The sequence below is a fragment of the Humulus lupulus genome, chromosome 8, assembly GCF_963169125.1.
Source record: "Humulus lupulus chromosome 8, drHumLupu1.1, whole genome shotgun sequence".
In the NCBI taxonomy this organism is placed as follows: domain Eukaryota; kingdom Viridiplantae; phylum Streptophyta; class Magnoliopsida; order Rosales; family Cannabaceae; genus Humulus; species Humulus lupulus.
Window position 1 is genome coordinate 151,694,454 of NC_084800.1, and position 72,089 is coordinate 151,766,542.

Here is a 72,089-nt window from a genome sequence, read left to right on the forward strand (position 1 = left end):
ATAGAAGCGAACGGGTACCAGGTCGCTAATTCAATTCAGCCTTACGCTAACGTGAAGGAATACTTGGGGGGAAACTGTTATACCCAATTTTAGCATGGTGATGTAGCAAAGAAGCGAACAAAGACGGTTTGAAGGAGAGCACCATCGCCCCCTAACTTCGCCATCAGTGAGGGAGCCCTCGCCAATAGGCATCGCCATCAGTGAGGAGGCTCTTGATCACCAGGGTCACCTACCAGCAAGACAATATTGCTCCTTAGTGAGGCACCATTGTCCATCAATGAAGATGACCATCATAATTCAGCAAAGCACCATCGCCTGTCAGAATCGCCCAACAACGGGGAGGGTCCTCGCATATTAGCTAGGGAGTCCCTCACTCGTCCTTGCACACTTGGCCAAAAATCAATGACAAGTGACTCAATTAAGTGGCCAGATAGATTGCCATATTTGAGGGGCACAAAGGCCTAAAGTTTGAGCGCATCGCACAAGATTTAGCTTGAACGGGAAATAGTGTGCCACCGGTAGCTCCGCCCTTCTTCACCACTATAAATACGACTTTGTAAATATCAGAGAGGGTTTCAAAAATTCTAACCACTCTTGAGATCATTTACTTTGTAATTTTATTCCAACTACCTCAAGAACAAAATAATTACTCGGTGTAACTGTTCTTGCTGGTTTATTACTCAAAGTCTCAATAAAAATGACTAAGTGGAAGTAGGTCTCATTAATGGTCAAACCATTATAAAATTCTAGTCTCATGCATTTATTATTGCCTTAATTACTTGTCCTTGGTCATTTATTCACTCCAAATATTCCACTTAGAAATTTATGCACAAACAACTCTTCCCTTTATTACTTTATTAATTGACATAAAATCAAATCAACATTTTTCGTGCTTTCATTGAGAGTGCAAGTTTCTAAGTTAAATATTCTCACCAACTGTCCCAGTACATGTGTCCTCACACGTCATGGCTCCTAGGCGAGCTCCAACCAAGGACAATGGCCATGCGGCCCCACCAAATCCACCTCTTCTTGGAAACATGGAAGAGGAAACTTATGTGAACCTAGAAGAGGGCGATGGCAACCATGTCCCACAAGAACCTAAGGTCGTTCAAGATGACGTCGCTACCCTTACAGAAGAAATAGCATGCCTACGTGGTGAGAACGTTGTCGTGATCGCAGAGATGCCTGCTCCTGGATGGGACAGGAACAACACCAGAGAGAGGCAACCCTCACCTTTGAAGCGACACTTCACATGAAGGCAAGGGGTCTCCAAGCCTCGTCTAGGCAACCTCACCCAATAAAATGGAGATGGGGTGCAATTTCCTGTTGCTCGCCAATCAGGCTCAAGGGAGAACTCAATGTTGGTTTTTATTGATAAAATCAGAGATTATACGCAGCGGAACAACAATCAAATTGTTAATTTAATCCCACAAGATTTCTAGTTCTACTTCTTCACATGCATATATATATTGAATCAAAGACATGAGTAGAAAAATTACCTCAGGTCCTTCCTTGCTGCTATCTTTTTGTATGGCAAAATCCTTGAGATCTCACACCAAGATCTTCCAAAATGTTCTCAGCACACAAAGAACGAGTGTGGGCTCGCTATACAAAATATTAGGCCAAATCTACTTATCAAATGTTCTCAACACATGAGATCTGATAAAATTTGGACCTCGGTTTTTTGAAGAACAGTGACTTTTGTTTGTATCACTATTCTCTTTCTCTGAGAGAGATTTCAAGATATTTTTCTATCCCTGAAAAGTTATGTTCTGAAAAACTGATATCCTATATTTAATATATCCAATATATTAAAAATAAAATATTAGTTATTTTAAACAATTTGAAAATAACTAATCAGTTATCAGATTTTGTTTAAATAATAATATTTTAATCATATTACAATATCTCATTATTTATTTAATATTTAAATAACTAAAATTGTGGAACCAAGAAACTGCTCAGAGTCTCTTATGTGTGTAGCACAGTTACACGTGTACCACATGCCAGGGATGGCATATGATTTTTCCCAATTTTTATTATTATTTAAATACCAAAAATCCCAAAAATAAATTAATTCAAAATTAATTATATTTTTGTTAAATCAAATCATTAATTAATTACACATAATTAAACAATAATTATGTTTGATGCATAGAAAAATATTTTTCTTATCAAATAAGTCATTTTGCCCATTTTTTATATTTACCTTTGTCAGTGTTTGTTTGAGCCATTTCGGGGACCATTGACCTATAACATTAAGCTCCAATAAATTGAAACTAAATAATTAAACTCTTTAATTATAATAGTTAATTTATTAATTCTGATATTTCTTCACTATAAATTCAGAATTGCACTCTTTATGTTATAGATATACTTTTACAGAAATCTTATCTTAAGTCGTCCATTGATATAACCATCTTACAATAGTTCAACCCTCTAATTAATTAGTTCATAAATTAGAATGAAAGAATTACCATTTTACCTTTCTAATTTACTTCTTATTCCTTAAGTACCATTAATTCACTAGTGAATAATTCATCTATAATCTAATTATAGATTTGAGCTCAAAATCATTCAGTTCTAGAATTAACCTTTAAGGGAACTGTTATACCCAAAAATTGGAGAATGCATCCTAGGAGGCTAAGGAGAATGCATCTAGGAGAGTGCCTCCTAGGAGGGCTAAGAGGGTGGTCCTAGGAGACCCCAAGGAGGGTGTGGTCCTAGGAGACCCCAAGGGTGTGTAGGAGGTAAGCCTCCCAAGGTTTTCTAAGTGTTGGCTCGAACGTGCCCAAGGTAAATAGCTAAGGAGGAGGAGTCTCATGCAAGAGAATGGAGACTTAGACTTTCATAAGGAAAGTCTATACAATGTTCGATCGGACATGTTTGGGAGATGCTAAAGGAGGTTGCCTCAATGTTGTCCAAGGTGGGGTTCCCTCGATGTTGTCCAAGGTGAGGTTCCCTCAATGTTGTCCAAGGTGAGGTTGCCTCAATGTTGTCCAAGGTGAGGTTGCCTCAATGTCGTTCAAGGTGAGGTGCCAAGGAAGTTGCCTCGAACCACCTTGGTCCGAGGAGAAGCCAAGGAGATTGGTTCAAGGAGGAACATGGCATGCTAGAGGAGAGTACATGTTCGAGGAGAACCATGCACGTTCAACCCACCCAAAGCATGTCCTACCACCATGCATATCCTACCACCATGCATGTTTAACCAGCACTTGCATGGGTAGTGAGTAGGAGGTGGACCAACTAGCTAGAGGAGACTAAGTCAGACACAACTTCAACAACATGCGCGGGAATCTCTCATTCTTCCCACAAATGGGGAATTTGTTACATTTTGAATTTTGAATGTTTATTTGTAATATAAATGTAATAAATATAGTAAAATATCCCTATTATAAGGGGATATCAGTTGAGGATCCCATCTCTATAAATAGAGAGCTTATGAGATGAGAGAGGGGCCCCTTCTGCTTATTCTTTCTAGAGAGATAAAATTGGGTCTGTCTATTCTAGAGAGAGAAAGTGCTGAAATTAGAGAGAATTCTTGTATTTTCACAATTTATACTGAAGAAACTCAGTTGGCATAGTCCATCTGATCTTGAGTATAGATTTATAAATCACAACTCTAAGTGGATTAGGCTATTACCGACAATCGGGGCTGAACCACTATAAAAATTCTGTGTTATTTACTTTTCTTGTTTATACCGTCTGTTGTCGTTTACATTCTCTTGAAGGTTCGTCGTATTTGACGTTCTCACGTCGTTGGCTAAAAACGCAGTCAACAGGAACTAATATACGATCCGTTAGGAAAGATTAGATTCCTTATTGTTGATACATGTTCCCAGCCATCCATGATATTAGATCTCCAAAACAAAAGTTGTTAGCCTCATTCTTTGAAGAGACCTTAACGAATGAATCAAAAGATTTAATAAACATGAACAAGAGTTCATGAACACTCAGGATTTAGGTTGATCTATAAATGATCATCAATTATGATATGAATTACAAGTCTTTATTGTTAAATGGTTTTTGGATAAAGACTTTAATTCATATCGGTCCATGTCATATATAATCATATTATATAAAGCACATTTACCGAGATGTCTTACCACATCAATAATCCGAATCTAGATTATTTGTATCATTATGATACTCAGTAAACCGTACTTACAACTCCAATTAAAGAATTCCATAACTTTAATTTGTTGTTGTTGACTATTTTTATTCATTCATGTGATCTTAATTCTCTCGTACTAATACAAGATCACATCCTCAATAATGAATATGGAATTTTTCTGATATTTACAAAATTATTCAAACAATAATTTAACAATCTAAATATAACAATAATAATAAATCATTGTATTTATTTATTCACAGGAAAAACAAATGTCTTTTACATGCTTTTAGGACACACTCCTAACACTCAAGAGGTACATCATAGAGGCATGAGGAAGAACAACCTTGGCACCAAAATGCTAATACCCCCAGGGTAGCGAATCTCTAGAGATCGTGTAGCCGAGCAGTTCGACCTCCATCACCTCCAAACCGAGGAGATCGACAAGCATCATCATAATAAAGTCATGGAGATCAGCGACCACCCCAAGATTGAGACCATGGTGTTTAACGCCCAAAATGTGACATTCACTAGCGGCACTTATAGCATAGATGGGTAGTCAATTTCACAATGAGGTAACTAAGAACAAAAAAAATTAGTATAATGTTGTGAGAATTATTTACGCAAGTATACGTAATTGCAAACAAGTAATAAAGTAGCAAGTAGAGTATCACTCCCACTAGGACTATTGCTAATTACCAAGAATCAATATTTATTTCTAACTAATTTGATGAATAATGCATATAGAATTTACTAAACTAACAGAAATAAAAAATTAATCAAAACAATAGAGAACTCAATAATAAATATATTAATTCAATAGATAAAGATATAGAGTTATTAACTTCATCAACTATCCACCTATGTCTCTCTAATGTGAATTTAAGAATTCCTATCTCTATCATGATAGCAGATTACAACTATAAATTATATTCTTACTAGGACTTATAACTCACTACAAGAAGCAAATTTCCTACATCTCTGTGGTAAATTAACATATTGCAGGCATTAAACACGTAATCCCTAAGCTACACAAATCATACAGCTACACGCGTCCAATATAAATTTATGGTTATTTTACTATAGCATATTTATCCTTTACTTCTAAGATCTTAGGTTAAAAACATATAAATCATGCAAATGGTGATCAAACATTCACAAGCATTAAACACAAGACAAATAATTCACAATATTGATAGGATATTCATAAAAACTGCATTAGATAATCATAAGGTTTCAAGAAGAATCATTTAGCACTCTAAATAAGAAATTAGTTCATGATAAACATAATCAAATCCATTAAACTAAGTAAATACATCACTATAATAGAAAGTAAAAGAAGAAGAAGAATGATACAAACTAGTAGATTGTAACGACCCAAATTTGCTAATAAGGCTTAGGGCCTTGATTAGTGTGCCTGGAGGGCAATAAGTGATTTGTTGTATTTAAATGTGAATTTGATAAATATGTGAATACATGTTTAGGTGAATTAAATATGCATGTGGGCCCTGTTTGGATTATTAGGGGCATGTTTGTAAGTTTAGCCCATTGAGGGCATAAATGCAATATATGTGATATGTGTGATATATTGGTGATATATTTGTGATGCACGATCCGAGACAGTCCTAGGGAACGATTTAGCTAGAAAGTCACAACAGGGTCAAATATCCGGCTCGAGAGGAGCCTAGGGGTATTTTGGGAACGTAAATGTGTTAAGGAATTATGGAGTAGAGGGTAGTAATTTAGTAATGATTGAGATATGTTGGGATTAAATGGGGATTTTTAGGTTCACTCGAGGAGTTAGCGGAATAAGGCAAAGGACGGAATTGCCCTTGAGGTTAGTATAGGAGTTTAATTGGTAGGAGGGGCAAAGTGGTAATTGGCCTTATTATAGATAGACTTTGGTTGAAGTGGGTGTTCCACGTTTTCTTCTCACCTTGGCGTTTGCTTGGGTCTTTTAGAAGCTCTAGAGGAAGCTAGAAACTCAAGGAAGGATTTCAAAGTTTGTGGATGATAGTGGGAGAAATCAGGCCAGGGATTGAAGCCAAGGGAGCTGGAGGTCGCTCTACTCATTTAAGGTGAGAACTAGAGCTAGGTTGTTGTTGAGCTTCTCTGTTTTGCTTGAGTTTTGGAGGTTGAAATTTAGATAATTGAACTTGGATTATGGTAGGACTTTTGTTTAGTTTCTTTAAGTTTTTGTGTTTCCCTGAGTTTGGTATGAGTGGTTTGGGACTGAATTATGGCTTTAGTGTAGGTTTGGGTTGTATTGCAGGGGATTTAGAGGTCCAAAAATGGAGGAAAATTTCTAGGTTTCGGGGTTGAGCCGCGGCCCTGTTCATCAGCGCCGCAGCCCGCTTGAGATTTTAGGCCAGAAGGGACTTCAGGAAAATTGCCCAGGCACCGCGGCGCAAGTTTGGGCGCCGCGGCCCTAGGCTAGCAGATGTGAGGCAATTCTACCTCTTTTTTGGGGCACGTCGCGACGCTTAAGGAAGGCTGGGCCGCAGCCCAGTAGAGGATTTTTGGCGAAATGAGGGTTTTTAGCTTGGGAACTTGAACATTAAGGCTCAGGAAAGTTTCTACTACCCGGTTTGGTAGAAACCAAGGTTCAGGAGGTTAGAATTCTATCTCGAAACTATTTAATGGAGTAGAATGTGGTGGTTGATTATTATTCATGCGTTGTGACTAGGATTTCTTCAAGGCTCGAGTTAGAGGACTGTGCTCGTGATCGCAGTGCTTGGGAAGCTCGGGACACAGGTAAGAAAACTGTTGTACCTGTAGAGCTTGTGTGCAGGGCACGACCCTATATGATTGTGTTGCAGGGCATAGCCCTTTGATTGAGTTTAATCATGTTTAAGTATTTGCTTTAATATGTTGTGTGTGCATATATGTGAATGAATGGCAAGAGCCGGGAACGACGAAGGTCGGGATCAGCGTAGGCCGAGATCGACAAGGCCGGGAATGGGGTTAAGCACATGAAGTGCAAGGCCGAGTACGGCAAGGGGCCAGGAGCAGCGTTTAGCACGCAGAGTGTGAGTTGCCAGGGCAAGACCCTAAAGGATACCTGGGATATCCTCACGGTGTGGACCGTGAACCCAGGGCCTGGTAAAGCGCCTGGGACAGCATGGCCGTATGTGTATAGCCTATTGATGGCTTTTTTTTTTGCTAAGAGTTTGATATGCATATGTTATCTGCTTGTGAGGATTTTCTTGCTGGGCTTTGGCTCATGGGTGCTTTGTGGTGCAGATAAGGGCAAGGGAAAAGTCGACCAACCATGAGTACGAAGAGCGTGAAGCGGCGCGTACATGTTTGGCCTGCCTGGCTGCCATGGCCAGGGGTATTTTGGGAGATGATTGTACTGAACCTAGATTTTGTCGTTTAGCCGACTCTGATTATATTTTTGAGTTGTAAATATTTCTAAACAGTATTTTGGGATCCCAAATGTTAAATGCTTTATGATTTTCAGTAAATTGAATTATTTTCAAAGTTTATGACTCTGTTTATAGTTTAATTACACTTTTCTCTTAAAACCTCGATTAACGAGTTAAATGCACATTTTAAACTCACTTAGTAACAGCTCTAAGGAAGTAGGGCGTTACATAGATCTTCAATCCTTTGCCTCCACAGCGTGTTTCTTTGAGTTTCTCCGTCTCCCCTTAAAAATTCTTCATAATGATGCTTATATAGTTACCTATGTTTTAAATGTGAAATTCCACTTTTGCCCCTGCTAAAAATGCCCTAATTTTCACTTTGACCGGCTAAAGTGTCGAGGCTCCATAATGAAGCACCACGACCCGTGTACGAAATGAAAATATGTCTCGCCTCTGCCTCGACAAGCAACGCAGCTCAAAATCCCAAAACAATAGCATTTATGCTCTAAATTCAAGCGTCACAACCCTTACTTCCCAATATTTTGGCTGTCTCTATCTAATCGCAGCGTCGCGATCCTTAAGCTCAACTTCGTGGCTCAAATTGCCTTTTTTCACCAAAATTCTTCTTTTTGATCCCAAACACGGTATCAACCATCAATCATCTTCGACACATGTCTCCTAACTCAGAATCACCCAAAAACCACCATAATTTGGTCTATTTTTCCATATTTCCATAGATCTTGAAACATTAACAAACATAAGCAACAAAAGTGTCATACTGCACAAACATTACTAAATAAGCTCAAAAACTTCCTAAAACAACTCTCTAAAGCACTATAAAAACTACTCTATCATAGAAAAATAAACACAAAAGGTTAGTGAAAAGTAATGGAAATGGATTTATGATTTTTGTTTTAAGAATTTGATGGTAAAATAATGCAAATAAAAATAAGAGGTAATCAAAGATTAGATATAGAAAGGTATCCAGAGTCACTCATATGCATTGTTTAGTTATTTAGATTTTTTATTCACAAAATTACATAAACAAATAGATCACATCCCAACTACTTATTTGGAGGATTTAACATAAAGTGTATGCATGTTTCACAAAATATATTTGAGTACTTATGTTCTTACTTTGGAAGCAATATATTAATCTTATGAAAAATCTAAGAATGACACTATACCATTAGGTCATAATGCAATAAAAGAATGAACATAGAACTACGCATCAATATTATTTATACTTACTTTAAATACATAGAAAGATCGTGAGTAATTCTATATATAATATTAGCAAAAAATAAATAAAGATAAAGAAGATGATAGAATAACATAAATTACTCAAATTAATAAACTTTAAAGACACATATATTGAATCAAAAATATAAATAACATCACTGTGCATATGGGACCATCCCTAACTTTCCAAGGAAGATTAGTTCATTATGTTGATCAATCTCACAAAATTATGAAAAGAAAAAGTGAGTGGAAATTTTGATATAGTTTCTCTGCTCTAAATATTATGAAATAGATCAAATGAGCTCCTATTTATAGAGTCTCCAAATGATTACAATGTAAAATGGAAAAAAATATTTGGGTTTGTAAATAAATAATAAAATCTTATTATTCAAAACCAAATTTTATTATTAATATTATTTATTTATAGTGTTATCGTGGATATTTTTATTCTTCTTTGTTTGCATGAGGGTGGAGTGTTCTGAAAATTGAGAAACTGAGTTGATGGGCTTTCATTTTGACCAAAAAATGAGCAGAAATGACTCTTGACTAGCGCAACGAATAGGGAAACGCCATGTGGTGTGTTGACTGCAGGGGAAAGAAAGCTGCCAGTAGACCGGATCAGGGAAGAAATGGGTTTGGCGAGGTTCTATCGTGAACTTGTGGGACACGTGGCAAGCATTTGGGCAAGCAGGCGAGACGCATAGCGCGAGGGCATGCCACCACACGGTGGGCTGGAGAGCTGGGCCTCTAGAGAGAGAGAGAGAAGAGGGTTGGGCTGGTTTTTCATGGACCTTGTGTTGGAAAAACTTATACATGATCTTAATTATTTTCATGTAAATCTTATATTAAACAAATTAATATAAGACAACCTAGAACATGATTCTATAATTGAATTTAAATAGAGATAATGATAAAAACACTTACATTATACGCAGCAGAATGTCTAAGTCCTTCCTTGAGTTTCTCTAACCCTTGTATCCTTTCTGTCACAAGGTATCACCAAGAAACTAAACCGATCTTCAAATTTCTTCACAGTCTTCCAAATTATCCTTGGAATCACCTAGACTATAGTGGGCAATTCTCAACACATGAGATAGATACAAAGAGAAGAAGAATAGAAGATAATATTGAGGCTTAGAAAATGACTTATGTTGTAGAGAGAATCTAAAACTTAGAGCATCGAGAATAGATCTTCTGATCTTTTAAAAAATAAGTGATTTCAACTCTCACTTAGCATTATTTTTATAGACTCAAATTAGGTCAATTATTTTAATTAAAAAATCAATAAAATAATATATAATATCAGCCATTAGGTTGAAATTCTCATAGGCTTTAGGCCCATGAAATTTCTCATTTAATTATAAGTTCATTGGACTTAAAATCAAAACCTGTATTATTTTCTATTGATTTAATTAATTAAATCTTTTATCAAATTAATTATTTATATTTTGAACCTTGATTTAAACTTGTTTATTAATTTAGACACCAATTTGTCTTAATTAATAAATCTGCCCTAAAATCTATTTTCTTCTCTAAATTGTATAACTCTGTGAAACTATCCAAAATTGACATGGTCAACTTTGATAATTATATCAATTAATTGAGACTATCTATATGATTTTATCTAAGGTACAGTGGGGACCATGGGCCTATGAAATCAAGCTCCAATAAGTTATCATAAATTTAACAAATAAATTTACTAACTTATTAATTCATCATGACTCCACTAAAGACTCAGAATTGCACTCTCGCATTCATAGAACACTCTATAAGCAATATAGATACATTATTATATCCATTGTTACAACCATAATTATCACTCAATTCTGTATAGACGGTCTATAATGAGATGGGACTAAAATACTATTTTACCCCTCATTGTATTTTATCATTAAAACACTTAGTTCCTTGTAAATGATATTTCACCAAACTAATATTAATTACTGAAATGAGATCTCTATCATTTAGCACCTTGTGTTGGAAATACTTATTGCATGATCTTTATTTATTTTCATGCAATTTATATATTATCAAACAAACATGCAAATTCCTAGAACATGCTCCTGTGAAATTGATGCAAATACAAAGTAAAGTAAAACTTACATTACGCAGCGAAACTGGAACAACTCTAGCCTTCAATCTCTCTAACCCTTGATTCCATTCTGTAGCAGAATATTACCAAGAGATTGAACTAGATCAGCAACACAGTCTTCCTCACTAAGCCTTTGATCACCTAGAACTAGTGTGGGCTAGTTCTTAACACATGAGATAGAGATCTAGAAGAGAAGAAGAAGAAGAGATAGTGGCTAAGAAATGATTAGAGTATCTAGGTTTTCACTTACCCAATGAATCAACTGATACTTCATTTATTTTGAAAACCTTAGATACCATATTCCTTATATAGACAACTTGATGGACTTTATTCAAATTTAAATTTAAATTTGAATTAATTAAAATAATAAACAAATAGATAAAATCATTGGGCTCCCACAAATGGATTTGGGCTCAATCTCTTTGTTTTGAATTTAAATCCCAATTGGGTCTAAATTCAAAACTTTTTATTTTTTTTAATTAATTAATTAAATCCTTATTCAAATTAACTAATTATAATTTGAAACTTAATTTAATATTATTTATTTATATTGATATCAATTTATCAATATTAATAAATTTACCCAAAGATTCTCTTTTATTCTCTAAATCTCATATCTCTGTAAATTTTCCAAAATTGACCTAGTCAACTTTAAAAATCCTAATTGATAATTAAATCAATTAATTGAGACATTCTAGATGATCTACTCAAAGGTGATGCAGGGACCATAGATCTATGAAATCAAACTTCAATAAGTTACTGTGAATTTATTTACGAATAATTGCACTACCTTATTAATTCATCGTGACTCCACTATAGACTCAGAATTGAACTCTTGAATTCATAGAACGTATTTTTCAAACCATAAATACATTATTCATTGTTATAACCATTACAGTCAGTCAATCCTCTATCGATGACTTACGAACGAGATGGGTGCAAATTACCGGTTTACCCCTCATCAGTATTTTATCCTTAACTCCCACTAAGTTCCTTATAAATGATATTTCCGTGAACTTAATCACAGAAATGAGATCTCAATCATTTAACCTTTTGAACAAAGCAATTAAGGTAATCATATTTTCACTTCTCATACAGAAGTTATAGATTTCATATCTATGAATAATACCCCCACTCAATTACACTACTAAATCTCCAAAATGTAAGTATGGGCTAGACCGCAGGGTAAGCTGGTAACGAACAAGCCAAAAGATTTAAATAATATAATTAGCAGAATATTATCACTCAGAATTAAGATCGACTTAACCTATGGTCAACGTTGTGACATTGATTAGATTTGATAACAATGATACTTATTTATCAATCAATATTCAACATCGGTCCTAGTCCAATGTAACCAAATACATCCAATCTAATCTACTTGGTCAATGCCTTGGACAAGACATCACACCCCGAATGTGTAAGTAAATCATATCGTAGATTGCCTAATCAGTGAAAATCTAATACACTGATCTAATCTTAGGACTCGTTCTTTTGAACATATAATTACAACTATAATCCACTGTGACCTAGTTACTATAATTGTAAATATTCATATGTTCGGGATTTTATAAATCTTTGTATTATTTCAATAATCATGTAATAAAACAAGCAAGTAACACGATTGTCAAACTAAATGATTTCTACTACTTTTATTGATAATATGAAATCGTGCTACATGTCTAACATGATTTTATAAGGGCATAAAACCCAACACCTTGAACCAAACTAGACGGAAACCATTGTTTTACTTCTTCATCAGAAGTTATAGATGTTCATATCTATGATTAACACTCCCACTCAATTATACTACCGAGTTCCCAAGATGTAAATATGGGCTAGTCCGTTGGGTAAGCTGGTAACGAACAAGTCAAAGTACTCAAATAATACAATCAGTTAGAGTACTAACCACTCAGAATTGAGCTTGAATTGACATATGGTCAACTATATTATATGACTAAAATAGATAATAATGGTATGTTTACTTATCCTACCTACTGTCAATATTGGTCCAGTCTGATGTAACAAATATATCTAATCTTATCTACTTTGCTAATGTTCTGGAATGTTCTGGAAAGAACATAACACTACAATATGTAAGTTGATCATATCGTAGATTGGCAAGTTAGTGTAAATCATGTGCACTGACTAATCTTAGGACTAACTTATGTTTGAACATATAATCATATTTATATTCCACAGTGATTACGTCACTATAAATATGATTTGCTATATGCTCGGGATTTAATAGAAGTTTATATTAAACAAATAATCATGAAAATAAAACATGTGAGCAAAGTGATTGACCAAGTTAAAAAAAATTATTTTTATTCTTTTATTGATAATAAAATGAGATTACAAATAAATTGAGTTTTAATTAGGGCATAAAACCCTAACACCTTGGACTTCAAATATGCCATTTTTCCTTCTTTTCTTCAATTTTAATTCTTTCTTTCTTCTTTCGTTTTCTTTGTTATCAAAATACATTTTATTTCCTAAAAAATTGAACACAATTTTTTTTTCAATAATGAAATATATTACAATAAATCCATGAAAATATTAATTAAAACTTAATTTATTTTAAACATTAAAACTAATAAAATGACATTTTTGAGCCCTATCACATGGCAAGGTTCAGTTAGTCGCTCGGTCTGTAACAATCTGCGTAGGGGAGATGATGAGGCTAATAGCACCAATGCTGATAGTGTTTTCACTCGCTTTGGCGAGAGGGTACGAACAAGGAATGATCTTAACTTGCATGAACATTTGACCAATCAACGAGGGGACGCCCGCAATCGTAATGGCGTGGGAAGAGAGGACCTCGACATGCTGACCCATCATATTCGACTTGTAGGTGATGTAGCTCAAGCTGGTGTTGATCCACTCGACCTATATATTCATCACCTCGAGTTGTGTACCAATCACCTCAAACCAAACACAAACCCTTCTAGCTATACACAAACATCTCAAGCTATGCACAAATACCTTGGGCTTTCTTCTTTACCAACATCTCGAGTTGTATACCAAACATCTCGAAATATTACAACTTATGTACCCATCACATCGAACCAAACATAAACCCCTCTAGCTATATACATAAACACCTCGAGTTGTCTTCTATACCAACATCTCAAGTTGTATATCAAACACCTCGAAACATCACAAGTCAAATTTTCGGTGTAATATTATTTTTTATTTTTTGATTTGTAATTACTTTTTTTTTGTGAAAATTAGTGTATAGATCACAACACTATCACTTTATTGACAAATATTATATTAATTTTAGATAGGAAATTTCATGTTATATGCATGATAACTTGGTGAAATTTTTTAATATGCCAACATAAGTTACTATCCCAAATGTATGACAATTTCAATTTTTTGGACAAAAATACCCATAGCATTCAAACACTCATTTTCTCTCTGTCTGAACTCTCTCTCTCTCTCTCTAATGTCTCTCATTCTCTCACTCTCTCTCTCATTCGAATCTTGTAGATCTTGATAAAATACCAAAATTAAAAAAAATCATCTGAAACAGACATTTGAGTGAAAAATATGAACCTCTAAAGTTTTCATCAAATTTCAGTGCCAAGCATTGAAATTGCATCGAAAAATCATTGTTTTGGCCAAAAATCAAGTTTTCATGATTGCATCGCAAAAGCATCAAAACACTATCGATTTGCATCGAAAAAACATTGATTTTGGCCAAAAATAAAGTTTTATGATTCCATCGCAAGAGAATCGAAACACCATCGATTTTGCATCGAAAAAACATCGTTTTGCCAAAAAAATCAAGTTTTCATGATTGCATCGCAAGAGAATTGAAACACCATCAATCGCAAGAGCATTGGTATCGATGGTGTTTCGATGCTCTTGCGATGCAATCATGAAAACTTATTTTTTTGGCAAAAACGATGTTTTTTCGATGCAAAATCGATGGTGTTTCGATGCTTTTGCGATGCAATCATGAAAACTTGTGTTTTTTTGGCTAAAACGATGCTTTTTCGATGCAAAATCGATATTTTTGCACTGTAATCATGGAAACTTAATTTTTGGCCAAAACGATGCTTTTTCGATGTTTGCACTGAAATTTGACCAAAACTTTAAATGTTCATATTTTTTCACTCAAATGTCCGTTTCAGATGATTTTATTTTTAAATTTTGGTATTTTTTCGAGATCTACAAGATTAGAATGAGAGAGAAAAAATTTGGACTGAGAGAGAAAATGAGTGTTTGAATGTTAGAGGTATTTTTGCTTAAAATAAATTAAAATTATTATATATTTGGATAATAACTTATGTTAGCATATTAAAATATTTCACTAAGTTATAATACATAAAACATGAAATTTCCCTTTTAGATTTATAATTTGACCTTACACATTTATTTTAAATACCAATATAGACATTAATATGTTTGACAAAGTATTTAGATAATGCTCACTTTATTTGTATCAACCTTGCCATATGTATGATCACACTTTTTTTTTTTTTGACAAAACCATATCATCATACATTAACATTAATACATATGTATTAGTGCCGATGTTAATCCAACAATTTTTTGAAAGAACAAAAGAGGGAGACTTTTCTCCGTTTTAGATTCTTCCGAACGGCCTTTTCCAGAGCGGCTCGATGTCTAACCCTTCGCAAGAAGCTCGTGCTCTAACAGTAACATTCGGTTTACCTTGGCCCGATCTTAACGACGGCTTGTTTTACAAGGATGTCGTTCGAGCCTCTGATTCAGGTATTGTTTGGTTTTTATATATTTATATATTTGTTTAGTTGTTGAGAAATGTAGATGAAAAGGGAAGGAAAGTGAATTTTGTGTCTCTTGCTTGTTTAATTTACAGAGTTGACAGTGATCCAGTTCTACTCTAAAAAATACAAGAATTCTGCTCCACTTCAAGGGTAAGTCTTCACAGTTTCCGATTCATACAGGCTGTCTGTTTGGTTGCTCAGAAAATATGATCTATTTGGCTCGTCAAAAAAAATTTAGTGTAGAAGACAATAACAAAATATATGAAAACTCTTTTGTCAAAATATTATGATAACCCAAAAAAGTTTTCTTTCTTTTTTTTTTCTTCTCAAACATAATTAGAAAAATTAACTTCAAAACTTATACATGACTTTTTTTTTTGTGCATTTTCTTTGTTTTTATGTTGAACTAATTAATTACTAATAACAAACAGCTGGTTGCAGCGAATTCAGAATGGACAGGTTCGATAATCGAAAAATTCGAAAAAGCTTTACAGTTTAAATGCGCATTTAAGGTAATTCTCAGCTCCTTTAATCTGCAGATAACAATTGATGGTGGAGTTGTTAGAGATCCCAGCACAACCCTCAGGTTTTTTGTTTGAAAAAAATGACTCTGCTGCCTTATCTCACAATTGTTCTTGTGTTTGTTCGTTTTGGGGTTCGGACAGAACTTATCGTATATGTAATATACAAACAAATAATGATATAATATAAGACCATCAACACAGGTAAAACATAACGATTCTGCTGAAATAGATGAAGTAAAATCAAGAAAGAAACAAGATTAGCAGGACAATGATAATAACATAGGGTGAGTAATCCAATATTTTATGCATTAAACCTTTTCTGTGATTTTATGTGTAGTTGTTAGAAAACAGAGAACTGGAAGAAGGAAAAATCTTATTCCTGATATTAGTTCTATATGTAACAAAATGACTACGTGTTTTGTTTTTTATAGCAAGAGGAAAGATAAATATACTAAACAAAGGTATAACCGACTAACAAATCCTTACTAATTTTGTGTAACTTAATACTCCCTTCTCAAGATGGAGTGTATAAGTTTTTGACACCCATCTTGGATAAAAGGTTGTGATATACAGTAGGAAATAGTGCTTTAGTTAAGAGGTCAAGTTGTTGCTGGAATTGACATGGATCATCTTTTAGCATTCCACTTTGGACTTTTTCTCGAACTATGTGGCAATCGATGTCGGCATGTTTTGTGCGCTCATGAAACACTGGGTTTTCAGAAATGTGTATTGCAGCCTTATTGTCACAGAATAACAAGGCAGGAGTGTTGTGAGCAATTTGGAAATCTTTGAGGAGAGCAAGCAGCCATGTTATCTCACAAGTAATATTGGCCATGGCTCTATACTCAGCTTCAACAGGGGAGCGCGAGACAGTGGTTTGTTTCTTTGACTTCCAAGATATCAATGAGTCTCCTAAGAAAACACATGAACCAGAAATAGATCTTCTTGTATCAATGCAACTGCCCCAATCAGCATCTGCAAAAGCAGAAAGCTGAAAGTTGTGAAGATGAATAAAAAAGTCCTTATCCTGGCGTTGCTTTAAGATATTGGAGAATGCGGAAGGCAGCATTGAGATGTGGTTGTCTTGGGTCAGCAAGGAATTGATTGAGATGGTTGACAACATAGTTGATGATAGGACGAGTAATTGTAAGATATATCAACTTCCCAATCAAGCTTCTCTAAGCGGTGGGATTAGATATGGGATCCCCGGAATCTTTGCTGAACTTGACATTTGGTTCCATTGGAGTAGAAGCTGCTTTTGATCCTAGATATCCTATATCAGACAACAATTGAAGAGTGAAAGGTTTTTGTGACAATGAAATGCCATTTTTGTTTTAGCCAATCTCAAGGCCAAGAAAAAACGAATTTGACCAAGGTCCTTTAATTTGAAGTGTTGTCTAATTTAATTTTAAATGCTTTGATAGCATCTTCATTGTTGCTTGTTATAATTATGTCATCAACATAAGTGTGGTCCGAATGGGATTGTGTGAAACCATCTTGGATCAAAGTATGGCTAAGTTTGGAATACCACTGCCGTGATGCTTGTTTGAGTCCATAAAGACTTGAAGTTTGCAAACAGCTTTTGGTGGCTGCTCCCCCTTAGTAGAATATTCTTGTGGAAGCTTCATGTAGATAACCTCATCTAGGCTGCCACAGAGAAAAGCGTTATTGATGTCCATTTTATGGACAAACCAATTATTAGTGGCTACAAGGGCAAGCATTAATTTAAAAGTAGTTAGCTAAGCAACAGGAGCATAAGTATGGAAATAATTAATTCCTGGAATTTGAGTATATTCTTTTGCAACTAATCGGGTTTTGTACCAATCTATGGTGCCATTGAGATTATATTTTATTTTGTAAATCCATTTGTTACCTACGGCATGAGCACCATTAGGTAAGGAGACTATATCCCAAGTGTGATTATCCTCAAGGGCTTTTTAATTCTTGTTGCATGGCTGTTTGCTAGACCAAGTGTTGAGAGGCTTGAGTGCAAGTATTGGGTTACTGTAGCTAATATGACAGCTCGAAATGAAGGTGTGCATTTGGAATAGGGGAGATGGTTGGCTATGGGATGAGTTGTAGAAGAAGTGGCAGCAGTGTAGTGCAAATATAGTCTTGTAAGTGTGCAGGTTTAGTGATTACACGACCAACTTTGGTAAGGATAGTTTGTGTTGGGGATGATGATGGCTGAATAGGTGAATGGCTTGTGTCTGGAATGGGATTATGATGTTGTCCTACAATAGAAACATATTGAGGTAATATATCAGTAAACATAGTTTCAATTAAAGATGAGTAGAGAGAATATGTTCTCATGGAATTGAACATCACAAGAATGGAAAATTTTATTTGATTGAAGGTTAAGAAGGGTGTATGCCTTCGAGATATCCAATGAACACACAAGCTTTTGAACGAGGTATGAATTTGTGCCTTTGACCAACTAAAGTTGAAGCATATGCTAAACAACCATAAGATTTTAAATGGTTAGGCATTTTTCTATGTAAGAGCTTAAAAGGAGTCTTATTTTTCAGCACCTTAGAAGGGATGCGATTTATCAAATAAAATGCAGTTCTTACCAAAAAAACTCCAATAAAGTAAAGGTAGAGCTGATTGAAATGATAATGCACGTGCAATATTTAAAATATGTTGGTGTTTTCTCTCCACAACAGAGTTTTGTTGAGGAGTGTCAACACAAGAATGGTAAGTAAGTATTCATTTACTAGCATAAAAAGAGGTGAGGTTAAGTTCTTTTGCATTGTCAGACCTAATAGCCTTAATGTCAATAGCATATTGAGTGTTAATAAAAGCATAAAATTGAGGAATAATGCCACTGACACCAGATTTAGATTTGTGGAAGAATATCCAAGTAAATCTTGTACAATCATCAACAATGGTTAAGAAATATTTATATCCTTAATGCTAATTTGATGGAAAGGTCCCCAAATATCAAGGTGTATTAAGTCAAAGGAATTTATTAAAAAATTGTTGTGAGATATAACTGGTAGTTTCTTTTGTTTAGCTAAATGACAAATATGACAATGCTTAAGATAAGGAATGGAATCTGAAAATTGAATCTCTTTATTGATTTGTCTATCAATTGACATAGAAGGATGCCCTAACCGTGGATGCCCTAACCGTGGCTGCTGTCAAGGCTTGGCTGTCAGAATTGTTACGATTAGATGATCGAGGTTTCCAATCAGCAGGTTTCCCATGAATCTTCCAACATGTCTCCTTGGTATGACCAACCTTACTGCAGTGAGTACACCAGGGACGATCACGGCAAGTCCCTCGAGAATCATCACCATTATTAGGACGTCGGGCAGCAAGAGCAGATTGCTCAGTTTCAGCAGCAAGAGGGGAACCCATCATGATTCTTTTGCAACTCTCCTCCCTACGAACCTCTGCAAAAGCTTCACGAATGGTGGGAAGAGGATTTTTTTCCCAAGAGACGACCACGTACCTCATCAAGGTCTCGGTTAAGTCCATGGAGAAAATCAAAGTCTCTCTCGATCAAGCATTTTTTGATAAAATGAGGCATTAGCAGAACATTTCCATTCAGGAACATAAAATAGATCAATCTCTTGCCAAAGATTATAAAGAACACCATAATATTGAGTTACCGTAAGAGAGTTTTGTCGCTGGTCCCGAAGCCGAGATTTGAGTTCAAAAACTTGAGCAAAATTCTCCAAATCTGAGAAAGCTTCCTAGACAGTTTCCCATATTTCTTGAGCAGTAGAAAGAAACAAATAAGTCTTACCAATATCCACCTCCATTGAGTTGATCAACCACGCCATGATAAGAGAATTCTCGGACTCCCATTTGTCATAAGATGGATCGGTAGGTTCAGGAGCAGCAATAGAACTAGTCAAATACCCCAAGCGTCCGCGATCACGCACAACATCTTCACGGATTGGGACCATTGCAAGAAATTCTGACCATTCAATTTGTGGATGGTAATTTGGAGAGAGTTTTGGTGATCAAATGAAGGAGAGGCATTAGAAGAGCCCTTGTTGATGGTGGAGTCGGTTGTGGTATCATCAGAGATGGTGGGATCAGGTAAGGTGGCCATGAGGAAGAAGAGAAGGCAGCGATATTGAAGAGAAAAAAAAAAGGCTACAATCTCTGAGGGTAGGCTATGATTTCTGAGGGAGAAAAAAAAATTGTGATTCCTTAGGGTGAGGGTATTGGCTCTAATACCATGTGGAAAATATATTCTGATATCTTATTTCTTTGAGAGCACTGCCATTTAAATAGGCACTTTACAAACTATAGACTAATTTGGTATTAAATACCAAATATTCTAGAGTAATTACAATGGTACTAAATCAACCTAAAATCCTCCAAAAAAGAAAAAAATATATTGTGTACAGATTGGTTTCCCATTCTTGAGGGATACCGAATTAATTAAAATAATAACAGAAAATAAAAAACAATATTTTCTACACAAGCAGACTTGAGACTATGACTCAATTGACACTGGTAACTGACAGAGTGGTTTGAAGGAGTGTTGACATCTAGAACATAAAGGCCTGCACAAAAATCAGCATTGCCAATCGTCCTCCCTGGTCAGGTCCTGGAAAATACAAGATTTAGGAAGGAACTTAGTTGCACAGTTTAAGTCACAATTCAATTTACTAACAGATATAAGATTACAATCAAATTCAGGCACAAATAACACAGATTTGAGAGTGAGATTATTTGAGAGACAGATGGTTCCTGTTCCAATCACTTTGGCTTGTGTACCATTGGCAATACACACTGTTTGATGGTTGGTACAAGATGAATAAGTTGTAAAAAGTGATCTGTCACCTGTCATGTGATCGAATGCCCCCGAGTCAACAATCCAAGACGAGGAGGAGGATTTAGCTGCATGTAGTGCCGAACTGTTGGAGCTTTGTGTGGGATTATTGGCCTTTTGTATGAGTTGCTGAAGAAGTTTTAATTGTTCCTTGCTGAAAGGTGCAGGATTACCATGTTGAGATGCTTCAGAAAAGGCAGCATGTCCTTTTGCCTCGCGGTCTCGATTTAGCTTCCAATCTGCGGACTTTCCATGCAACTTCCAACAAGTTTCCTTCAAATGCCCACGTCTTCAACAATGATCACACCAAGGGCAGCCTTTTCTGCCTCGATTATCATAGATACTTTGGGAATTATTTCGAGTAGCAAAAGCTCCTGAATCTGGTAGGTCTTCTTTGATTGCTACAAAGGCTGGAATTTCAGAGTATGGGTTAGGATGAGATTGCCCCAACATAACCCTTTTTTCACTGTCCTCTCTACGTACCTCAGAGAAGGCCTCTCGCAAACTAGGTAGAGGTTTGGTTCCAAGGATTCTGCCTCTTACTTCATCAAGAGACTTGTCGAGTCCCTTCAAGAATTTGAGGACTTGTTTTTTCTCCACAATCTTTTTGAAATATGCACGATCTTCAGTACACTTCCAATCATGTGTCTCAAATAAATCAAGCTGCTGCCAATAGCGAGTAAGAGTCGTGAAATAGGTTGTCACAGAATTCTCACATTGACAAAGATCCTGGAGGGTGCTCTCCACATGAAATAGTTCGGCTATGTTCTCGCTGCTAGAGAATGTTTCTCGTACTGCTTCCCATATATCGTTTTCTGTGGTGTACAACAAAAAAATTTCTCCTATCTTAGTTGTCATGGAACTAATTAACCATGACATGATCAGATTATTTTCTGCCCTCCAGGTCTTGTGTTCTGCACTTTTTGAATCTGGTTTTGGGATGCCTCCAGTAAGATATTCATCTTTACTTCTTCCGCGCTTATGAACATCATCATTGACTGTGACCATTGAAGATAGTTGTGGCCATTTAGTTTGAGTGGTGATGGGGATGAGATTACTTTCAGTGTTGGCTGGAGTTAGCCAAGAGATTGTAGGAACATTGGGAGAGGAATTAGTTGTAGATGAGTCCCTGGATGTTTGTTCAGATTCTGCCATGAAGGGATGATTTTAGAAATTGAGAAGGAAGGCTAAGGGCGGCTGTTTGAGAGGGAAAGGATAGGGTTATAGAGCCTAATGCTCTGATACCATGAAGCTTTCTATATTTTGGAAAAACTGCTTCTTATATTTATCGTAAGATGAGTACATACATATATACAAAGTATCTAGTACATATAGCCTAAAATGTCTGCTGTAAATTAGGACCTATATGATACACAAATTTGACTAATATAAAATATCAATATATTAGGAAACTAATCCCTAAGAATTAGCTATACAGCTAGTCATACGCCTAGATTGATATTCTACACTTAGAATATTTTTGGTTAATTGTGTATATTCTGCCTTTATGTTTTTTATTCTTGTATAGCCTATATAAATCAATGATCTCGATGAATAAAATTATCTAGTTTTCATCACAATCAATCGTCTCTATTTTTTCCTTCCTATATTTCATTAGAGTTCATTGATCTCATCCCATATGGACTTGAGCTTTGCAAAATAACAAGTAACAGCATCAACTCCTTGATGCGGAGAAATTAGGGTTTCTTGAAGCTCAAAAACGCTAGGTCCATTGCCTTGATCAAATCGGTTATTGAGTTCAGACCACATAGCCACGGCAGTGTCGAGGAACATTATGCTGCTCTTGATTTCGGGGGAGAGCGAATACAAGAGCCAAGACATCACCATCTGATTGCAGCGGTGCCATGAATGGAAAAAAGGGTCGGTTGGAGCTGGTTGAAGGAAGATTATCATTGAGGAACACTTCTTTATTCTTTGCCCCAATTGAAATTTTGAAGTCACGCCTCCATCGTTGGAAATTCTTTTCATTGAGAGGAGGGGAAACAAGAATGAGTCCGAGGTGGTCTCCAAAGCCTAAGAAAGATGGGTTGTTGTCTTCTTGGGCAGGTCAATCAGACGAGGCATAAACTTGGAATCGATTTGAGGTTGATGCGCCACCATGTTCGCTTGGTCGTTGTAGTGATGGTCTCTCAGGTGCGACAGGGCTTCTAGGTTGAGATGGAGCACCATTTTCGACGATGAGCGGAGAAGGATCATGGGGCGATTTAGAGTTGTGCGGAACAGTGTTTGTGGTGGAGCTTCTTGTTCGTGGTCTAGCCATGGAAGAAGAAGGAAGGGTTTGTAGAAAATAAATCTTGGTTTGGAATCTTGATCTTTGGTATGGCCTGATACCATGTTAGAAAACAAAGAACTGGAAGAAGGAAAAATCTTATTCCTAATATATTAGATAGATAAATATACCAAATATAAAGATATAATGGACTAACAAATCCTAACTAGTTCTATGTAACTTAATAGAAGTCCAAGTTAAATTCCTATGGCTCTTGATGTTTAGTTTTTCGAAGACCTTTTCTTGCAAATATTAAAGATTATATTAGCATATTAGGGTATAATAGTGTAGCTAGGTTTTGAGTAAGTTAGGGGCTTATGCTGTTATATAGGAGATAAATTTGTGCGTGAATTGATGGGTTTTGGCCAATGATGTGTTTTAGCTTTTAGGGGATGAAAGGCGATGACTTACGCAGGAGATAGGTTTGTGCATAGGTTAACGGTTTTGGAGGTATGATGTGTAATAGATTTGAGTAATGCTAGAGATATTCAAAATTTATACCAAATCCTGTGCAAGGATCATTGTTGACTCGAAACATTACAAAAAATAATAATAATAAAACCCCAAAAAATAACAACGTTAGATAATATAGTACCACTTTAATATGGTAATGGTAAAAGATAATGACATCATTTGGGTGTAGCTCTTCAGGATTAGTGTTTGTTTTGAGTGTCCCTCACTTAACTAATTAGCAATGTTGACAAAAAAGATGAGTGATTGAAAGGTAAAAGATAAATTGATTGATGTGTTGTTTGTAGAATAGATAAGATGTATTAATAAGTGAAGAGAAAGAGGTGTATTAAATGGTGCGTTAAACAAGAGGCTTGTTGACGGTGGTGGTTATTAGATGTTATATAAATGTTTGGAGTGAAATTCATCTGATTTAATAATATTTCTTAGTGAATTCAAATCTCATGTCCTTATGTCCTTTCAATGTCCCGTTAGTTAAAAAATGACAATTAGTTTAAAATGAAAATTCAGTATATATATATATATATATTTTACATGAGTGTATATATTGTCATTTTTAATAAGTAGTTATTTCTTTTATTGGTGGCAAATGAAAGACGCTGGAGTTTTGAGCTCTCCAATTACCACAATCAATGCTTACTGCCTTCTCCTCATTTAATCATTATAGAGATTTATCAAATAGTTGTAGAAAGATCAACTGTACAATTTTATTGTCTCATTCTTTGTCTGTCTATTCAATTGTACATTGCTACATCATCATTTTATAACAATTATTTATTTTATCATTTAGTGAGCAATTTATTAGATGGACAAAAAGACAGAGAAATCGGACAGAGGATTTGTGTCTAGTTGAGTATGTGAATATGCTCAGTCCAATTATTCTTTGGGTTACTTTCTTGATTTGTTTTGGAATCTTTGACTGAGAACTTTGTGTTGAGCTAATCTTAGGAAAATGGTACTTGTAGATAATATCCCATTGTCATCCTAGTAAACTGAAATGTAGTTAGGAGAATTTTATGGTGTTTCTAATGTAATAAAAAAATTTAGAATTGGTTCAGAACTGGTCTATCATAGACTTCCATGGAAGGAGCCTGATGCCCCACATTGGCTTGAGATCATTTATGAAGATGATGATATGGTATGTTGATATTCTTGGAGTGATAGTATGTATGGTTGTGACATTTCATTTTCAGTAGATTTTATCTCAAAATATATTTATATGGTTTTTGTCTTTGCGGTTTTTGTTTATGTTTCTGTTTGAACTAAGCAACGATTATCTATACAGATAGCTCTAAATAAGCCATCTGGGCTGCAAGTATTACCAGGAGGTCTTTTTCAGCAACGCACAGTTCTAACACAGCTCCTTTGGCGGGCCACTAAGCTGAGCCCTTCTCTAATGTGCCATGAACCGCATCCTACTCCTGTCCATCGACTTGGAAGGGGCACATCAGGTCTGTTAATAAGCTTATCTGCCAAACAGAATGATGTAATTCTTCATTTGATCAATGTGCTAGCTTGAGTAGATAGGAAAGGGAGTCCATATGAGATGCCTGCAACTCATTTTCCATTTAAATATGTGAGTCAAACAAACTAAAAACCAATGCCATTATGCCAGTAAAGTTATCACTTTAGTTGATATGCACGGGAATGTTGGGAAGTGAAAATAGAATTGAAGTATTCATATTTTCACTGTTATTTTTTTTACAATGTGTGAGAATAATTAAAAAAACTCAACTATTGCTGAGGAGGAATTTGGTGAAATAATTATATTTAATATGGTTGATGATTCTAGCTTGTATACTATCTTTAGGTGCTCCGTATTTGATATGAGTCTCAGTTTCCAGTTATAATATTTCCTTTTTGCTTGCTAACTTGATCTGGTTCTAGGATTATTACTATGTGCAAAGACAAAGCTTGCCAAGACTCAGCTTGCAGCATATTTTGCTGATGGAACCTCCCATATTGGTGGCAGCAGGTCAGAGAAAGTAACTTGTTAGTTAATAATAATTTTCTTTTGCCTTTCGATTTTGTATTACAATTGAAATTTTGAATTCAATTTTTGTTGAAGTATTGAATACAGTAAAACAAGTTCGGAGCTCGGTACAGTGAGGAAAATCTTAAAGATATATCGGGCCCTGGTAACTGGGATAGTTTGTGAGAACAAGGTAATGATCATATGCATTAGCACATCTTCCCTCCACTGCACCCTATGATTCTGTATTTTGTTTTTTGAAACAAACTCCCAGACTTGTATTAAACATAATGGGTATTAATGAGCGGAAGCAACCACCCACTAAAAGCTGTTGCCAAAATACAAACTGAGAAACAGAAATTGCAAGTCATTACTAAGAAACTGACAGTCAGAGAATGAGGCACTTTTGAAATACTAACATTATGTAACCAAATGGCTATCCAATGTCTAATCTTATCCCAAATGCAGTCAACATTTCTTTCTACATCTTTAAAGATTCTTTCTTTCCATCCACAGAGCCTAGAAAATAGCTTTTACTGCTGTAACTCAAAGGATTTGTCTAGTTTTGCCTCCTTTCAAGTAAAGGAACGGCATGCCTGTGCAGTAATGGTTACACTTCAACACAAACTAAATTTCTTAAGTAGGTTAAGCCACACTTGCAAAGAGAACTTGCTATGAAGGAACAAGTGATCTATTGTTTCCTCATGCTGTTTGCTCAACATGCACCAGCCCGGGCTCTTGTTTTACTTATTAGTAACTAAGATTAAAGTTCTTTCATGGAAACTAGTCCATATTCATAAAAACTATGGAAATATTTTGAAATTTGCGTAAGGTATTTTTAATTGATTTGTTTCAAATACATAGGTTTGTTACACAAAATCTCGGTTGACTTTCCTAGTTTAGTGGAGGATATTTTCCTCATTTTGTGCTATTTTATTTATATGCATTTACTCCTTAGAATTAGATATTTACTTCCCGTTATTGTGTAGTTTGTTTTTCTATATATTAGGTGTCTTTCATTAAAAAACTAAGAGGATAATTCCTATTCTTCTCCAAAACTCACATAGTATTAGAGATAGATTCCTATGAATATCATTCATCCTCTTTCTAAATGATACGATATGGATGCCAAAATTGAAAGCTTCGACTCTGAGGTCGCCTTTGCTTAGGAAGCAATTCCTATTCATCTTCATGGAGGATCTAAGAGCCTCTCTATGGTCATTGGTCATAATTTTAATGACGACAACGGCCTTCAATGGTCTTAATTGATTGTGATATTTGTTTGTGGGAAATGTAAGGACAAGTATCTCATTGATGAAATTCTCGTTCCGCAATAATGAGATCTAAAGTTCAAGGATTGGTCACTTAATATTTAAACACCCTCACTCGTTATTGGCAACAACTTGACTATTTTGAGATTCATCCATGGAAGTATTTGGAGGATACAACACTTTATGGGAAGCTCATGGAGAGGAGAAAGACATTAAAGTTTCTTCACGGACTAAATAAAAATCTAGATGAAGTTCGTGGAAGAATTATGGGTACCAAACCCTTCCCAAGTATTAAAGAGGCTTGTTATGAGGTATGTTGCGATGATCATAGGAATAAGGTCATGATGGGACCCCAAGCCTTTGTTATTGAAGCATCTGCCATGGCTACTTATAGGTATAAACTATTATGGGAAATGCAATTCTTGTATATTATTATGATAGAATAGTGTACATTTAATAAAAAACATAAATACAGATTAATCTAAAATCCTATAAATAAGGAAGGTAAGTATACACAAACCCTACAGTTGTTATCAAATCATTTTGATTTTATTCTTATTTGATTTCCTTAATATATCTGTCTACACTCCCCCTCAAGTTTGATTGTAGATATTGACGACTCCAAACTTGTCTAATAAGAAATCAAATACTTGCTCTGTCAATCCTTTTGTTAGTATGTCAGCTAACTGTTGATTAGTAGGTACATAATTGATATAGATAATCACATCCAAGTACCTCCGCTGCCTTCAATGTTCAAAACTCTACCTGGATTGTGGATTCGTGGGCCTCGGATCACATGTATGGGTAAGTCCCATCAGTAAACCACATGCACTCCTTGTCCAAGTACTCAAAAAATCAAGATTGTTGATGGTTCTTGTAAAGACCAAAAAATACAAGACTAAAAACAATGTGGAGAATAACATTTTCATTATACACATGTCCCAAAAATTTACTTAAAAAAATATTTAAAAAGAAAAAGTTGTGGGTGCACACTTTACCAGTTACAACTGTTCTCAAACATTTTAAGTGAGCATAAATAGTTTAAACATAACTAATAAAACAGTGTTAGCCCCAAAAGATATTTTCTCTAAACATTCCCCAAAGGTTGGGGCACGTGTACACTCCCGCTAGCAGACTCCAACGCTCGCTAATCCACTTTGCCTTTGCACTTACCCACATCATGAAACAACTAGGTAAGCGAAAACGCTTTGTAAGTTCAACCTTACAACAGGAAATCATAAAAGCAGGCAGGGGTCAATAACCAAGTCATCGACTGGAAATCAAACCACTTACAGAATTAGGGTTCCGGATAAATTCGGACCCTATACACACCATTCAAGAACGCCTAAGCGTCTTGGCAAACTTATGGCTATGCCCGATAACTAGGAATGGTCAAATCAACCCTGCACGCAGAAAATCTCTGAGCAAGTAAATATATATAGGACCAATATTCATAAACAAAAGTCTTAGATGCCAACTCGGGAGTTGCCAATAAAGTCGGGGCGTTTAGGGGCCTCCTTGAAACAAACAATTGTGGAGACCTAGCTCTCAACACTAATAACCCTGCCCTAAATCCCAAACTAGGGTAACCATCGTGCTACCTTGGGCATAAATACTATCAAGAGTGTAACCAAAGTTACACTGGCTCATCGAGACTTCTAGGTTTTACCAACATGCTGAACCCATAGCCAAATGTCACGGACTTGAACTGGACTGGAGGTCACGGACTTGAACTGGACTGAAGGTCACGGACTTGAACCGGACTAAAAGAATGTCAAGGCAGAAATTGTCTGCACTTTGTTAACATAGGCAGGAAGGATACCTACCGCACAATCCCAAAATGTGTCTAAGCACTCCCTAGTTGTTATCTGAGGTGAAAAGAATTCTATTCTCTTACTTTTCATTGAAAAATGATACATATTTATATACAAACTAGTATAGCTAACTTAGGAAACTATGTCAAGTAGGATCTCTACAATTAATCTAATTGATAACTAATTGACAACTATATATGTAGATTTTTGAATAATTGATATTTTATTCATCAAAGAGAATTGCCTATTAATAGGCAGATTACATCAGAAAACTATAGGCTAAGCTATACAATTAACCTAGGTCAACTAATCTCCTAAAAATCAGGAATATACAATATATTAGGAAATAAAATAATTCATTTTCCTTAAAGAATTGATACCAAATAAATACAAGATATTTACATAATTCTACACTCCCCCTCAAGTAGGGTTATGTGTATCAAACATTCCCAGCTTGCACACTAATTCATCAAAGACAATTCTAGGAAGGGCTTTGGTAAGAACATCGGCTGTTTGAAGTCTTGATGGAGTATAGATAGTTTGAACTGTGGCACTCTCAATCTTCTCAATGATGAAGTGTCGATCTATCTCAATATGTTTTGTCCTGTCATGATGAACAAGATTTTTAGCAATACTAATAGCAGCCTGATTATCGCAAAGCATTTTTATGGACTCGCCTGCAAATAGTCTTAGTTCACTCAATAATCTTTTTAGCCAAATCCCTTCACAAACACCTAGAGCAAGAGCTCTAAATTCTGCTTCAGCTGAACTTCTGGAAACCACTGATTGTTTCTTACTTTTCCAAGTCACTAGATTACCCCAAACATAAGAACAGTATCTTGAAGTACTCCTGTCTGTTACGTTTCCTGCCCAGTCTGCATCAGTGTAGACTTTGATCTCTCTGCTATCACTTTTCTTGAATAGAAGACCTTTCCCAGGATTCATCTTGAGGTATCTTAAGATTCTAGTAACATCTTCCATGTGTTCTTCAGTAGGATTGTTCATGTATTGACTGACAACACTAACTGAAAAACCAATGTCAGGTCTAGTATGAGATAGGTACATCAGGCGTCCAACTAACCTTTGATATCTCCCCCTGTCTACAGGTGTCATGTTTTTTCATGAACCCACTTTCTTGTTGGAGCCCATTGGGGTTGAGGCAGGTTTGCATCCAAGCATTCGTGTTTCCTTCAGTAAGTCTAGAACGTACTTACGTTGAGAAACAAATATGCCATGTCTTGATCGAGCAATTTCCATGCCAAGAAAATATCTAAGATACCCAAGATCTTTAATCTCGAATTCCTTAGATAAGAAATCTTTCAATCTCTCCATCTCCTCCTTGTAGTCACCTGGAAGTATTATGTCATCCACATAGACAATTAGGATAGCTATCCTTTTATCTGACGAGAATCTAACAAACAAAGTGTGATCTGCTTGACATTGAGTATACCCATTCTGAATGATTGCTCTAGTGAATCTGCCAAACCCTGCTCGTGGAGATTGTTTAAGACCATACAAAGATTTCTTGAGTTTGCACACTTTGTCCTGATTGGAAGAGTTCTCGAAGCCCGGCAGAATGTCCATATAAACTTCTTCTTCAAGGTCACCGTTCAGGAATGCATTTTTCACATCAAGTTGGTGTAGGGGCCTCTTGAATTGTGTGAGGAATCTGTATATTATCAATAACAAAGACAAACGCCTGATAGGATGGTGATAATGTTTTGTAAGATACAAAATTGCCAATAGGATGTTCTGTACATGCACGAACTCCCTTTCTCAATGCAATCGGCAAATCTAAATTATCATTTATTTGAACAACATTATCATGGTTAGAATTACTTAAACCTGAATGAGTTTCTGGAGAATGAGGATCCGGTTCCGATGCATGGTGGTCCTCTAGATGTGTTGTGTGCTCTATATCTTTACCGGATTTTTTTCTTCTCATATAGACACGAATTTCTGGTTCTTGACAAGGTGCAAGAGCCATGGATGGACATAGAGAGTTTTCAATGATTTGGGAACCTAAGGATTTAGGGGAAGATGAAACTTGATGTTCTATGACTTGAGAGTTGGAAAAATCCTCATGGTGAATACTCGGAGATGAAGTATTATTAATACTCGGAATAGTGTCCCAAAGATGAGATTCACCTGCATTCTCCCCATGAATCTCAGATTTGTAGTAAGCATGAATTTCAAAAAATGTGACATCCATAGTGTTATACATTTTCTGAGTTATAGGCGAATAACATTTATAACCCTTTTGATGAGAGGAATAACCAAGAAAAATACATTTGATAGATTTAGGGTCTAGCTTACTACGATTTTGAGAATGAAGATGAACAAAGGATGTGCAGCCAAAGATCTTAGGATTAAGAAGACTAATGAATTTCGTATGAGGGAATGATTGCAAAACTGTGTGACATGGAGTTTGAAAGTTGAGAACTCGAGATGGCATTCGGTTGATTAAATAGGTGGCTGTAAGAACCGCTTCTCCCCAGAAATATTTGGGAACTTGAGTAGAAAACATGAGAGAGCGAGCAACTAAGAAATGTCTATTTTTCCGTTCAGCAACCCCATTTTGTTGAGGAGTATCAACACAAGAACTTAAGTGTAGAATACCTTGTTGTGTGAGGTAAGGACCGAGAATAGAATTGAAGAAATCTTTGGCATTGTCGGTCTTGAGGATTTGAATTTTAGTAAGAAACTGAGTTTGAATCATAGAATGAAATTTTTTAAAAATTTCACTTACTTCTGATTTTGATTTTATGAGAAACACCCAAGTTAATCTAGTATGATCATCGATAAAAGATACAAACCATTTTTGTCCAGTTATATTGTTTACACGTGAGGGACCCCACACATCACTATGGATCAATGAAAAAGGTTTGGAAGATTTATATGGTATTCTAGAATAGGTATTTCGAGTGTGTTTCGCAAATTGACAGATTTCACAACAAAAAGAGTTTGGATTTTTATTAATAAATAAGGAGGGAAACATTTTTGACAAATATAGAAAATTCGGATGACCAAGACGATAGTGCCACAACATAATATCACTATATTTGAAATAGACTGATTATTTAAAGAAAACAAACTGAATTTCTGAGCTGTTCTAATGGATGGAGTGTCATCTTGTAGGATATAGAGCCCAGAACACATCTTACCACTGCCAATCATCTTCCCCGAATCCAATTCCTGAAACACACACAAATTTGAGTAAAACTTAGTCACACAGTTTAGGTCACGAGTAAATTTACTAATAGACAGTAAATTACAATCCAGTTTAGGCACATAGAGAACAGAAGTGAGAGTTAGGTTCTGATTTATGTTGACTGAACCAGAACCCTCAACCTTAGAGGATGTGCCATCTGCAATTTTCACTGTATGATGCTCTGGACTTGTGTGAAATTCATAAAAAATATTTGCATCTCCTGTCATATGATCTGATGCTCCCGAATCAAGAATCCAAGGGTTAGTAGTTCTTTTATTGACAATAAAAGCTACTGAATGGTTACCTTTCATGGCCAACAGCCCTGTACCAGGTGTAGTATTCGGCTTTGCAGCGATGTGTGACTGACTTAGGAGTTTCTGAAGGCCTCTAACTGTGCTTTAGTGAACGGTGATGAATCAGATGTGTCCCCTTTTCCTTCAGCAGCAGCAGTATTTAAAATGGCAGCGACATTCCCGTGACTCTCTGTCTTTCCATGATTTCGGCTTCCAATCAGCAGGTTTTCCATGAAGTTTCCAGCATGTTTCTTTGAAATGCCCAGGTTTACGACAGTGATCACACCATGGTCGACCCTTCTGCTGTCCTCTTGTAGCAAGAGTAGATGACTCTTGAGTAGATGGAAGAGGAGAAGTGCCCATCATGACCTTCTTTCTGCTTTCTTCATGTTGAACCTCGGAGAATGCTTCTTTGACTGTCGGAAGTGGCTTGATACTCATGATCCTACTCCTGACCGCATCAAGTTCCTTATTGAGACCATGAAGAAATTTGAAAGTTCTCCTTTTCTCTACAATACTCCGGTATAGAGTAGTATCATCTGTACACTTCCAAGAATAGGTTTCAAATAGGTCCAATTGATGCCAAAAACGAGCAAGAGTGTTAAAATATTGTGTGACTGTAGTATCTTCTTGGCGGAGATCGTAAAGAGCGGCTTCAATCTCAAATAATTCTGATGTATTATCAGAATGAGAATAAGAATCTTTGACAGCGTCCCAAAGTTCCTTGGCTGTCGAATATAAAAAAAAGTTTTCTCCTATATCATTATTCATTGAACTAACCAGCCAAGATTTGATCATGTTATTATCTGTTTTCCAAGTTTTATACTTTGGATCATCTGATTTTGGAGTCTCAATCTCCCTTGTGAGATATTCCTCCTTCCCCTTTCCACCAATATACATCATTACAGATTGTGACCATTGAAGATAATTATGACCATTGAACTTGTGGTTGGTGACCAAAGAAACAACGTCATTACTGTGAGATGAAGAACTGATTGATGCATGTGGATTAGAGAGGGTTGATGGATAGGAGGATGCATCTGAGTTTAGGCTTTCTTTTCCAGTAGCCATGGTGAAAGTGATGCGTGAAAAGATGAACAAAGGAGAAGGGCTGGTACGATTTAGAGAAAGAATGAGTGGAAAGAGGTTGGTGCGATTAGGGAAGAAAAGAAAGAGAAGGAAAAAAAAAATATTGCGATTAAAACCACCCCTGCTCTGATACCATGTAGATTTTTCAATAATTGATATTTTATTCATCAAAGAGAATTGCCTATTAATAAGCAGATTACATCAGAAAACTATAGGCTAAGCTATACAATTAACCTAGGTCAACTAATCTCCTAAAAATCAGGAATATACAATATATTAGGAAATAAGATAATTCGTTTTTCTTAAAGAATTGATACCAAATAAATACAAGATATTTACATAATTCTACAATATACATGTTGTAACACTCCCCCTTAAGCTGGAGCATAAATATTAATCATGCCCAGCTTGTTACAAAGATAATCAACTCGAACCCCATTCAACGCTTTTGTGAAGAGATCCCCTAATTGTTCTCCTATCTTCACATACCCAGTAGAAATCAAACCTTGCTGAATTTTCTCACAGACAAAATGACAATCAATTTCAATATGCAATACATGGTGAATTTCATTGATGTCTTCTCAAGATATGTGTGGATTTTCTTCATGAAAGAAAAATCTAACACATTCTCAAAGTTTAAAGAGTTCAGAGAGACAGTTGAAGAACTAATTGAAAAGAAGATTCGTTGCTTGCGCTAAGATAATGGGGGAGAATATAGTTCAAACGAGTTCTCTCAATACTTGAAAAAATCTCACATACGTCATCAATACACTTGTGCCAATACACCATAGCAAAATGGTGTAGCCGAAAGGAAGAATACGCATCTTGCAGAAATTTGTCGTAGTATGCTACATGCAAAGAATGTACCGAGAAAGTTTTGGGCTGAAGCAATGAGGACTATAGCCGTTGTTGATGCAGTCGTTGTGATCAACAAACTTCCTCAACAGAGCTTAGAATTTATTTCACCCTTTGAGAAACTATGGAATATTAAAACCTACAGTTAGTTATTTGGTTGTGTTTGTTATGTATTTGTTCCTGATCATTTACGGAACAAGTTTGACAAGAAAGCTATTAGATGTATCTTTGTGGCATACGATAGCCAAAGAAAGGGATGGAAATGTTGTGATCCAATAAGTAATAGATGCTACACTTCACGAAATGTGGTGTTTGATGAAGCATCTTCTTGGTGGTCCTCAGAGAAGGTGTTACATGACTTGAGATTTTGAAGACAAGCTACATCAAAAGATGGGGAGCATATTGCTCATCTTCAACCAAGTTGAGATGAATCAAAATATTTAAATGGAAGTTATGTTGAACAAATAGTGACTTAGAATTCTTGGCAAACTAGTGTATATCACCAACAAAGAGGAGAAGGCGGGCTTAGTGAAATAGAAGATTCATCTCCGCAATCTCAACTACGAAGGTCAACAAGAACACGAAGGCCTAATCCCAAATATGACAATGCAACTATAGTTGAAGAAATAAGTATCACAGAATTTGAGACATTTGAGGAAGCATCACAAAGTTTTGAGTGGATGACAACAATGAAAGAAGAGATTGGAGCACTTGAGCAAAACCAGACTTGGGATCTGATGCCAAAACCAAGAGATGTGAAACCCATGTCCTGTAAATGGGTTAATAAGATAAAGCGTCGTCCAGATGGCTCAATCGAAAGATACAAGGCACGATTGGTAGCTTGTGGTTTTTCTTAACAATATGGACTAGACTATGATGAAACATTTAGTCCAGTAGCAAAACTTACAACTATGCGAGTCTTACTTGCACTTGCAGCCAACAAAGACAAGAATTTATGGCAAATGGATGTGAAAAATACTTTTTTCATGGAGAGCTAGATCGAGAGATCTACATGATTCAACCAATGGGTTTTTAGAGTCAAGATCATCGTGACTATATGTGTAAGTTGCGAAAAGCACACTGGGTTGAAACAAGCACCCAAAGCGTGGTATGGTAAATTTGCTAAATTCCTAACACAAAGTGGTTATTCAATAACACTTACAGACTCCAGTTTGTTTGTGAAAGTCGTTGGAGGAAAATTAGCAATCATGCTAGTGTATGTGGATGATTTAATCCTAACTGGTGATGATGCGGCAGAAATTTTCCAAACAAAGGAGAATTTATCAGTACGTTTCCAAATGAAGGAATTTGGTCAACTCAAACACTTTCTTGGCTTAGAGATTGATCGTTCGCGAGAAGGAATATTTATTTGTCAACAAAAATATTCCAAAGATTTGTTGTAAAGGTTTGGAATGCTCGAATACAAGCCAATTTCAACACCAATGGAGCCAAATTCCAAAATGTGTGCACATGAAAGAAAAGATTTGGAAAATCCACAATGTACCGACAATTGGTAAGTAGTCTAATCTACTTAATCTTGTCTCATCCAGATATTTCTTATGCAGTTGGTGTGATGAGTCGGTACATGCAAAGTCCAAAGAAGCCTCATTTGGAAGCAGTCCGATGAATACTCTGAGATATGTGAAAAGCACAATTGACGATGGTTTTTTGTACGAGAAAGGTAAAGACTGCAAATTAGTCGGTTATTGTTAAGCCGACTATGCAGGAGATCAAGACACTAGGAGATCAACAATTGGGTATGTGTTCAAGCTTGGTTGTGGAACAATTTCTTGGTGTAGCAAGAGACGGCCAACAGTATCATTATTAACCACGAAGGATGAATATCGAGCGGCAGCAATGGCAGCTCAAGAAAGTACATGGTTGTTAAAACTATTGAATGATATACATCAAGAAGTAGATTATGCAGTACCATTATGACAATCAATCGACAATTTGTTTGCAGAGAATCCGGTCTTTCATGCAAGAACTAAGCATATTGAAGTGCACTACCACTTTATCAGAGAAAAGGTTTTGCAAGAGGAGATTGAAATGAGACAGATCACCACAAGTGATCAAGTTGCCGATTTGTTCTGCCGATTTGTTCACGAAGAATTTAACTACTAGCAAGGTTGAAATGTTTCGTAATCAATTTGCCACTGCTAAGAAGATGAGAGCTAACATTGAGGGAGAGTGTTAAGAATCAATATTAGCTCATAAATTAAAACAAAATCTAATTTTGGTATATGCCTAATTTAGTAAATAAAATGTGTGGATGTAAAATGTGCATGTTGGTAAAAGTGGATGGCTTATATAATGAATGGGTTATTATAAATACCCATAACCCTCAAGCTTAAAAGATCATCGAGAATGTAAAATTAATTTGACAAAAGTCATATATATATATATATAAAAGTTTGTAGTCTTTTGATTGAGAGTTTTATTATAATATTCTCAATTAAATAGAGTTTTGTGTTGTGTCTTCAATTTTGTGTGAATTTTTTCTTTTTTGATATAAAATTTAAGATTATATATTATAAATTTTCTTAAAATTGCTCAATCGAATCACACCTTGTTTAAACACTCACAAGAGGGTAAGGTAACTACCCTCATTAACTATGTTGATGACATGATACTCATCGGTGATGATTATGGAGAGCAAGAAAGACAAGGCTAGCTAGCCCAAGAATTCGAGGTAAAAGATCTTGGACCAATGAATTATTTTCTAGGCATGGAGGTTTCAAGAACAAAACAAGGAATTGTTGTGTCTCAAAGAAAATATGTCCTAGATCTACTCAATGGATTTGGATTGAGTGGTTGTAAACCTTTGACAACTCCCGTTGAACCAAAAGGCAAGTATAACCCAACAAAAGAGAAGCCAATTGACAAGGGAATGTACCAGTGGTTAGTGGGAAAATTGATCTACCTATCCCACACAAGGCCCGATATTGCTTTTGTTGTGAGCTTGGATAGCCAATACATGCACATTCCATTTGAAGAATACTTGGAAGTGGTGTACAAAATTTTACGCTATCTGAAGAAAACATCACGAAATGGATTGCTATTCAAAAAGAACGAGGAAAGAAGTGTTGAGGTCTTCACAGATATAGATTGGGTAGGGTCAGTTGAAGATAGAAAATCAACAATTGGATATTGTACTGAAGTATGGGGAAACTTGGTTACTTGGAGGAGTAAGAAGCAACTAGTGGTAGTCCGAAGTAATGTCGAATCAGAACTCAGAGCTCTTGCTCAAGAAGTATGCGAATTGATTTGGATCAAACACATACTTGAAGAATTAAAACTTCAAAGGACCGACCCTTTAAAGCTGTACAACAAAACCAAGTCAACAATCAACATAGCACACAACCCAATCCATCACAACAGAACCAAGCATGTTGAACTGGATAGACACTTCATTAAAGAAAAATTTGATGGAAAGGAACTATGTATTGTATATATTCCTACCAAGCAACAACAGACTTACTGACTACAGGGCTATTGACAAAAAGTTTCAACGAGTTGGGCATTTACTCAGTATCTTACCAATAAGGAAACCAAGCTGAATTATTAGAAAGTTACTATAATTAGAATATTTAGTTTTAGGCTAATTGATTCACCCTAAAATATCTGTAATTACTCTAGATTATTTAGTGTTAAATACCAGATTTGTTTATCCTTGTACAGTGCCTATTTAAAGATTTTATTCTCTATCAATAATGATTATCAAAACTAATTTTCCACAGCTTCCTAGCATGCCTATTAGTTTTTTTTATGCATTTACTCCGTAGAATCATGGAATATACTTACCAATATTGTGTGGTTTGTTTTCCTATATATTAGGTTGTATGTTTCATTCGGAAAAAAAAATCAAAAATTCCTATTCTTCTCTATTAGTAGCTTGTTTAATCAAAAAATTGCTTCAGGTGAATGTCAATCAGCCAATTGGAATTGTGCAGTATCCTGGTGTGGCAAAAGGGCTGTATGTTGCCTCTCCCTCAGGTTTCTCATTTTCTTTCTTTCTGATGTATTTTTTGTTTCTACAAGTTCTTGGTTTGCTAAATTTGGATTAGAAAAGACACTCAGTAAACACAATTTTTTGTTGATAAAAGTTTATATTTGCTCTCTCACGCCTCTCAAGATGAAGCTTGGGTTTTCATCCAATTATTCTCTTCCATTATTTTTATACTGATCCAGGAAAACCAGCGCTTAGCAAAGTTGAAGTCCTAGAGAGAGACAGAAACAAAAATTGCACGTTGGTCCAGGTGCTACACATTGTTCATACTCATGATGTGCTTTAACTTCTTGTGTTTGTAAAGGTGTCGTGTGAATACTTATTTGGTAGGATCATATTGGGCAGATTTTCATACATCTTCACTCTCCTTGAATTTAGTTGTATCTTCAAAAATCCACTAAAAATCTTCATATGATGGCTATAACTTCTGCAACTAAAATCTTCACGTCTATAAATACCACAGTATAGAGTAAAGATCGAGATAAGATTATAGTCAAACTGGTGAACCACATGAATTGTAATTATAGAAATCTACTAATGAGACTGCAATGAGTGATAAAGACCCAATCATAACAAGTCTCCATTTGTTAAAAGATAATGAAGAGCCTTGAGAGAGAGAGAGAGAGAGAGAGAGAGGAAAAAGAAAAATGAATAGAAGTGTTGTTTAAATTTCCTTTCCTTTCTGCGCCATATGCATGATGATTAATTTAATCCTGCTAGAAATTTTCTTTCCACTTTTTGGGATTGTTATGAATTTCTCATTCGTACCTAGTTTGTTGACATATCTAACAGGTTGAGATTCAGTCAGGAAGACCTCACCAAATTCGCATCCATCTTGCTTTCATTGGACACCCTCTACTAGGTGAACTTTTTTAGATGTGCATGTTTTAAGTATTTTATTTAGTCGACCTCACGAACATAATTGCCCCATGTTAAAGTTTGCAGCATATAACCTAATAATTAGTATCTTCTCTGTAGCTCAAAGAAACTTATAATATTTTTCATCAATTGCTTATAAAGATTTGCTGGTTAATTGTTAAAAACATTGCAGAATGTATCATAAATAAGTGATAAGGCGATGCACACCTCTTCTAGAGAGTAATGCTGATTAGAAGTAGCCCAAGAAATGTTTTATGCTACATCTAGACATAAGTTCTAGACATGAATTCTTTATTACTTTTTTTCTTTGTTAGGTGATCCTCTTTATGTTGTTGGTGGTGGACCTCAGTGCTCTGATTCTGAATATGTGGATGACAGTTTCGCACTAGATGGGTGTGTTTTTGGTTTTCCCTTGCCTATGATGGATGAAATTTCTTGTCAGAAAAACGCTGTTTAATTTATTTTTTTTATATCATATTTGTGTGCAGAGGGTTTCTGAGACCTACAAAACCTGTTCCTGGGGACTGTGGCTATAGCTTACACGCTCATCAAGTTACATTATCTCATATAACAACCAATGAGGTAAGCAGGATTAAGCATTCAAAATTAACTGCTGCTAGTATAGACTACTATTACTGAAATATGTAATTAAATGTTCTGTCTCAATAGAAGATGTAAACATAGATTCAATTATACTTCTCTCAATTAGTGGTAAAATTAAATAATAATAAAATTGGGTTCCTCCTATTGCTTTTATTCTCTATCTATTTTCTCATTTTTCTTTGGGGTTCTCAGTGATTGCTCCTGATAAATATATTGTTAAATTATTCAGTTAAATAAACAAATAAAGCCTCGTTGTATTTTGGTTTCATAAGATTTAAGTTTTTTTTTCAATGGAATGGCACAGCTAATTATAATCTCAGCGCCTCTTCCACCCAACCTTCGGACACGGAAAGAAGTGCAAGAGATAGGCATGAGATAGCAGATGGAAGACTATCAAGAAGGTTCCATATTTGTCATGAAAAGAGATCGTCTGTTAATGGAAATGCCAAGACTTTCTGTTTATTGCTCCTTTTGCCCCTCGGGCCTTTAAAGTATAGCAACCATACAAACGCAATTTGAAACGATTAGTGTATTTCGTAAGATAAATTTGACTTGCAATTAGGGAGTTTTAAGAAAGAACAAAACAAAAAAAAGAATCATACCACTATTAAATCTTTTGGCTATTTTATAATCGAATTAAAATAAAGTTTTTCGTTTTAGCTCTTTTTTTTTTCAAATTGCCAGAAGCATGCTGTCAACTTTGGACTGTCCTAAAAGGAGTTGTATTGAAATCGACCACCAGATCCTAAGATTGCGGACAAAGCTACTTCACTTTTCCCAATTGCAATGACCACCTACTTCATTTTATATCACCATCGCAAGGAAACCACTTGGCTGGTCCCTAAGCCAGACTATTCAGAAAAAGCCACATTTGGGTGGTGAAAGAATTAAAGATTGCTGAAATAGTGCATGTGATCCAATTGAGTGTAAAGACAAAGCAGCAGACGTCATTATACCGCCAACTACAGTAAATCCTTAACCGAAACTGCTGCCAATCCCTAACCGAAACAGAATAAATTGGAGGCTTGAAGTAAAAAGTAACGTATGCATTATAAATGGAATTGAAACCCGCAAAACACAACGTTGTCAACAATCCAAAAGCTCAATGAACCATAACAATAAATAGCCTACTATAAAGGAGAGCGAGAATGGAAGCAGACCTGTAGAACTTAACGAGATAAATTAATAAGATACGAAAAGAACAAGATGGTCAAAACCGAATAAACCCTTCCCCCACCCCCCAACCATCTTTAACGAATTATTTTCTGTAGTTTTTTTTTTTGGCATCAAATACAAATACAAAGCTGCTGGAATATTACAAGCGCACCTAACAAGATAATTTACCAAAAAGAACCAAAAGAACCCATCTATTGCCCCTATCATTTCATCGTTGAACAATACAAAAACTATAATACAGGGCGCGGCAATGAAAAGAATATGCCGCTCGAAAGGGCCGCCTTCCGGAGGCCCCATTCATCTAAAAGGCATAACATCTACTATCTGCCCATGTCCCCATTCCCTCTCCAAGACTCATCCTCTCTGATGATGCTGCTACTCTGGCCCCCATACTGCTGCTCAGTTTTCGCAAAGTGCATTTTCAGTGCGGCCACAGGATCTGAAACACCCGTAGTGCATGCTCCACCAACAACAATACCTCCCCTCCCCAAGACGTTTATTCCTACCATCCCTCTTCCTTGGTGCTGAAAGCTAGAAATAGTTTCAATTCCATTCCGCCTCTGCACCTCAGAGAACATGTCTTGTCTCTGCTTCACATCTACAGTAAATGGCTGCACTTTAGCAGCCTCACGACTCCGGTACACCTGATAATCAACCATTCCATTGCTGTTACTAGTCTCCCTGGTCGGATAAGCTGACACTCCATTCACATCCAGTTCATTACTATTGACAACTGACTGCAATGACTGCTGCTCCACAGTAGAAGAGGGAGCGGAGAAATTACTGAATGCAGCAGGATACTTGGCCAGTAAAATTGCAGAATCCGGCACAGATGGAAATGTGGCTTGCAATCTGTTTCCATCCCAATAAGAGTAACTCCTCATTTGAACATTCTCAATACCCAAATAATTTTTACGATCAAACTTTAAGAGGGTAGAATTTCCATCTGAATTGTGGAGGTTACTGAACTTCAGATTAGACTGGTTGCTCAACTTATGATTGTTACTCCCTTCTTTTTCTTCATTCTCCCAATAATTGGAATCTGCCTTCAGCAAAGACGGGGTGGTAAGTATCTTACCAAACAATTTCACATCACCACCACTCCTGCTTGGCTTTTCTGAATCTGACAAACTCTGGGAACGAGATTTCCGGCCATCAATTGCTTGTTCTATATTTTGAGACATGAGTGGAAACTCAGTCATTGAACACGGAGTATTCAAATTGCTGCACCTTTGTAGATAACAATTTTGCGATAAAGGAGCATTGCTACTTGTTTCTGAACTGGAAAGGCTTTGAACTTCAGAGGAATTTCTGCACATGACACCCCCATTCACCTCTTTTTTCACTTGCATTTGTAATGGATAGGCCCTCAGAACCTGGGAGGATTGAGCATTGGTTAATAAAGGAAGACCTGTTACATGCTCATTAGATTCATCTTTACAAACAGATATATGACACACATCCCTGCTCTCCTGAAAATCCAGTGATGATGAAATTTTATCTTCATTACCATTTTTCTCACACTGAATGACATCAGAGTCCAGCGACATTGAATTGGCAGAAACAAGAGGAGTCTCTTGGGAACATGAGATTACACAAGACTTTTCCTTGGAATTCAACTCAATAGACACTTGACGCTGGTAGTCAGGGTTCAGACTGAAACCTGAACAAGAATTTCTATCAGAAGCCATTTGGGAAGCATTGCCAATTGAATTTGAATCCTGTACCACAGAGTCTAAGCCACTTTGCCCACTTGTACTTGCATTGCACTTCTCATCTTGCCCGTCCGTTTGGTTCCCAAGTTCATCAGAAGATACTTCATCTACAGGTTTCATCCCAATCATAGATTCTGCATTAAGTAGCTTATCATTTTCATTTCCCTCACAAACAGATACCGATTCTGCAACAGAAGTCCCCTGTTCATCCCCATCCTTCCTTTCAGTCTCTATACCAGCCAACACAGAGTTTCTTTCTTCGATAGGAAGTATCTTTGTTTCACCAACACTTTGTGTGATAGTACTATCACCATCAGACACTAAATTGGGCCTACTCTGAGTCGGACATGGATCAGACACCTGAGATTCTGAAGCCCCAATGTTTCTTTTACTGTTTAGCTGCTCCTTTTCATTTTTTCCCTCTGACCTGCTCAGTGCAGTTTGTGAAGTAAAGTTCTCAGCTGGATCAGTTTCATCATTATTCATCTTCATGGCAGACAATGGCAAGTCCTCGTCCATTTTAGAACCTGACTTATCACTGCAAATACCTGAACCCATTTCTCGAGCAGAGACATTTTCAGAACCACTTCCACTTCCATTAGCATCATCACCTGTAAATGTTCTTTCATTTCCTGCTCCAGGATGTATCACATCAAGACCAAGGCACTTCCTAGCCTTACTGAAGAAAACCTTGCACTGATCCCGAGACCTCGATCTGACACATTGAGAGATCTTGGAAAAATCCCTACCATATGATGTAACTGCTTGGACAAAGAAAGATTTTTCCTCATCTGTCCAATCAGTTGGATCCATTTCTCCACAACTCTCATCAGAACAAGTCCCATCATCAACATGTTGTGTAACATCAGGTGTTAAAGGGCGTCTAACTACAGAATCAACTTTCTGGGACCTCCACTCCCTGTAGCCCTCCCCAGGATCAACAGAACTTGTAATACAAGAACTCATCGCCTCTGATGATAGGGATCCACATATACCAGCCAGAACATCAGCAGCAAATGTTTCTCTATCATTCCCAATGATATCAAAGCTAGATGATCTTTCATCAGTACCATCATCACCCCATGATGCTTTAGATTCACTCAATCCTCCCAAAATCGACCTTCCAGAGCATGTCTTCCGATTTCTCATATTATCATCAGCATTGGCCGCCATCACTGAAGCCACATCCAGAATATCAAGGGAGGCAGCATTCATCTCACGATTCCACTTTTTGTTTAGCCTTAAGTACGTAGCATTAGCCAAGGACTTGACCTGCTTACCACAGTCCAATTTCTTCTTTTTCTCAAAAGAATCAGATTTGTGATTTTTGTAGTAGAACTCAACACAGTCAGCAGTTGTCTTGTGGTCAAGAAAAGAGGCAATTTTTTTAAAATCCTTCCCACAAGTAGCTAGCTTATCCATGAAAATTTCTTTTTCTGCAGGGGTCCAGGGATTAATCATAGCCCTCTCCTTCTCAACAACACAGGGATCTTCAACTAATCCATTATTAGAAATAAACCTTGACACGATCTTCTCCTTTTTGTCCAAAATTAGAGCAGGCATCTTCAAGTTGTTCCTATAAAGCTTGATCTGGGAATCCAACAGCAACTTGCCTGTAAAATCCATAACTTCTGCTGTAGGGACCAAACTTAAGTTTCCTGCTGTAAGAGAAATTCAAGTTGTTCCCAATTAGAATGAGGGAAAACAAGAAATAAAAAAAAGGATACCATAACGGATATTGACTTACATTCTTGTAACTAACAAACAAATAATGTGCTTGAAAGTATCATTCACCTTAAATTAAACAATAAAGCTAAAAGATACCTTAAAAAAATGTGATTCACCATTAAAACTCTATGGTCACATTTGGAGAATGGTATTAGATCATTTTTATCCTGTGATTTGTTATGAAATTAGAGAAAATATTGAAAAAATTAATCCAACCTAAATAATCCCTTGGCATGAATCTCATTGAAAACTTGGAAAAAAATTTATGCCCATAATCCCCATGCTAATAAGGGAAAAAAAATAAAACTTTGACCCAACTTATTTTCTCCTAATTTATTGCTGGTAAATGATCAACTTAATCATTTTTCTATATTTTTCTCTAATATTTTTTAATCCAATCATATCCTATTCAATCTCACTATCCAAACATGACTTATGTGGCATAAAACACTACAACCAACAAATCCAAAAAGTGAAAAAGAAAAAAGTTATATTTCAGTCCAAACTTTAAATCTCACCATATCCCTAATATTATGGCCATCGTTTTCTTTTACTTCTCTCTTAATAGGCCCCATCTAAAATCCAAACTTAATCATTGTCATTACATACTTTCTTATACAGCTTACTTTGTCCTCACCAAGATTCAACGGTAATAATGATACCTTTTGTATAGTTATTAGAATCGGGCCACTCCTTTCTTGTGGCATTCTTTGTAAATATTTCCTGTTTGGTGTACAAGTGACATGATGTTTTATTGTTGGCACAAGTAAATTCCTCACTAATAAATTCTTTCAGCTAGTGTAGGATTACCCTTCCTTTGAAGTAGAATGAAAGAACAACACACTTTACAGAGTACAATACGACAAGAAATATCAGAGTTCTTTCCGCTATATACCCTAATACACGACAGCGCTTGCAATTTAAAAAACGTACTTTCTCCTCCCCTTCCTAGTTTAATCTCGAGACCTCCACAGTGCCACCGAATCTGAGTTTTAATGTTCTTTCTTATTTCTATTTAAAAAATCTTCCTGACTACCAATATAAACTACATTACTACAATAACGAGAAAAAAAAACAAATATAAAAATTAAATAAATAAACAAACCCAGAAAACAAGAACTGACCATACAGAATCTACAGCTCTTTACATACTCATAAGGGTCATGCATTTGTTTCAAATATAAATACTAGATAATAGCAAGTTCAAAACGAGAGTAGGCTGCTTACCTGGTGAAGAAAAACGAGAACGGATGGAAGATCGATGCTTTTGATAACCATTATGCACTGACCGTAAGCTTAAATCAGACTTTTTCTGAGATTTTGCACGGTGCTTCCTTATAGATAGCAAATGCATGTCTTCTTTCCACAAGCTTTGGAAGGCTCTGAATTTTAAGGTTATAACTCTCTCCTTAAACTTTATAAATTGCCTCCTCATCACAAATTTCTCTCTAACTAGTGCGTAATCCTGCCGAGATGCAGCATTGCAACCTTCAGAACTATCTAAGTTAAAATCATCTTGTGGCAATAGCTTATTAAATATGTCATGAGCTCCTTTTGCTAATTCTTTATTTGACGACAAAATGACACTATGTAATTTAACTTCTCCATCAGTACATGAACCCAAAGTATCAGTTATAGGTGCAGTTAATTCACCCTCAGTTAGCATACTACAATCCCCACAAGTACCTGGAACAGTTTCTTCTCCTCCTGAACCAAGCACTGAGTGTTGCACTTCCTTGTTGGTCAATGGAATGTGATCCAAATTCCCAGCAGCATGATTCAGCATATCTGAAGAAGATACAGCTTTAGCCAAAGATAGTAGCTCAACAAACTTCGAAGTCACAGTTCCAGGACTATCAACATCCTCAGCCTTTACATTTGCACAAGCTTCCTCCTGATCACCATTGCTGATTGGTAACTTCTCCACAACTGCATCACCAGAAGATCTAATTTGCAACGGAGCAGGACGTGGGATAAGATGGGTAATAACACCTTCTTCAGAAGATTTTAAATGGTCCTCTGCAGGCAAAGAACTAGAAGCTGATGGAGAGCTACCTACAGCGATGGATTTCAACGACTTGAGTTCATTTTCAAGTGAATCAATTTCTGTTTCAGTCACCTCCAATGTCTTTGAAATTTCAGCCTTCCAAACAAGCAACTTATTAATTGCAGTAGACCTCACATAAGTTGAGTCCATTGAATTTGGATCATCTGACTGTAGTAACTCAACTAGTGACGAACCCAATGTTGATATCGAGTTGGAATCCATTTTTTCCAAGTTAAATGAGAACCCTTCTGAATGATTATGAGACACAGGACCAGGTGAGCCACATAAGTTGCTACTATCATTATCTATACTCACTGCCTTGCCAAATGATTTCTCCTCCACACCTGTTGCAAAGAGAAAAAATTGAACATTAAAAATTTATATACATACATAATAAAATAAAAGAAGACTCCTCAGAAGTAAGAGCGCACAGCAATGATGAATCAGGTGATAAAACAAGGCAAAAAGTTCATCAGAAAATTAAAGGACAACAATTGTAATTCAAGTCTCCAAAAATTAGATCCCATAACAGCCAAATAAAAAAATTAGATGCCAAATATGAGCCCACATTCAAAGTAAATCTGTTAAAAATGCTTCAATTCAAAATGGAATAAAAAAAATCTCAAGTAAATGGCATCTACAAATGATCAATGACACATGTATGAATAACCAGTCAAAGATAACTTAAAAAAATGCAACTATCAGTCAAATTTAAAAGGATTAAACATTTTCAAATCACGTATAACAAAGAAATACTTATTTATGCTAGAAGAGGGATTCTACACTCAAGAAAATGTCTACATCTCTTGCGAGAGAGGATATGCCTGGTCACAGACCATGGAAATTCAAATCACTTCTACTTCAGAAAGAGCATCACAAGACACCAGCACAGCTCAACATTCAGATCAAAAAATAGTTGTGTAATCACTACAGTTGATTCCTCAATATATACGTTATTCAAGCACCAAAATATTTTTTTTAGAAATGAGTTTCCAGTCTCTCAAAACCTTTATCTCAGCCAGCCACAGATACAATAAGGTTACTACAAAATTCCATAGCACATAATACTTCCTGCCAAGATTAGCGAATAACCTAACTTTATGAAAACTGAGCAACACTACCTTAAACCATAAAATATACTAGATTATGTTGACTTAGATTAATAAGATCGGAATGAATGGTACTTCTATGATACTAAAGCTTAAAGATCTCCTAAATTCCAATACAAATCCTCAACCAACTAATGTTTGAATTTCGTCAAAAAAAAAAACTAACGTTTGTAACTTTCAAAAATCAATTAAGAAAATCATTATTAATAATACTAAGTAGTAGAAAATAGTTTATGAAAATCATCAACATACCTGGGGAAGAGCTGCAAGCAACAGAAGATGGAGTTGCAGGAGATGCACAATCTGAAAAACTAGTAACTCTAGGGCTTTTATCAATCAGGCTTGAACTGAGAGAATGGGAAGGTTCTGCATTGCTTACAGTAAATGCCCCACCTCTGTTAAAGGTAACCTCAGGGCCCTCAACCTTCTTTTTCTCATACTTGGCCAATCCCTCACCCCATCCAAGGCGAGGCTTCTTCCTGGATGTTGTCTCTTCCAATGGTGCAGCAGATGTCACACATGCGTTAGCATCTGCCGAAGGAGACTGAACTGGAGTTGCATTTTTCGTCTGGGATTCGACCTTAGCATCAATTGAATCTATAGCCCCAGCACTCTTAGAGCTACTCAAATGGCTGAAACCTGATCCTCTTGAAGATAAGCTTCCAGATCTCGTCCACTTCATCGGCTTCCAATCATTTAAGCCCAGAGAATGCTCCCTGTCACATCTCTGCCCTGTGCCCAACCCCATGGAACCACCTGTCTTATCATGTTGGTCCTTAAACTGAACCTGATCCCATGTGTTTCCAAAGCCACCATTCGAATGAGATGAATATGATGGCAAATCTTCTCGTGATTTCTGTTCATTGTTCACGTCATGCACTCTTCCAGGTGTGTTTGAAAACCCATTATTTGTTTCCCAGGAGTGACCCCTCCATTCTCTTTGATTATAAGAACCTCTATTTTCCCGACTACTCCTGCCATATTTCCCTTCCCCACGAGAATTAGAAGGCCGGCAGCCATCATCTTCTAGCACCTTCTCACTGGACCGAGATGCATACCCATGGCCAGACACCTCAGAGAAAAAGTGCCAACCTCCTTGCTTACCATGACCTTCAGAAATATTCAAAAATTAATAAATAATTACATATCACCATAGGAATTTGCAAGAAAGCCAAAGGTAACAAAATCACCTTTCTCGGATCTCTACACAAAGGAAAAGAAAACCCCAGATCTAAGCAATACCCATGAAATAATGAACACAGACAATAATTCTTAAGGAGGGATGGCGCAGTAACAGAGATACGAAAAACTCTCATATCATAAAAGCAAAAAAGAAACGGCACAAAAACTAGTTCACGGGCCCAACTCCCTTCTTCGTTGTTTGAGTAGGGTGAGAAAAATTGAAGATGAGGAATGAAAAAACACAAAAAAATAAATAAATAAATAAAAGAAACAAAAGAAGAAAACCATTTGGAGGCCATAAGCCGAGTTTTAGCCAGAGGATATAATATTTAAGCATACCTAATGGTCTGCGAAAATCGGCCGATCCCCATCGATTGAGCTCTCGCGAACCATGATGGGACGAGTCCCTCCATCTGGCGACAGACCCTAGGGACTCCGACCTCTCGTGCTTCCTCTCTCTGAAGAAGTCCTTCCGATCCCAAGGCAATGGTTCAGGCGGCATGAAAACCAACACAATCGCATGGGAAGCCACGGCCCCCTCTGAAAACCCCACCGCTCAACTTCACACCAAACAACCAAAACCTCTGCCCCAGCCCTAATCAGCCTCCTGCTGCCGTAATCTGGAGCTCCAAACCACCGCTAATCAGAATCACAATAAAAATCCCCAACCTAAAAGGAATTTAAAAGTTTACAACCAAAAAAAAAACTCGAAACACGAAGCACAGAAAATACGAGGGCAAACCTAAGCGGCAACAATCGTTCCAGAAATCAAACAAAGAAAGGCGCCGCTGCGGCCGCAAGTTATTCTAATTCCTAGGGTTTGCTATCGTTATCTTCTTCGACCCTCTGGTAAGAGACCGTCTTCTTACTCTCTCTCTATCCTAAAAATAAAATTAAAATTAAAATTTTCCTTCGGTTCTCTTTTTCTTTGCTTGGTGGGAAAATTTTCCTGTGGGGGCGAGAAAGTGAGAACGTGAGCCGATAAGGGACAAGAAGCACCTAGAGAGAGATTGATATCGGATTTCAACTTCTCAATTAAACTCTATTCCAATGCGCTTTTACGTCCGTGAATTAAATAATATAAACAAAAAATATAAATTATATAAATAAATTATTTTAAAATGACAATTAATTTATTATTTTCCTGCTTTTAATTTATTTTCTTTCATTTTCCTTTTCTTTATAATTTTCTCTCACTTTTATTTGTTTATTTGTTTTAATATCTATTATGCATCAATCAACTTTTCCTTTTTTAACTTTGGCCCCGCTTATGTCGTCATTTTTAAACCCGGAAATGCCCCTGATCTTGGCAAGTATTTACACTCAAAGGCGGTAGCTCTACGCGCTCACAGTTCCCGAAAATTATGAATTGACGCTTTCAGCCTCGGTCACTGTTAGAATGACGACCCATGCGTGGCACGCTGTGAAAGGTTCATTTGGCCTATGTTATAAATTGGGGTTGGTGTGGTTTGACTTACCAAAATCAAAATGTTTTTTTTGAAAAAAAAATATTTGGAAAAACATAATGACATATACGCACTTTCCATTTTATTTTTATTTTTTATTTGAAAAACAACTTACATGATAAAATTAATGTGTTACTAATAAAATTAATATAAAATAGGATTTTATGAGCGATTAAAAAATGAAAATATTCATAAATTTATTTTATAAAGCATGTAATATTGTAATTGGTCTATTTTATAATTTTTTAAAACATATTTTAATACACATAAAACAAATTAACATAAATAAAAAGTTTTCATTTTTCCTCTCTTTCTCCTTCCTCATATTTTTATATAACTCGTCCCCACACTTTCCTCCTCAAACCCTAACCCAAAATCTAAAATCTAAAAAGGTGTTTGGCATTATTTTATGTTTTCTATTTTCAAAAATAAGAATAGAAAACAATTTTTGTAGTTTTCAAAATATAATGGTGTTTGGCTAATATTTTCTAAAAACAGTTTTCAAAAAATAAAAAACCAAAAACATGTTTGGATGATAAAAAAACAAGCAGTTTTTAAAAAACTAATTTTTTTTAATAAAAATGTGACATGTCACATACATATTTAATCTAACTTAGTTATAATATTGTTAATTTTCATATAAATTAACAAAATATCATATTGTTTGAAAAAATATTTAATCTAAAAAATATCTAAATAATTTTTACAAGTAAAATATCAATAAAATATTATAATGCTTAAAAAATTTAATACCTAAATAAATTTTAAATAAAATATTTAATCTAAAGTAGATAGAAAATCACCATTAGTCTACAATATGTCCTCATAAACACAATTTGAATACTAAAATTATTTTCTAGTAATAAAATATAGTTGACTAATTTATATTATTGTAAGCTGTCCACATAGCTTGAGCAATACGATCTCGACATCTTGCCATTGCTACAGCAGATTCATCAGATAAATTGACTTCACATCTTGACACACTAGTGTTAGCTTCCTCTATGTTGTCTTCACCCTCAAGCTCTTTCTATTCCCATTCTCTAAACATATGATCATACTTTGTGCGTTGACGAATAAAATTATGAAAAGTGCAACAAGCAATAACTATCAAAGGTTGTCAACTCGATTTGTAAGGTGGCATCATCTTCAATATAGGAAAAAGTGCTTTCAGTACACCAAAGCATCGTTCAATGACATTCCTAAGAGAAGAATGCCTATAATTGAATAGTTCTTTCATACCACGTGTTCGATTACGTCCACTATTGTATTCTTGCAAATGATATCTTTCACTGCGATATGGTGGGAGAAAACCTTTTGTGCATGGAAACCCAGAATCCAAAACATAGTTATTCACCTACATAATAAAATATGTCAAAAAGAAAAACTAGTTTTCTATATGCACCATCACATAAATTATAAAATAATAATTCAATCTTAGGCTTTCAATACCTTCTTTAGGCTAGGGAAACTTATATTTAGGTTTTGTAATTGCATCTATAAACACCCTGGAATCATTTGCGGTGCCCTCCCAACCAGCAGATACAAAAGTAAAGAACATTTCAAAGTTACAAGCACACGAGACATTTTGTGTTACCACATTTTTTCGGCCTCTGTAACTGACTTGCTTATCTGTAGGGACACATGCACTCACATGTGTTCCATCAATGGCATCAATGCAATTCTAATAGTACAAAAATCCAATACCATTACAAACATTTATCGAAGAAAAATGTAAACTAAAAATATGTGAAAATATATTTTATTTATAAAGTTATATTACATTGGATGTATATTAAGTACTTGAAACCATGGGTAGTATTTTGAGGAGTTAACAATATGAGAAGGTAACGGAGATTAAGTTGGTCGAATGATATCCTGTCCTAATTTACATATTGCCTTTAATGTTAAATGGAAGTGTCTATCAATAGTTTAAAATGAATGTTAAAATCGGTCAGCTATAAGTCTCATTCCAACATTTTGACCAGCAATTATAAGGAAAATGGCAACTGCTTCTTCAACTTTAATCTCCCGTGTGTCCTTAATGTATTCCTTTTGTTTTAAACAAGTACAAAGCTCGATGAATACATTTTTATCCATTCGCAATAATTCATAGCATGTTCCTTCATGACTACCTAATAACTCTCTCGCAAAATCTTCTCCACATAAAGAAGATGTTCTTTGAGGGATTTTCTCGGTAAACTTTTCACTGTAATCACTTAAAGTTTAGCATGAAAAAATCATCAAAATCATCAAAATCACTATCTGCAGAAGATGAACTAGAATCATCCATTTGATTACTCTGAATCCTGCAAATTATTTGACATGCATAATTAACTTAGAAAAAAAAAACAATATGTATTTGAAACTAACAAAGTCTCCACTAGATTATCTTAACATAACATACTATAATAATGTCAAGCACACATAAAATAAAACTCAAAGCCTACACAGTCAAACATATCATAGTATAGTCAAAGCCTATCTGTAGCACCCACATTATTTTGATATATATAGCCAATAATCACATGATTGCATTGCATTACATATCATACAATATGTATAATTTGAGCATATGCATATTCTTATAAGTGTTCTCATGTATAAGTATAAAAGTTGTGTATGTGATGTCTATATGTATGCTCAATATTATTAACCTTGTGGCATTTGAGTTGTCTTTTATGGGTGTTTGATGTGCTCAAGATATAAGAAAGTATGAAAAATATGGACAAGGCATGGAATTAAGTGTTGAAAGTGAGATATAGAAGGCAAAATAGGTTAAGTAGTGGAAAATAGTACAATGTCGATTACTAGTATTTCGGTGTAAAATTGAGTATTTATGGATTTACCAAATGTAATCGAGGTATGATTAAGGTCTCATTGATGATGTAAAAATGGTTTTAGAACCATTAGATCAATTCTTGATGGGAGGTATACATAATCAGTGGTATTGATGCAAAGTCAAAACGAGCTTAGCATAAGTGCGCTACGCTCGATCGGGTAAGCATAACTATTGGGTATGAAGTCATATGGACCTAAGGTTTGGTATGAGTGTTTTACACATAAGGATAATAGGCCTAGCAGATGATTAAGTCGAAATTATTGAAGTGATAAGGTTTTCATAAGTCAAAAGGTGAAATGATGAGATGAAAGGTGTCAACTTTTGACAATAAGGCTAAATCATTGAAAATAAGGAATTTTCATCAAACCTTATCACTTTGCACGACCATTATTCTGAAAAACAGAGAGAAAAGAAAACCAAAAACCATTTCTTGGCTGGTTTGAAGAAATTCTAAGGAGATCCAAGTGAAAGCAAAGCCAAAGAAGTAGATTAAGCTTAGTTCTAGCCTTTTTATGGTAAGTTCTTGTACTTGGAAGTTAAACTATGTTTTTGAATTTTTCTGAGAACTTATATATGGTGTTTTATCCTTTTTAAGATATTTCTTGGGGTTTCCAAGTGGTTTGAGGTTTAGAAAAGCTTGAAGAGATTGTTTTCGCCGAAAAGTTGCTCGGTAAGTGAAATTTTGTGTTTTATGAGGTTTTTGGGGTTCTTGGAGTACAAGATGATTTTTGGTTATTTGATTGAGTTTATAAGAGAGTATATATGTTTATAAATGTTTGAATATATGTGGAGACTCATTTAATTTGGGTGATGATCTAGGAGATAAGAATTTTATCAAAATCGGTATATGATAACTTTATGATGAATCATGTTGATATTTGGGATATATGGTTATGGCAGGTTAATTGATGTTGATTATTGGTGTATTTTGATATTTGAGGATAGCTAAAATTAAGGGGAAACTCTGTCAAAATTTCCCCAAATGTCTAAGATAAATCTAATGCTCGATCTAGGTGGTTTAAGGCATTTTAGGCATGTTTTGGGTATGAAATTTGATATGAAGTCTTATGGGTATTTTTAAATGAGAGTTCAATGTATTACTGCCATCATTATGATGAGAAATCCATGCTATTGTCAGGATAAGCACATCAATACCTAAGACATCACTTGTTACACGGTGAAATATATTGTGGACAAAAGGTAAGTAAAGTACTAAACTGCAACACAAGAATTATGTGTTATGTGAAAGTATGCATTATATGAATATTTTGTGAGTAAGTGGTATTAACATACAGTGACACTTCATCATAAATTTGTATGCATGGCATAATAGTGATATGGTAAATTATTATATGATATAAGACCATGCATGATATTATGATGATTAATTATATGATGCCTTTGCAAGTTTTGTGCAACATAAAAGAAAGTTGTAATAAGAAGTTTAAGTTCAGTGCCACTGTTTTGAAAAGGCAAATGAAAGTGTTAATAAGTGTAAACGGAGGCCTATAGTAGGCTTATAGTGGCTGCCCAATAATTTGGGCTAGGTTTAGTGAACCAATTATATTGTTTGCCATATTTCCGTTTTTATTTCTCCTCCATATGAGTTATTGTTATATGTATTGACACCACAGTGTGTGGCCGCCTTAACTCTTGAGCCTGACGGGGCAACGATGGAATAAGGTTTTTAATGTGCCCTACTGTGGTGAAGGCTAGCCGGAGGAGAACCCATGGGATTTTGTATTATATGTGTAACAAGCCCTGCAGGCATTGACCAATTCAAACAGTGTGCACAATATTAAGGGGCCCAAAATTTAAAAAGAAGTTGTATATGTCCATTGATATTGGGTAATCATTAGCATTGCATGCATTACTTTGCTTACTGAGCTTTAGGCTCACAGTTGTCTTGTGTTGCAGGTAGAGAAAGAAATATGTGAATGATATGAGGAGAACTGAAGCATGGTCCTGACCCTGATTTGTACATATGAACACATCGACCTTTTTGTGGGTTGTTTCAGTTATCAGTGAGATGTTTGTAATAAAATGTGAAGTTATGTTTTGAAAATAAATTGGGTTATTTAATACTTATGTATAATATGTTTGAGACACACTTTATGTTTAATGTAAATAATGTGAAATAAGTTTTCAAGTTTTAAAAAAAAAAAATGTCCAGACTTCCGCAGAAATAAATTATGATATAGTTTTAAAACGTAACACCTCAAATATGGTTTTTAACTAAAATAAGTGAGGGTGTTACACTATCTAACCAAGCTTCTTTCTAATAGTAGACATATTAATAAAAATCTCTCTCCAATCTGGATCCTTAAATTTCTCAACAGCTTTCATATAGGCATAATCACTGACTTCTTCCATTCCTTCGAGGATTTGCATACAGTTTGTGAGGGAAAACTCATGATTTTGGCTTCCTCCTCCTTCGGTTGTACTCTTGTATTTTTCAGCTTTAGCTAAAGTGGCCTCAGCTCTTACTTTAGCTACCCCAGTCCATGCAACAATTGCATCACTCATTTGTTGTGATCTTTGTCTCTTAGCTCTTCGCTCTGTACTTGTAGTTGTTGAATTTTTTGTTGAACGTTTAAAAACATCATCAACAAGCTGAAAGCAACTAGTGGAATCATTCTCATCAATATCATGTGCGTCTGTGCGATCAAATTCATTCTCCATTTCCCTTTCATCATCAGTGTTGGGTGGACCTGAAGCAGCAGAACGATGGAACTGACCAGTGGCAGTTGACTTACTAAAAATTAGTTCCAACAATACAAAATGATCACATCCTTTCTTGCGATATTGTGTTTCCTTTGGGTGTATCTAAAATAAGAAAGAAAACTAGTTTCATCACTTAATTTGATTCAAGACTAATTTTTTATATAAATAATAGACTTAGTTGGTTCTTACCCTTAGATAATTCTACCATATTTCCTCAGAAGCAACCACAGTATTGGTTTCACAATCCCATCCAAATCAAGTTTGTTTCAACAACTCAGCAAACTCGCGATACTCAGTGCGCAACCTATTGAACTTTTGCTTAATTTGTTTAATTAAGTATTTCTGCTTACTTTTACTTTACAACTCCTCAAGAATTTTGGCCCATGTTTTTGAGTCAAATTGACCACTTGCCATATTTCCTTTATTCACTTCATCAACCATGATATCAATGAAAATCTTCTCTACAGTTGGTCCCCATAAACATGCATCATCAACATTTGTGATCTCAATGGCCATATTTCAAATCTAGCAAGATTTCATACCAGAAATTATCTTAGAGCATAGCCAATATAAGACAACAAACACAAATATTATAATCAATAAATCCTATTTATTTCCTATTAGCTTATAACCCTATTCCTTAAGATCAACCTCTGTCATTGCCTACATTATCCTATGAGAAGGGAAAGGTCTCTAATGAGGCAATAGTATAAAAATCTTATTAATAGCATAAAAATGAGAAACAAAACACTTCAACTTTGTAACACAACATGTTCAAGAATTCAACAGAACAAATTCATTGGCTAGGTCCATTGGCCATTGCACACTAAAAAGAACCAGACCCATTAGCCATTGCACATTGTCCAATGCCTAATGCAATATAGAAGAGCAATCTAGCATGTCAACCTAGAAAATCAACATTGTTATGTCTTCTCTTTCCAAAATATATTCCTAGAAAATCCATTGCATTGGACAACTCCCTGCTCTCAACAGAAGCATCTTTATGTAATGAAAATAGGTTACCATATTGGAATACTGTCATGGTTACCGTATTCATATAAATATATATATGATCATGCATGATTGTTTCATAACACCCAGGCCCCTGCAAAGCATAGATACATATTCATAAAATAATAGATAAAGAATTCTATTATATGATAGCCTTTATAGTATAGTACTTAATGTTTGACCCAAATATTTTAGTAATCTCTAGACTTTAGGACTCTTATTGAACTAAAATGTTACTGTAGTGAGACATACCAATATCTAGCATATAAAGATCATTATACCTAGCATACAAGACTTAACAGTAAAACAAAAAGCCTCCCCAAAAACTGCACCAGCTACGGTGACCTTCATTTATTGGAGGTGGGGAAAAGCTAGCTGATTGGACACCCTATTCCATTAAGCACCCAAAACTTTATTTAAATTGACTTCAAGCTGGACGCATAAGCCCTAAAATTAGCTAGAGAACCTCCATGTGTTATTTGAAACAATCATGCATGATCATATGAATATATGCATAGTGTTGATGATGACTTCTTGCTTCCGAGGCTTGGAGAATTGGTATGTGTTCTGATTCAAGTGGAAAGAAAATCAGATAGAAATAGTTGAAAGAAACATAACCCAGTAATATATACAATAAATGAGACATACATAAAGTGAAATCATCTAGACATCTGATGAGGAATTTCTTCGAACAGTTGGCGTGCAAATTGAACCATGAGCATAACAATAAATACAAGAACAAAACGAAAAAGAAATAGAAACAGATAAATATATATATATATATGCAAGAGTTGCAGTACCAAAACAATCTAGACACGATCTATACAGTAAACTTCCACAAGTAATCATCCAAATTCAACAATACCCATAAACAGACTAAAAGAGTCTTTCATCAATCAACACTGCGGCATCAAACCATTTTAAAAAATGAACTTATACGTACATGTGTGTGTATATGTATATATAAATATATAGAAGGAGATACCTTGAAGAACCAGGCGAATGGCAGAGTGAAGGTTTAGCAAGCGTGCAACATCAAGATATCACCTGCAAAAGAGGAACAAGGTGATGAAGTAAAATCAATGGCACAAGACAAGGTAGAATTTACTCCTCAGAGAGCTTTTCTATGTGAGGAAATGTTAAATTAGAAGAGAAAAAAAAATTAGGGCACAAAAGTGTGTAAGATAAGAAGAACACACAATTAAAATGTTGAGAGAATTCACTTCAATCTGCAGTACAGAGGAGAACAATGGATTTGTGCGTGGAGAAGGTACTCAAAGATGGAGAGATGGAGGAGAAGAAGGAGCTCAGAGCTCCATTAAAGTTTCTTCCCTGCTTCTTCTATTTTCATCGAGAGAGAGAAATGGGAGAACTAAGAGAACTGAGAACAACTTTTGAAAACATAAATAAGGTGTTTTATAAATTCTTGTTTTTTAAAAAAAATTAGTTTTCTAAAAACAGTTTTAAAAAAACAAAGCCAAACACATAATTTGTTTTCCAAAAACAATTTTCTATTTTTTAGAACAGAAAACTATTTCCGAGTTAAGGAGACAAACATGCCCTAATATTTTTTAGAAATAGAGATTGATGGTCTTATAAGGCTAAGTTACAATGGGTGGAAGAGTGAAGTGAGTAGGGATGCCATTTTTCCCAGGGAGATTGGATTAATTTTTAATTCAGGAATATACTCATTGGGCCAATTTAATTTTTATTTACTTTTTTTTTTTATGTATTTTGCATTTCTCTCTATGTCTTATTATAGTATATAAGTAATTTTTTTAAAATATTTTAAATTTTATTTGGACAATATTTAGTATTTTAGATTATAAATAGCGTAGTATTTTAAATTTTATATGATTCACTACTTTTATTTTAATTTTTTTAATAAATAGGTCTCCGTGGGGATTCTTTGTCCCAGCGGGACTCTCTTATGAGGGTTTATGTCCTAAAAGCACGTGTAAAGTATTTTTTTTTTACTAGAAGTTAATAAAAGTACATTTTTATTATAATTGAATATCTAGATTATTGTTTGAATAATTAATATAAATATTATAAAATTTTATATTTATTATGAGAATACGATCTTGTATAAGTACGAAAGGATTAAGATCATAGATAATGAATAAAATAGTCATCAACATATTAAAATATGGAATCTAGTATTGTTGACCACCGTTTTGGTCAATCGATACTGAGTCAATTGAAACGACGATTAAAGATAAAAAGAATTGAATTCAAGTAAATGACACAAAGAATTTTATAGTGGTTTGGCCTCAAGTGTAGGTAATGATCTACATCCACTTGCACTTTTATTAATCAAGAAGATCTCAACTCAATATCAGAAGAACAAGATTCAACTGAGTTTCCTAAACCTGAGGGAGAATACAATTCGACAGAAATTTTGTATGTAAAGTGCGCATTATAAAGAGAGTTTAGAGATTCGAATCCAAGATCCCCTCAAATGACAGTGAGGTCTTATTTATAGAAATTCTAGTGAGCTCGAGCCTTACAATTGTGAAAATGGGCCCTACGCGCATAATATGGGCCTTTTACAACTGAATATGAAATAAAATATATTCAAAATATACTTACATAAATATCTCATGAAATACAGATTGATCTAGTCGTAGAAGTTGCTTCTATAATTTTCATTCGACCAGCTTTCCTTCCTCGAGCAGGTTGCATGTAGTTAATTTGTACTTCTTTGATCAACAACCTTAGACATACCTAGATAACTTCAAGGAGGCAACTAACTCTTCATCTCCTGGTCAAGCCCATTAGACCAATGCTAGTGAGATTAATGTTTCTTGTTGCCACATGTCAAAACATCATGTCACATCATCACGTCTGTATATATTTAATTTTGTGGTATAATTATATACTACATAAAATAATATGATAAAGGTCCAACAAATAGTATTTTATATAGATAAAATAACACAAAGCCCATAGCCCTGTAGTTAGCACAAACCACAATCCAAATGGACTATGGCCGACGCATAGGCCCAATGAGATTAGGGCTAAGTCTTCTTTTAATTGTTATATAAATAAAACATAACATAAAGAAAGAGAAAATACATCAAATGCATTTCATGTTATTTTCCAATAGAGAAAAATAGAGAACTTTATTATCTCTGAATTGTGAGAAGAACAATCTCTCGTGTGTTGAGATTCAAAGGTGCGTTCTTGTGTATCCTACCAAATAACATAGACATCCACTTGTCTTATCCTCTTTGTGCGAGCCATAGTATGGAAGATGGTGGGTTAGGAGGCTAAGACGATATTTGATCTACACGTGTTCTACATCTACAAAAATGTATTTGTATTTTTCTTTTTATTAAGATTCATGTCGCATGAGGAAGATCTCATTCTAGTTATGGCTCCTAGAGTGATTCGTTCTTATGCTTTAATAATTGTTCACATTGAAATATTATCACATGCTTCCGATGCACTGTCAATCATATGATCAAATACCAACACAACACATTTAGGAAAATAAAAATGACTCGTGGCTACTAAATGGGCAAAACACGCCTCGTAACCAAAACGTTCATAAAATAGATAAATTATGGTCGCTCACAAGGTGGAAAAAACGTGCCTATCGACCAAAGATCTTAGAAAATAACAATTAATAAATAATTGTTGTTTTCAAAATGGGCAATTCGTGCCTTACATCCAGTAAACACAAGAAAATAAAAATAGATGTTCGTGTAGACATGAGCAAATCGTGACTTACAAGCAGCCTTACACTATCTCATAGCAATGGTGCAATTCAACACTTGAGTTGTTTATCTGTGTCTGATCGACATTGATTAGCTTGTCCTAGCAACTTTTGAAGCCATGTTGGTCGTGACTAGGCCTTTCTTGGCTATTGTGATAGAAGAGTTGTAACACTCTCTCGCTTCTCTCTGATTTCCCTTAACACGACCTATACCAGAATTGGTTGGAAACTTCATTATAAGATGGAATGTCGAAGTTATTGCTTGCAAGTCAATGAGGATTTGTCTACCAAGCAAGGCATTGAATGCGGATGGTAGGTCCACCACCACAAATGTTGCCATAACCGTGCTATTCATTGGTGCACTTTCGACAGTGATTGCAAGGTTGATAACTCTTATTGGAAACATTCCTTCTCCTGTAAAGACATAAAGGATTTGGGTGCAAAGCTCAAGATCTCGAACAAAGAGTTTCATTCTTTCAAGGGTTGACTTAAACAATATGTTTACAAAAGAACCATTGTTGTTCATTATTCATGCAACCATCATGTTAGCAATTTGTGCTTCTATGACCAATGGATCATTATGTGGGAACTTGACATGATTAGCGTCTTCCTCAATGAAGGTAATAAGTTCATACTCATAGCAAGGCATTTTGGGAGTTCGCTCCTCAGCGGTCATTACATCATTACTTGGCTCGTGGCGTAGTGTTCGGACATATCTTTCGAGGGCCTTTTCTACTTTCTTCTGCCAGATGTGGTCCTCCACAAATTGTGTCTAGCCGTCTTGCTACTGGGGTAGGTAACAGTGGTTGTGCTGGTGCATCTGGATTTTTGTAGCAAGTGGCTGCTGGTCATCTTATCGACGAACATATCTTCTCATGGTTTGGTGATTCTATCGAGTCAAAAATTTGATTTTGTCTTTGAGCTGGTTACACTCGTTAGTATCATGATCGTAATCATTATGATAATGTCTCTTTGGCTGATGTCCTTTCAAATAAGTGTTGGTTTCCTATATGGGACTTCAACTTGCGTGGCTTGAAATACATTCTGCTCGTGAACCTAACATAGTAGAGTAAGTGGAGAGCTGAGGCACATATTCGCGAGGTTTCTCATTGGTTAGCTCTTTTGACATTATCATTATTTGTGCAGTGTTCGAGTTGTTGTTCTGCTTACCATTCTGATTATTTTTATTGCCACCACCATTACTAGCCTAATTGTGGTTACAACTAGCACCTTGATTATTGTTTGGGATACTGCTTGTCCCTACTTCAGCTTGGTCTACCTTCTTGATTGCCTCTTCTAATTTGATAAACTCATCTACACGATCAAGAAACTCTCTGGTCAAGTACATAGTTTTTCTTCTCAGATATGTTCAGAGTGGTCCCTTAACCTTTATTTCAGCCATGATGGCCCTCAATTTACCATCATCACTAACAATTTTCGAACAAGCAGCCTCCTGCATAAATCATTGTACAAAGTCTTTAAGAGGCTCGTCAGTGCCTTGTTTGATGTCCACCAAATCATTAAGTTCAGTGGGCACTGGGCAAAGTTCGAGCAGCAAAAACTTGTAAGTAGAAGAGACTCACAAATGAATCCCAAGAATCAATGGTTCTTGGTTCTATTTTGAAGAATCATTATTAATGTAACGCCCTAACTCCAGGGACCGCTACGGTGTGCCTTGTAAACAGTGCTAAACTCGCTAATCGAGTCATTTGGCCAAAATCGTGTAACTAAGTATGATTAGCGGTTTAGGGATTAAAATTTTTGGTTAAGATATAACATTTCATTAGAACGTCTATTATATACATTGGGATCCCAAAAACATAATTTAAAGGTCTATTACAAGAAAATATTTACAACCGGCCGATCTAAGCGGCAAAACAGGGTTAAACCCTAGTTCCTCTTCAAACCTCGGTCGTGGTGGTCGAGCAGCTGCATATGTACACATCGCCACCTAAGCTCTCCAACTCAAGGATGGTCCAACTTTCTTTTGCCTTTACCTACACCACATAGCACCCGTGAGCCGAAGTCCAGCAAGAAAACTCAATATGCTCATGAACAGTAATAACATGTCATCAAATCATAAGGCACACGCCTAGCAGATATAGCCTTATTCAAGCAGGCAAACAGATTCACGTAACGATGGGTATCCAGGATAAAGAATCCTGCCCTCTTGAGTGGACGACTATCAAGTCAATCTCAATTAGATAAGTGATTTATCACTGGTGGTTCCGGTAACCATACCGGGTTGTTAGCCCTGAATAAAAGAGTGACAGTGGTACAAATCACTAAGGTGGGTTTCGTTCCCTTTTTAAATAAGTAGCTTAAATAGGATAGGTGCATGATGATTAGTCACCAACATAACATTCCTCATGACCCTAGAGTCATAACTATGGAACACTGTTCCCTAGCCATGTGACAAGCAGTCACCTAGGCCTTAGGCCCTGGCTCTGAGTAACTAGTCCTAGACTAGCCAAGCGCTTATAATTTTCATCGACCTTCGGGTCGGTCCAGCATTAATACCCCATATGAGTCATTCAACGCTGATATCGATTAGATCTAATCTTCATTCGGCCCTGCGTCCTCGACGCTTATGCCGTTTCTGACTCTTAGGTCAGTAAAACACGACCAGTGTTCAACTCGTTGTGAACTTGACTAGTAAGTCACAGCTCCACAGATGGATCTGACACCATTGCCGATTCTAACTAATAAGTCAGTGCCATACACAAGTAAGCAATGCCACCAAACATATATCATATGTCAAATAACCGAATACAGGGCATTCAACATGCTTACTCAATAATTACTAGCACAACTAGGATCATGCCTAAACACAGAGGCTTAAGATCTGAACAATATCATACTCAGTATACAAAGCATATCCTAATCACATGTTTCCCGTGCATTGTCATGCCTCAACAATAATCATGCATGTCATATATACACAAGGTGCAGTTTTCTTACCTTTGGTCCAAGCACAGGTTACCAATAAATGAGCCACAAGCACAATCCTGATTCCAAGCCCCTAGTGATAACCTAGTCACAACCATAATATAAAACCTCATCAAAATGAGTAAATAAATACTTCCAAACCCAACCCAAGCCTCCGGGACAACAAATCCCACTAAACTAGGTAGTAGGATCGATCCCAGGCCCTTAGAGTTAAGTTCCCATGCTCAAAACATCAATTTGGCCAAAAATGGCACCAAGTGCCGCAGCCCTTAGGCAAAATAGAACCTCCACCTGCTTCTTCAAGCCTGGGCTGTGGCACCCAAGAACAGGGCCGCGACCCTACCTCGAACCAGCCATTTTTCCCCGTTTTCAACCTTTTAAAACCTCCCAAAAACATATCCAAACATCTCCAAACTCAAAAATCAAAGTTCCCAAACATCCCCATCATCCAAAACCAACAAAACCCAAGTCTCAAACCACCAAAAAACACATCAAAATACAAAGTCCAATTCAAGCTTGAAACTTTAAAAACATAGAACTTAAAACTTGAATTACCTCCGATTGAGTTGTTTCCCAACTAAATCCTCCGGCTAATAAGCTTCTAATCTTCCCTAGGATCGCTATGCCTCGATCCTCGCTTGAATCCGAGTCCTAGAACTCAAGTTACCTTAAAAAATGCGATCGGGGAACGAAAATGGAACTTTGAGGGAGAGAGAACGTACAGAACGTTCTTTTTATTTATTTAAAAGGGTTACTTCAAGCTTAAGTAGCCTCAACCAAATCCTAACACTCAGGGTCCCAAAAACACTCCCGGGGGCAAAATAGTCAAAACCTTCAGAATTTCCCCTCGATCTTACTAACTCCCAATTTATCACCAAATATTCATTCCCATTACCCAATAACCCGGTAATGCTCTAAATACCCCTTGACTCACTCCGAGTCAAGACTAAATCCCGTTGTGACTTTCCCACTAAGTTACCTCCTAGGATCGTCTTGTGCTGAGTAACCCTAGCATAACCAAATAATAATAAAGCACCACACACATATCACATATGTGCCAAATATGCCAAAAATGGCCAAAAATGGCCAAAATATGAAAATCACATAATTACTCAAAAATGGATTCACATGCATATTTAATACACCTAAACATGCATATAATCATTTAATAACACAATAAATCAATTATGGCCCTCCTGGCCTCCTAATCAAGGTCCTAAACCTTATTAGGAAATTTGGGGCATTACAATTAAGCAGCATCTGCTAGAGTAGCAAGAAATTTTTGGTATTAATTTGAATAAAATCATAGACACAACAGAAGGGGGTGGTTTTAAAAATTATTAATACTGAGTCAGGATCAATACATATATCTATACATTAAATGTACACACAAAAAGAGAAGAAGATTACCTCTTGTAACCTATCAAGCGTCATTGAGTCTTTTTGTATAATCAAATGATCTTCATATTCAGTGAAAACTCACACCTTAGTCTTCCAAGTCATTCCTCAAACACACAAGGACATGTGTGGGCACATAAGATTCACTGGTTTGATTATTTAGGCTCTCTAGATGTTCTCAACGCATGAGATCTAGAGAGTTTGGAGAAGAGAGAAGGCTGTAGAGAGTTCTAGAAAATTTTCAGGCTTAGAAAATTTCTATCGATAAATCTTGACTGATACGTCTCATTCAACTTATTAAAAAGATCGTATCTTTTTAAACTTATAAAGATAATAAAACATTTTTATTTTCTTTAGATTTAATTAATTCAAAACCGATATGTTATTCTTTTATTTAAATTATTTTTTTAATCAAATTAAAATAATAATTAAATAAAGAAATAATATTTGAAATTCAAAATTTAAATCTTAGCGACGCGTGGCACTGAGTGGCGTGTACCACTTCATTGTGTCCCTAATATTTCTCATTTGTTTGTTTAATTAAATTTAAGACAATATATTTATTCTGAAAATAAATATCAGCTAATTCAAAATTTACATTATCTTAATTTATAAGTTTGAATAATTATCTTATATTAAGATAATATTTAACTCTCTTTAATATTAATCAAAACACTGATTAATATTAATTTCTACTAATATAAAGTTTTTCAAATAAAAACTAATTAGTTAAATAATTAATTAATTACACATAATTATTACTTAGCACCAAAAACATTAATTCATTTGCAATTTAGTCATTTTCTCCATTAATCTTGCATGTGACATCTTTACCCTTGATAGTGTAGGACAGAGGCGACTCGGGGACCATGAACCTATAATGCTAAGCTCTAATAAACTAGACTATTAATTAAACTCTTTAATTAAATAATCTTATTTATTAATTCCATTATTACTCCACTATAAATATGGAATTGCACTCTTAGTAATTATAGAATTATATTTATTGAGTATGCTCTTGTAGTCCATTGATATAATGAATATATGTAGTTCTGTCCTCCATTTATTGGTTCACTAGTTAGAGCTGGTCAAGAATTACCGTTTTACCCTTCTAATTAGCTCTTGTTCCTTAAGTACCATTAATTCGCCAGTGAATAATTAATCTATAACCATATTATAAATTTGAGTTCAATAATTGTCGAGTCCCAGAATTAACCCTTAAGGGAACCAATATTCGACCCGTTAGGAAAGCATGGATTCCAATATTATAAAACCATATTCTCAGCCATTCAAGATATTGAATCTCACAAATAAAAGTCACTAGCCTCATTATATTAAGAGACATTAACGAATGAATCAAAAGATCTAATAAACATGAACATGAGTTCATGACTACTCATGATTTAGACTGATCTACAAATGATCATCTTTTAAGATATGAATTAAATCTTTATGGTAAATGGTAAGTTTATACAAAAATTAATTCACATCGGTCCTGTCATAAACAATCATAATTATATAAACTACATTTACCAAGATGTCTATCCACATCAATAATCTGAATCTAGATTACTTGCATCCAACTATATGCTTAGTGTTGACGCTGTTTTTCGTCAACTTAAAAATGAAGAGCAATTAAACAATATACCAGAAGAAACAAACAATAATAGACATGATTTTTACGTGGTTTAGCAGTTAAAATCTGTCTAGTCCACGAGTCGGTGTTATTCACTTTATGGAATTCTCTCAAAGCTTTCTGGAAGCAATTTTAAAGAGTCTTCCTAATACAAATTTCTCAGTCCTTACAAATGAATTGCTCCACACTATCTATAGAGTGGTTTACCGAATATCTCCCCTCATATTTCGAGGAGTTATTATACAAATCAATTAAATGCGTATAGTTACTACGTACGCGCATAAATCCCATGATATTTGGGATTAAATAACAAATTACAACCAATCCCTTAAATAGAGGGATTTTATAACAATAAACATGTTCACACTTAGCTTGCGACCTTGACATTCGAATCATAGACCTTCGAGACTGACCAACCATCACGAGCTCGCTACCTTGGTTCGCCTCGACTTTTAACAAGTAACATTGTTTAGATCATCCCTTTCGAGCTCACAACGACCAAGCTCGAACCGTCTTGTCTGATGGCAGGAAATGAATTAGGAAATTTATACAAGTGTTGGACCTTTGTCATTGTAGCTTTGAGCTTGACATACAATCTTGGAGCACCTCCGAGACCACATAGTTTTTGAGCTCACCAATTCTAATGTCGTTATTTTAATACTTAGCGAGACTGTTCTTGGTATTTTCATTAAAGCTGATTATGACGAACCTGCTTACTCCGAGCTTACACTTTACGAGCCCGACTTTCAAGATCAAAATTTCTATTCTCGAAATTTGAGTGTAACAATATGCCCCCTCAAAATTATCAGTTCGAATCCTATGAGAAGGAAACTTTTGAACTGCCACATCCAAAAATCGAGCCACCCACCACACTCGAGTGTGGACACGCGTCATTCATGGATTGTGCAATCAGAGTACTTGAGTACTCTTTTCATCTGCCCACGTCTCTTCGTGTCTCAGCTTTTTGCCACCATTGTCATATTTGCACCCTGTTTTTTGGATAACACATATAATCATTTAATAACATAATAAATCAATTATGGACGTAGGTTATTACCAGTTTCTGGGGCCGAACCATTATAAATTCTTGTGTGCTTTATTGTTTTTGTCATTATATTCATTCTAGCATATCTGTCCACATCAAGCATTTTTGACTCCGTGTCAGTTGACCAAAATCAAGGTCAACAATATGCATGTGTTAGGTGTATTAAATATGCATGCGAACCCAATTCTAATTTATTGGGTGATTTTCATATTTTGGCCATTTCAGGCATATTTGGCATATATGTGATATGTGTGTGGTGCTTTATTATTATTTGGTTATGCTAGGGTTACTCAGCACGAGACGATCCTAGGACATAAGCTAGTGGAAAAGTCACAACGGGATTTATACTTGACTCAGAGTGAGTCAAGGGGTATTTAGCATTACCGGGTTATTGGGTAATGGGAATACATATTTGATGATAAATTTGGAGTTAGTAAGATCAGGGAGGAATTCTTGAGGTTTTGACTATTTTGCCCCCAAGGACTTTTTCGGGACCCCGAGCATTATGATTTTTTTGAGGTTACTTAAGCTTGAAGTAACCTGTTAAGAAATAAAAAGAATGTTCAGAATATTCTCTCTCCTTCAAAGTTCCATTTTTGTCTCCCGATCGCATTTTCGAAGAAAACTTGAGTTCTAGGACTCAGATTCAAGCGAGGATCGAGGCATAGCGATCATAGGAAAGATTATAAGCTTATTAGCCGAATGATTTAGTTGGGAAACAACTCAACCGGAGGTAATTCAAGTTCTAAGTTTTTAAGCTTGGATTGGATTTTGTGTTTTGATGAGTTTTTGATTGAATTGAAGCTTGGGTTTTGTTGGTTTTGGATCATGGGGATGTTTGGGAACTTTGATTTTGGATTTTGGAGATGTTTGGGTAGGTTTTTGGAAGGTTTTAAAATCTTAAAAATGAGGAAAAATGGCTGGTTCGAGGTTGGGCCCTTGGGCGCCGCGGCCCAAGCTTGCTGATGGAGGAGGTAGGCTCTGTCTTGGGGGTGGGCTGCGGCATGTTGTATGGTGGGCCGTAGCACTTAAGGGAATTTTTGCCCAGAATTGTGTTTTTGTCATGGGAACTTAACTCTAAGGACCTGGGATCGATCCTACTACCTAGTTGAGTGGGATTCGACATCTCGGAGGCTTGAGTTGGGTTTGGAAGTATTTATTTACAGTTTATGATGAGGTTTTATATTATGGTTGTGACTAGGTTATCATTAGGGGCTTGGAATCAGGATCGTGCTTGTGGCTCGTTTATTAGTAACCTGTGCTTGGACCAAAGGTAAGAAAACTGCACCCAGTATGTGATGCACAAGAAACATGTGGTTAGGGCATGCCATGAATGTTGAATATGAGATTGATCAGAGCTTGAGTCTCTGTGTTTGTGCATAATCTTAATTATGCTAGCAATTGTTAAGTAAGCATGTTGAATGCCCTACATTCAGATATTTGACATATGATATATGCCTGGTAGCATTGTTTACTTGTGCGTGGCACTGATTTACTAGTCAGAATCAGCAATGGTGTCAGAACTAGCTGTGAAGTGTGACTTACTAGTCAAGTTCGACAGTAGTTTTGAGCACTAGTTGTATGTTACTGACCTAAGAGTCAGGAGCGGCATAAGTGTCGTGAACGCAGAGCCGATGAAAGATTAGATCTAATTGACATCTACATTGAATGACTCATTATGAGCATTAACGTCGGACCGACCCCAAGTTCGATGAAAAACTATAAGCGCTTTTCTAGTCTATGACTAGTGTCTCAGAGCCAGGGCCAGAAGGCCAAGGTGACTATATCATCACATGGCTAAGGGTGTCGATCCCATGTTAGTGACTTGTTTATTAGTCACTCATCTAAGGGTGCAGATCCCATCTTAGTGACTTGTTTATTAGTCACTCATCTAAGGGTGCAGATCCCATGTTAGTGACTTGTTTATTAGTCACTCATCTAAGGGTGCAGATCCCATGATAGTGACTTGCTTATAAGTCACATGACTAAGGGTGTCGATCCCATGTTAGTGACTTGTTTATTGGTCACTCATCTAAGGGTGCAAATCCCATGTTAGTGACTTGTTTATTAGTCACTCATCTAAGGGTACAGATCCCACATTAATGACTTATTTATTAGTCACTCATCTAAGGGTGCATATCCCATGTTAGTGACTTGCTTAAGGGTGTGGATCCCATGTTAGTAACTTTGATTAGGGCTATAAGCCCAGTATGGTTATCAGAACCACCAGTGTTAAATCACTCATCTGAATAGGATTGACTTGATAGCCATCCATTCAGGAGGGCAGGATTCCTTATCCTAGATACCCCATCATTATCTGAACTTATTTGCATGCTTGAATATGGCTATATTTGCTAGGCATGCACGTTATGACTTGATGACATGTTATTACTGTTCATGAGCATATTGAGTTTTCTTGCTGGGCTTCGGCTCACGGGTGCTATGTGGTGCAGGTAAAGACAAAAGAAAGCTGAACCATCCTTGAGTTGGAGAGCTTAGGTGACGATGTTTACATATGCGGCTGCTCGTCCGCCACGACCAAGGGTTGAAAGGGAAACTAGGGTTAAACCCTGTTTTGTCCCTTAGATCGGCTGGTAGTAAATATTTTCTTGTAATGAACATTTAAATTATATTTTTGGGATCCCAATGTATACAATAAATGTTTTAGTGAAACATTGTATCTTAACCAAAAAAAATTTTAACCCTAAATCGCTAATCATATTTAGTTACATGATTATGGCCAATTGACTCGATTAGCGAGTTTAACACTGTTTAAAATGCACACCATAACAGTCCTTGGAGTTTAGGGCGTTACAACTTGGTATCAGAGAGAGCTAAGGTTAAGGGTTCCTGAAGACAAGCTGGGCATGTACACTCATCACTGAAGATAGCTTCACTCAGGGAATGATAACGATTTATGTAGTTATGTGTTTAACTGCTTAAATAGAAAGTAAATGATTTACCTGCACATTGTATTAGTGAGTATGCGATTTTGATAGAGCCTGGCTCTTGACTATATGGTTACACGCTCCGTGAATATATATATATATATATGAATGTGATCATATAATTACCTACTCTATGAACATATATAATTGTGATATTTGCATGCTGGAGTTGGAGGCATGGTGTGAATGTTGTAAGAGCAGGAATTATGATTGATGTATGAATGCCATGGGCATGTTTTTAACACTGCAGTGGTTTGTGAATGTGGTGTGGTAAGATTGTTCCCATGGGGAAAGCTCTTGATATGCTCATCATGATTAATGGGTTAAGTTATTAACTGCATGGCCCACCCTCCTTCCTCAGCATGCAATAACTTCGAAGGGCCGCGACTCACCAAAAACCATGCCGTGGCCCGACCCTTCGAACCCAGAAAAAACCACCATTTCCAATCTCTAAACCTCACCTTAAGCCATCCCAAAGCCCCCAACTCAAAACCAATTAATAATAACAAAATTAGAATGATTTAAACAACATAATCCAACCAAAAATCCAGCCTAAGACTCACTAAAATCCCAACTCCAATTTCTGAGACTTCAAACCCACAAAACTCAAAACCAGCCATGAAAACTCTCAAATTCAACCATCAAACTTCAAATTAATCCTTACCTCAGCTGTAGAATCGTTTCTCCAAGAGTCCCCTGATCTATCTTCAAAGTTTCAAGCTTCAATTTCCACCTTAAATGCCAAAACCACAGATATTTAAAACTCAGCCATTTCTTTAAATTCCTAACCTCAGAAACAAAAATTCAAAACTTACCTTAGCTCTATCTCAGACCTTGATTAGTTCCTGAGCTAATCCTCCAGATTATTCCCTTCAATTCTCAAAGACACAGCTTAATTCCAGCAGTTCCCTCTCAAGTTTCAGTAGTTTTTCCTTTACTAAGAGAGAGAGGAGAGAGAAGAAGAGATAGGGTCAGTTTACACTTTTCTGTCTAGTATTTTCTAAGTCTTCCAAGTATATCCTTAGATTATTAGACTAATCCCAAAGCTCGGGGTGCCGGAAACGTCCCCGAGGCCAAAACGGTAAAATCCCCCAATAGTCCCGCCTAGACATCCTAACCTCAAATATATCTCCAATTATTTATTTTCATCACTCGATAGTCTAAATCACTTCCTGATACCCTAAATACCCCTGACTTGTCCAAAGTCAATTATAATACCCCATTGTGACTTTTCCCGCTATCCAGCCCTAGGATCGCCTCGAGTTGCCGGCTGCAGAATTATCCATATAATAATGTGGTTCTCACATATACAACATGTCTATTTCATATTATCACATAATATCACCAATTATCATATAATGTCATTTAAGCACTATTAATCACATAACATCACATTCAAATAAGTACTATTCACTCAAATCCCATTTATGCCCTCCCGGCACACTAATCAAGGCCCTTAAGCCTTATTAGCGAATTTGGGTCGTTACATTAACTGCAGATTCAATCAGTAGGTTTGTATCCAAGGCAGATAATGAGGCCTGGTGGTGGTTATACAGAGGCTGGGAGTTTCAGCCAGGGGTTGAGTTTTTCATTTGCCCCTCAAATTTCCAGCAAATTTTTATAGATTTTCAATCAAGATTGCAGAGGCAGGAGGAAGAGATTAGGTGTTTGAAGCAACAACGGAACCTGATGGGAAGCACCTCTTCCTTTGCTATGCCAGGAGTGGCACCAGCTTTGGCT

General features: G+C 35.9%; 2 protein-coding genes across 8 annotated transcripts; one reads left to right on the plus strand and one right to left on the minus strand.

Moving 5' to 3' along the window:
* Window positions 1-15,311: 15,311 nt before the first annotated feature.
* On the plus strand, window positions 15,312-40,315 carry LOC133798559 (RNA pseudouridine synthase 5). Of its 4 annotated transcripts, none has more exons than XM_062236909.1 (15): window positions 15,312-15,562; window positions 15,669-15,726; window positions 16,008-16,035; window positions 16,116-16,162; window positions 24,447-24,509; window positions 24,704-24,794; window positions 24,942-25,107; window positions 25,544-25,631; window positions 25,737-25,821; window positions 38,082-38,157; window positions 38,353-38,420; window positions 38,963-39,032; window positions 39,364-39,442; window positions 39,538-39,631; window positions 39,957-40,315. In XM_062236909.1, exons 1-15 carry the CDS (start codon window positions 15,451-15,453, stop codon window positions 40,029-40,031), a joined length of 1,200 nt encoding a protein of 399 aa, XP_062092893.1. In that variant the 5' UTR covers window positions 15,312-15,450; the 3' UTR covers window positions 40,032-40,315. The 4 variants fall into 4 exon arrangements, with proteins under 4 accessions (XP_062092893.1, XP_062092892.1, XP_062092895.1 ...); XM_062236908.1 differs by having other exon boundaries at window positions 15,315-15,562; window positions 25,725-25,821; XM_062236911.1 differs by lacking the exon at window positions 24,447-24,509 and having other exon boundaries at window positions 15,315-15,562.
* Window positions 40,316-40,683: 368 nt separating this feature from the next.
* LOC133798558 (uncharacterized) lies at window positions 40,684-49,593 on the minus strand. Of its 4 annotated transcripts, none has more exons than XM_062236905.1 (5): window positions 49,352-49,593; window positions 48,949-49,229; window positions 47,680-48,537; window positions 45,499-46,662; window positions 40,684-44,204 (listed from the first exon to the last, which is right to left on the minus strand). In XM_062236905.1, the coding sequence occupies exons 2-5, from the start codon at window positions 49,109-49,111 to the stop codon at window positions 41,149-41,151; spliced, it is 5,241 nt and encodes a 1,746-aa protein (XP_062092889.1). In that variant the 5' UTR covers window positions 49,112-49,229; window positions 49,352-49,593; the 3' UTR covers window positions 40,684-41,148. The 4 variants fall into 4 exon arrangements, with proteins under 4 accessions (XP_062092889.1, XP_062092888.1, XP_062092891.1 ...); XM_062236904.1 differs by having other exon boundaries at window positions 48,949-49,278; XM_062236907.1 differs by having other exon boundaries at window positions 40,684-44,201; window positions 48,949-49,593.
* Window positions 49,594-72,089: the final 22,496 nt, after the last annotated feature.

What these genes read in the sequence shown, in the direction of transcription:
- LOC133798558 (XM_062236905.1), bottom strand. Translation starts at nt 49,111, where the DNA reads ATGCCGCCTGAACCATTGCCTTGGGATCGGAAGGACTTCTTCAGAGAG. An exon ending in TGCTTGCAGCTCTTCCCCAG is followed by an intron (nt 46,663 to 47,679) that starts GTATGTTGATGA and finishes TCTTTGCAACAG; the next exon opens with GTGTGGAGGAGAAATCATTT. An exon ending in TTCTCGTTTTTCTTCACCAG is followed by an intron (nt 44,205 to 45,498) that starts GTAAGCAGCCTA and finishes TTTCTCTTACAG; the next exon opens with CAGGAAACTTAAGTTTGGTC.
- LOC133798559 (XM_062236908.1), top strand. Translation starts at nt 15,451, where the DNA reads ATGTCTAACCCTTCGCAAGAAGCTCGTGCTCTAACAGTAACATTCGGT. An exon ending in TTTATGAAGATGATGATATG is followed by an intron (nt 24,795 to 24,941) that starts GTATGTTGATAT and finishes TTATCTATACAG; the next exon opens with ATAGCTCTAAATAAGCCATC. An exon ending in CATTGGACACCCTCTACTAG is followed by an intron (nt 39,033 to 39,363) that starts GTGAACTTTTTT and finishes TTTCTTTGTTAG; the next exon opens with GTGATCCTCTTTATGTTGTT.